This window comes from Eulemur rufifrons, chromosome 9 (genome assembly GCF_041146395.1).
Source record: "Eulemur rufifrons isolate Redbay chromosome 9, OSU_ERuf_1, whole genome shotgun sequence".
NCBI lineage: Eukaryota > Metazoa > Chordata > Mammalia > Primates > Lemuridae > Eulemur > Eulemur rufifrons.
In genome coordinates this window covers 15,396,151-15,450,817 of record NC_090991.1, presented here as the reverse complement: position 1 = coordinate 15,450,817, position 54,667 = coordinate 15,396,151, and the positions used below count along the sequence as shown (strand labels likewise).

The window sequence follows — 54,667 nt, the reverse complement described above, 5'->3', positions numbered from 1 at the left end:
ATTTAGGTCAAGTTCAAAAACAGGCAAAACTAATGGATGATTGTAAAATACTGGGGGTGAGAGTGTAACCACCGAGAGGGGACACGAAATCTTCTAGGATCCTTGTCCTGTCCTAGCTCTTGATATGAGTGGTTATATGGTATGTTCTCTTAATGAAAATTCATTAAGCTACACACCTTTATGTTTTTATGTATGTTATACTTGAATAAAAATTTACCTAAAAAAATACCTACAAATAAAAACATACCAACAGTATATAAGAACATTTCTGTCTATTCTCACCACAACAGGGTATTACATGAATCTAATCTTTGCAAATTATATTAATAGTAGATGAAAGTGGCATCTCTTGCTTTGGCTTACATCTCCTTAATGACAAACAAGATTAAGTAAAGTCTTCTTAAAGGTTGTTTGTTCCTAGAAGTCTCTTGAAACCAAATTCTAAGAGAGTTTAGTATGTATTGTGGCCTGTAATCCTGGCTACAAACGTGCCATGGAAAAGCAGCCTAAGGCGCTGAAATAAACCCTATCCCCACCCTATAGCACCAGAATTCTACATGGCAAAGAAAAAGCTTTTGTGAAGAACTAGGAACAAGCAAGAAATACGGACAGAAGCATGAGCGCCCACGGTGTACCGGGAGTTGCAGCGTGACTGGAAAATGGTGTGACAGCTTTAGACCGGGGAAGAAAGCTCCTGGACAGGATTCATGCTGCCTGGGCTGGGCAAGTACACATTCTTCGTTTCAATTGTGTGAAACAAATGTCAAAAAGCAAGGGATTTTCAAAGAAAAACACAACTATCGGCCCCTCCATAAACGTAGCAGGCCTGCACCTACAGCCTAGCAAGATGAGCTGATGGTACAAGCGTGCCTACTTGTACCAAAAGTAGGTACAAGTAGGCACACTTGTACCAAAGTGTGAATCCAAAGCAGTGACTGAGGAAGCATGGGGCCTGTTTCTTAAATTAAAAGGCGAGAAGTAACGCAATTTACAAATATTTCCACCAAATGTGGCTACAATTGAGTCTGAGCTTAGGGTATTAAAACTTTGGTTCTCTAGAAAACTGTCACAGCACTGAGGCAACTTGACAATCCATAATCCTTGGTTATCTATGCGAACTGTGGCTCTACTTGCCCAGACTAAATTATTTTAAATTGGAAAAGAATTGCTCCAACTGTAAAAACATTTTTTTTAATTTCCCAAACTATGCTAGATTTTTAAAAATTGCCAAAAAGCCTAAGATGTTAAAACTTTTTTTAGACAGTAGCCATTTGAACCCTACATAATCACTTGTATTTCCTCAATTCTAATACACTGGAGAATTAACACCCATATTACAGTTTTTTCAAGAGGACATGTTATCACTTCTAAAACATACTGACCTCAGAAATGTTAAAATATTTTTAATCATCACTTCAGAATAGTTAAAATATAGTATCTTAATAAAGTACTGAGTTTTGATAAAGAGCAAAAGGTAGAATGGCTTAAGAAGATGGACTCTTTAGTAACAAAACTCACTCTGAATCCTGTTTGAATACTATTAGCTGTGTGGTTTGGGGCGAGTTCCTTCTCTCTCCCTACTCAGCTTTCCTATTTGCAAAATGCAGGCAACAACTCACCTAATTATACCTAACTATCACCAAGATTCTATGTGCTAGATTCCAGACACTGCTTAATAATGAGCACAGTGCCTGGTACACATCTGATACTCAATGTTAGCTAAATATTAGTTGTATCAATGACAAGCCTAGGAATTGAAAGAAATGGGAGAAAAACAAGATAGGGTTCGATTTTCCTAATCCAGGTTGGATCTGGTTATCACTTCCTATAAAAGTCCTCACAAAGGATTCCTTTAATGACACATTCTAGAATTCTACAAGCTTCCTGTGAACTATCCTGATTACAATTTTCAAAAACAGGGTTTACACCCCAATTTTTCAGCATGCTTGCTCTCCTCCCTACAGCAGCTAACTGGGATCCTTGTTTCTAACAGTCGAGTGGCATTTGCTTGAGACAGAAGCAAACTAGACATTTACATTTATTCCAGCAATTTCCCCTTACAATGATCTAACTTAAAACTCATTCTCATCTTCCTGGAGAACCAAAATACAACTTTGGACATTTGCTTTTCTGGCCACCTATCCCAGAATACACCGTGAGTACAAACCCATTTATTGCGGCTGGATTTTGGAAAACCTCTTGGTTTAAAACTTTTTTTCAAGGCAAAGTACTGTTAAGACTTGATGAACTACATTCAGGTTGTAACAGTAACTCAGTTTCTCTGTAAGTCAATTGATCCTGAAAGATGACTAAACCGAACTGAAACTGTCAGGGAAACTCCACCTTTCCAGACCACAGGTCTAGGCAATGGGGGTGACACTGTCCTCACAGAGATAAGCCACCTTCTTGTAGTTTTCCTGGTTGCCCAGCTTCCAATCTTTGAGAGGGATTTTCCTAAAAACCTGAACCAATCCCCTCCCCACTTTCATAGTTGCCTTGTTTTCCCTGGGTGGCAGGTTTTTTCTCCTTACCAAAATTACCACACCTCTTGAAAATGCGTAGCATCTTCAATTTGCTGATTACACATAATGAAGTCTACATAGCCAACTAAAGGAACTCTTTCAAAAAGCAAAACCATGTGATGAATGAACTTGACAGATAGCAAAGCTTGGTACTGCCTCATAATAACAAAAAACCAGAATCACTTCCATTAGCCAGAATATTTTGAAAAGACACCATTAACTGTGTTCAACTTTTCAAGTCCGTTCACACATTACTGTTCGGTGTGGTGGCAGCCAGCAAAATCCTGCATCCCTTAAGTGGCTTCTTTAAAAACCTGCAATAGTTTATTTTGGCCTTAGCTGCAGCAGGTATCTGGTCACTTTATGCTGGAATCAGAACAAATCAACCTGAAAACCTCTTGGAAGTTCCCCCCAATGGATAGTAGAGTGATTTATACACAATTGTCTCCAACCGGATGATGGATAAGCAAAATGCACTTACATAAAAACTACTAGGATACCATTAATCTGTTAATTTCCTAAATCTCTGGTACTAGGAGCTTAACCCTAGGGTATACTAGTAGTAGCAATACCTCATTTTAGAAGAGTCATGGGGTAAGGACACATTGACCAATTGAAAAAATGTATTTTTTTTTTTGACACAGGAAACCTAGAAATGTATCTTACAGACCTACACATACAAATATTTAAGCAGAAACTGTTTCTAGAGTATTTACTGCAGCACCTTTTCTAATAGCAAAGCTGAACAACACCCAAAAGTAGTACACTAATTTTAGCAGAGTCAAGTGTACATCAATGTTAGGCAGTCGGTATGAGACAGATCTAAATGTTTGATATAAAAATATCTGTAAGACATCAACTAAGTATCTATACACATTGATGTATTAACTACCTCCGAAAGAAACTGTGCTTCCGACAAAGGGGACTGCTACACTACTGTTTCACAGTGTGTGCATGTATTACTGAGAATGGGTTTAATTCTGCTCTGCTCCTGTCACTGAGACAGTATACAGTTTTACCTCAGCGTAAGATGAATTATTCTGATACATGCAGCCTTATTTGGTTGTACAACCCAAAATTCCATGCTAGAAAATGATCCATAATTACACTTTGTATTAAATACTCATATCGTACTTTAATGATTAAAATAAATACCGTGTTGCTATCTGGTTTGGAAGACAGGACAGGTAATCAATTTACTAAGATTAGTGTTCTTCACAACCAGGTTACAGGCAATTTTTTTTTCCAAAATATACAACATCTCTGGGAAACAGACAAATGATTTATGTAAGAAAGGCCGGGGGGTGTTTTCACATTCAGGCAAACATAATACTGTCAATGTGTTTGGACTAGAGATTTTATTTTAGAAGTATAAAGGATGGAGGCGCAATAATATTTGGCATTTTTAATTTAGGTTTGTTTTATTTAAGTTTAATGTTAATTCCATGCTGTGTTTCAGTAAGAACAATACAGATTCTGTATCTGTGGCTCCAGTCAGATATCCAGTAGTACAAATTAGCTTCAAGTTACACATACTGAACAAAAGAGGTTGAGCGAGCGAAGGAGGGAAGGAGTGGGGGCAGGGTGGGCGGGGGGAGAGGGAAGGAGAAGAAACAAAGAATTGAACACGCATGCAGGCTTTTCCATACCACCTTCAATGCTAACCTGCTTCAGAGGGAGAGTAAAAGTAGGCAAGAATGAGCAGCCACGGATTGTTGAACTGTTACCAGCACCATGCTTTTCAGCAACATTTCAGCAAAGTTTGAAACACTTTTTACAGCAAAACCATTACAACAAACTCCCCAAACAATCTTTAACCACCTCAAGCTAACACCCAATTAATTTTAAACATTGGTATAAAATTCGGTTTAAACAATTAGAAAAAGGAAAAATGATACCATGTGTGCCTCTACAGTGTGACCAACCTCTCTCTTAGATGCGTGCGTCACCTAGAAGCCTAATGGCTTTCAAATGTCATTTCCATTTCTAATAGTGATCTTGCCACATCTGGCACGGAGACAATACAGAAATGCTGAAAAAGCCTCTATGCAGTCCTGTTAGTGTCTTAAAGAACCTAATGGCTGGGACCAGTAAAATCCACAGAAATTCACTCTTGCCTTTAAGAACTTTTGAAAACTGTTTAAAAAAAAAAAAAAAAAAAAAAAAACCAACAGGGCAGGAACCTAAATTCTGAGACCAAATGTAAAAGTCAGATTTGGTGGTTCTCAGTGACAATGGGGAATTTCCATGGGGTAGGGTGGGGAGGAGGAGGGTGGTCAGAGATGGTTTCTCTTGTTGGCTTTTATGTCTCACTGATTTTCATCTTCCACATCCTGCAGCACTTCTTTATTCTGCTCTTCACCTGTAAAGAAGAATGACAGTTAATTATTTCACATTCACTATATATTAGGCTACTGTAGCCATACACAAAGGTGTCATTCCAAGCATAAAAGACTCCTAACATTTGCTACAATTGGTATTAAGCAAAGACAGGCAAAAGACATCTACCATTCCTGACACCTGAGATGCCTACGCCAAGAAGGGCTGCTGGATCGTGGCCCTGAAAGTACTGGTCAATAATCAGAATAAAAAAAACTAATGCACAGTAAAAGTCAATGTTTTTATGCTAAATAAGCTCTTAAAGTAGACAGCCAAGGTCACCATATTACTAAAATGACTTTCAAGCTTTCACATACATCTTTGGTCAAAACACTCTTTCTCAATAACCTCACCTCTTCAAGAATCAAGAATATTTTGCAACTTTTTGCAAAATTTAATTTACCCACAAGCTCATTATCAGAAATGCTTCAATATAGTGAACTGAGCAGTAAACTGCTCCAAAGGAGTTCTGCAGTGTTTTGGTAGGGGATGTTCTGCTGTTGTAAATTTTACCTTTTGTATCTTGACCAGATACACTAAAGTATAACCAGATTTCTTACTTCCGAGTGAAACATTATGCTCAAAGTAAACCAGACCACTGAGGTTATTAAAGAAGGGCATTTGGACCAGTTCTCTCATGCTATTTTTCTTTTTCCTTTGAACGTGACGATTAGCCTGGGGAGTTTCAACTGCACTGTAACATGCAACAGAAAGCCAGGCTATTCATTGGAGGGTCATCTACCTATTAATAAGCATTAAACAAGTCAGCCAAAATAAAGAAGCATGCAGGCTTTTGCTAAAAAATGATGTAACAGGTAAAGTTACATTTTTTGTACTTTAAACAAACCACTTATAATTCCTACATAGTTAACTAGTTTGAATCAAAATAAATGAAAAATCAACCCAACAATCATAATAAAAGTTCAGGTGATGATCCATTTCAATCATTTTGTTAGGATGGACAAATAACACTAAGACTGGTAGTCTACAAACAAAGCATTTACACTGAGGACAGCTTTTAAGCAGTCTAAAAAGACCTCAAAATGATAAACAACAAATGCCATCACAGCATTATGGGTTCAGTAAAGATCGTTTTAGTCACTTGAAAATCTCTTCTTTGATAAAGATGTTTGTTTGACACTAACGTGACTTTAAAAAAGTTACTTCAGATACCTAAAGAGGCTGGTTCAAGGTAGTGAGTTATCTCACTTGATTGTTCACAGTTACAGACTGAACTCCTTATTCTATACTTTCCCCCCTTCTCACTACTGCACTTGACTAGTCAAAAAAAAAAAAAGATACGTAAAGATTTTTTGACTCATAATATAGAAAAAGACATGCAAAGACCAAAAAAATCATTTACTGAGGAAAGACCTTATGGACACCCGATTGTTCCCCAAAGAACAATAACACTGAAACTTAGGAAATGTGATAGGAACATTCACTAATTTTTAGCAGCAATACACTGCCAAAACAGAGTTAACAAACAACACCAGAACACACTCTTAATTCACATAGGCAACCATTAGATTTGCCAAAAGTTCCAAGTAACTTTGGCATAAAAATATCATTGTCATATGTCACACCCAATCAGAAGTGGACATGAATAGCAAGCCATAAATGACTTAAAAGGTTTAGCACCCTCGAATGTAATACAGGCAGTTTGGTAAGCGACAGGATGATAATATGCAGGCATGATTAGTGAAGAACCAAAACTAAAAGCAGAATTCACTGTGCCATGATAATGACTTACAAAGTAGAGTTTTTAGGAAAGGAAGAGTTGGATTTTCCTTTAGGAATCTATATTGCAAGGAAAAAGGGAGGGAGAACAATCATATGAAAGCAACATTACAAGAAAAATAAACTAAGAGCGCAGGACAAAGGAAAACATCAATGATACAGTGGAGTCAGATTTGGGTTTTTTACTTTGTGTAAACTTTGCTCTAAGAAACAATCTGTCCAATCCTTCCTTTTACTCTTAAGAGGATGTAATATCCTCTTGAAAGGTATACAGAAGGTGAAAAAAAAAGTTTCCTTGGATATGTTTGCCCATTGTTTTTAGATATTGAAGGGGACAGGAATGAGCAGAGAGAACACATATTTCCTCTCAATGGACTTGCATGTGAAACAATCCTCTTATCATAGGTTAGAGAAAAGGGACTGAAATCACTTAATGAGAAAAAGCAGTGATCCCTTTAAAGAATTATGTTCCCACACACTTGGACAGACATTAACATATTCTGCAGGTGAAAGACATAAAAAAGTGTAAGTAAAAGCTTGTGAGCCACATACATTTCTTCCTTTAGAAATCTGCAATTCAAATGTTTTTGTGACACTGTTTTCCATAGCCAGTAAATGGAAAACAACTATCTAAATTTAATCCTTAAACTAAACGCAAGTAACATTCTGGAGAACTGTCAATTCCATGACAGCAATTCTCTTGTATTTAGCATTGAATCTAAGTCACAAAACCAATTTAATAAAACATGTAACACTATACTTTTGGCAAAACGGGTGAACAATTTCCTAGTACTGTAACAATTTGTATATTCAGGTAGTTTGTTAGTTTTAATAGAATGTCAATAGACTACCTGAATTTTGCATCGTTAAACTATTGTTTCACAACTGCAAGTATTATTTTATAACTAAAAATATTTCGTTTAAAAAATACTAAATGAGGCCGGGCGTGGTGGCTCACGCCTGTAATCCTAGCACTCTGGGAGGCCGAGGTGGGCGGATCGTTTGAGCTCAGGAGTTCGAGACCAGCCTGAGCAAGAGCGAGACCCCATCTCTACTAAAAATAGAAAGGAATTATATGGACAGCTAAAAATATATATAGAAAAAATTAGCCGGGCATGGTGGCGCATGCCTGTAGTCCCAGCTACTCGGGAGGCTGAGACAGGAGGATCGCTTAAGCCCAGGAGATTGAGGTTGCTGTGAGCTAGGCTGACGCCACGGCACTCACTCTAGCCTGGGCAACAGAGTGAGACTCTGTCTCAAAAAAAAAAAAAAAAAAAAAAAAAAAATACTAAATGAAAATTAGTCCGTTTTAACCAAATTTAATTAACTGTTTGATTTACAGACTGAATAAGGAATTGAAGCAACTGGATTTCTCCCAATTACAAAACCATTTCAGGATTAAAAAGAAATCTATGCTAAAATCTTAAAAAAAAAAAAAAAAGGCGGGGGGAGAAAAAAAAATCTTTGTACAAAGAATCTTCCTTATCTATGAAAATGTAAATAGTTTGAAAAGCATATTATCCTATTTTAAGATGATCCATTTCATAAAACCATACTTGGTAACCAAAAATAAGAGTATCATCTTTAGTTCTGTATATGGAATGACAAATAGTCTACTTTAATTACTCTGGATAACCAGTGCTAATGAGCTAGAGAGAGCACCACTATAAAGTACAAACTTTATTTAATTCTGTAATCTAACAATTTAGTTATTGCAAGAGCTAGCATCAAATGTCTAGGGGGAAAAAAGGCATTTGAACCCAGATGCCCCCTGGCTTTTTTAAAAAGAGATGGAGGGCTCCCTATTATCACCCAGGTTGATCTTGAACTCCTGGCCACAAGTGATCCTGCCACCTCAGCCCATCAACCCAGGTCACCTGCTTTGTTACTTTTACTCTCAAAAAAAAGTCTCCAAAGGGTAGATAGCTCAGTTAGGTCAATACTGCTCACCCAACTCACCACATGCTTTCCTTTTATCCCCTCGTATAGGCAGCAAAATGTTAGTCTTCTTTGAGCTGGGGAGGTGACTGCGAAGAGTCCACAGCCATCTGGACATACTTCTTGATAGTTATTTTTAAAAGACAATAGGATTTTAAAGCTAAAAGGAACCTTCAAGTCATTTGTTTAGAGATGAATTGGTTTTGAGTCTCAAGGGCTGGTAGTAGTTGCCTGAAGTGCTGTGTTGAAAAGTATTCTGTGGCTCTATCTGGCTTTGTTGAAAAAGTGTGAGGAGATCACATTTCTCACGCCAACCCTGATCTAATCAAATACCTAGCTATTTCGTGAGCCTGGTGAGCTTTAGTAGCTGAAACACCTAATTCTCACTTTTGTATCATAATCCAAAATCAATCACAAATCTGACTCAATCCTTCCAGAGGAAAGAAATTAACATGCATGACCCAATACCCATTTTCAGAGGCACCTTTAAAAAGTGTAACATTTCCAAAGACAGTAGACCATGTTGCTTTGACCAACAGAGACTACAACTCCACTCAAATACTGCAACATATGCTTCAGTCTGGGTAACAGTCTTAGAGGAACTGCAGCTAACAGTGACAACAAACTTTGCTTCCAATCCCTCTATTACCACCACCAACTCTGAAACTGTAACAGTCATATCACACACTAATTTGTCCTCCTCCCCATATTCCTTGAATAAGCTACCCTGGATAAAAGTAATTCTTTGGAGATAGAGTAAAATGTCCTTCAAAATGAACAAATGTGACAAATTTGGGCTTCTACATTTAAAATAAAAATTAACACACACCCAAAATCCCAATTAAGTTCTGCAAAATACTCTAGGTAAAGTGTTTCCAACTAAAAACCTCTTAAAATTAAGAGACTGCACCAGACCTCTTAAATAAGGACTCAAAGGCAGAACGCTCCATTACCCTACACAATCTAAGAGGGAAACTAGTTACTTTTCAGATAAAGCATTTTCACGCTGAGAAGATATTCTATAAATAACTGATACCATCTGGTTTTAAATACAATTATAATCACAGCCTGTGAAAACTGAATGTGAAGAAGATAAAACAAATTGCTTGCTCTCTACTTTTCTTGTCCCTAACCTTCAGAATACTGTGAAGGGGTAAACTAAGTTTAACAAAATATTATTAATTAAAGGTAAAGTTAACATTATTAAGATCCCCTTTCTGAAATAGGTCTTTTATTTTATCATCTTACAGACCGAAATGGAACACTACACTTTGGTACAATTTCCTGTAATGGCAGTAGTCACAATTCGATAGTTTAGAGGACAGGTTGTGAGTCTAAATCGTACCTGGATGTAAAGAAACACCAAGGAATTTCTAAAAAGAGTAGAGAGACATGTTTAACGTCAGAGTTTGCTTACCATCACCCTGCATGTCTGAAGTCCATAGTGTCAGATTATCACGTAACAACTGCATGATAAGTGTAGAGTCCTTATAGCTTTCTTCACTCAGCGTATCCAGTTCTGCAATTGCATCATCAAAAGCTGCTTTTGCCAACCTAAAAGTATTTAAAGAAATGTATTATTAAAAATTAACACATTCAAATTAGAAATGATGTAAGTTAGACATCATTTTCTTCAGTTACTCCAGTGTGTAATAGTGCCAACAATATAAAGAAAAAGCAAGTGTAACTGGTGTAACTACTTTAGAGTAAAAATATCTGGAGTACTACTTCTTACTATGCCTGCTACAAGCCTATTAGGCTAGAATATAGGCTAATAGAATATGTAGACCAAATTCCATTCTAAACCACTACCAAAATATATGCATAATAAAGGTATTTTCAAGTTTTAGTCAAAAGTTCACTTATTTAATATAGGAGGGGTTTTTTTTGTTTTGTTTTTTTAAGAGACAGAGTTTTGCTTGCTGCTGCCCAGGCTAGCCGTAAACTGTTCAAGCAATCCTCCCACCTCTGCCTCCTCAGTAGCTTGGACTAATAAAACGAACCACTGAGCCCAACTACTGAATAGTGTTTAACTCAACAAAATTTCATGTTTAATGTTAATGGAGGTAGAGGAGCAAAGAAAATAAAAGGCAATACAGAACCCACAGAAATATAATCATATAAGCCATTTACTGCAATTTTTAAAAACTCGTATTTATTGAGTACTGTATACTGTGTACAACAAACGATGCTATATACTGGTAGAAAAACAGTAAAAATGAAAGAATTAATCAGTGAACCACTAAACTTAAAAATCCAGGGATGGAGGACTGACATCTAAGTATTACAAAAGAATGAAGTGCTGTTCCCCAGAAAGTACTTCAGGGACACAAGAGGAGGTGCAATTAAAAGGAAGTCAAATTTGAAATGACTGTTTAACAGAAAGAGAAAGAGTGCAACAAACATACTTCAGGTTTAAGCAAAAGTATGAACAAAGGCACAGAGGTGACTTAAGTTGGAGCTGTATGTGGGAGAGCCAGACCAACAAACAACAATGAAAGATGCAACCACTAACCATTAGCTAAATAGCCATAGCCTCTTCAGTTAAGACCTCAGTTTGGACAAACTCAACTGGCCATTTACAATGCTTTGAGATGAATTAATACTGGTTTGCATTAAAATGAACCACCTTACATCAATCAGAAAAGGTGTGAATCACGCAAATAATCCTAGTATTTTGGGAGGCCATGGCAAGAGGATCAATTGAGGGCAGAAGTTCAAGACCAGCCTGAGAAAGAGCAAGACTCCATCTCTACAAAAAATAGAAAAATTAAATGGGCACGGTGGTGGGTGCCTGTAGTCCCAGCTACTTGGAAGGCTGAGGCAGGAGGAACACTTGAGCTCAGGAGTTTGAGGTTGCAGTGAATTATGATGACACACCGCACTCTAGCCCCAGCAACAGTGGGACCTGGTCTCAAAGAAAATCCAAAACAACAACAACAACAAAAAAAAAAAAAAACCAAGAAAAGTTCTCCTTTTATGAAGTATCTGATTCCCACATACTCAAGAATACATCAGTTGCAATTAATCACCCTTCCAGAGTCTTTAAAATTCTTTCATTAAAAAACAAACATATTTTGCTGGCCAGGTGTGGTGGCTCATGCCTGTAATCCTAACACCCTGGGAGGCTGAGGTGGGACAACTGCTTGAGTTCGGGAGTTTGAGACCAGCCTGAGCAAAAGCAAGACCCCATCTCTACTAAAAACAGAGAAGTTAGCTGGGCATCGTGGTGCACGCCTGTAGTCCCACCTACTCAAGAGGCTGAGGCAGGAGGATCGCTTGAGTCCAGGAGTGTGAGGCTGCAGTGAGCTGTGATCGCACCACTATAGGCCACCTAGGCGACTGAGACTCCAACTCAAAAAGAAAAATAAAAGGACTTAAATATTCCTCTCCAATGAAGATATACAAACGGCCAATAAGCGAACAAAAAGATGCTCAACATCATTAGTCATTAGGGAAATGCAAACCAACACCACAATGAGATGTTGCTTCACATCCATAAGGATGGCTTTGATCAAAAAAATGAGGAGTAACAGGTATTGGCAAGGACTTAGACAAAATAAAAACCTCACGCATTGCTGGTGAGAATGTAAAATGGTACAACCTCTGTAGGAAACGTTTTGGCTTGTTTCTTGAATTAGTTAAACACAGAATTACCACGTCCCAGCAATTCCACCCCTAGAGGGAGCTGAAAACAGGAACTCAAACAAATACTTACTACTCCAATTTCCATAGGAGCATGAACTCACAATAGGCCAAAAGTGGAAAGGAAACAAACCTAACTATTTATCAAAAAATGAACAAATTTAAAAATGTGGTATATATGTAAAATGGATTATTCAGTCATTAAAAAGACTGAACTTCTAATACATAGTTTAACATGGATTAACCTTGCAAACATAATGCTAAGTGAAATAAGCAAGACACAAAAGGACAAATATATGATTACATTTGTATGAGATACCTAGAATAGGCAAATTCACAGAGACAGAAAGTAAAATACAGGTTTACCACAGGCTGGGGGGGAAGGGGAAATAGGGAGTTTTTGCTTAATGGCTATAGTTTTGGGTAAGGTGATGAAGTAGTTTTGAAACAAAATGTTGTGATGATTATAAAACATTGTGGATATACTTAATGCTACCGAACCGTACACTTAAGAATTGTTACAAAGATAAATTCCATGTTACGTATATTTAACCACAATTTTTCAAAAGTAAAAAGTTATGTACATAAACATATTGTTTAAATTTATCAAAAACTGGGAGCAAGCTGAGGTATAAATAGGAGAGTTTAATATATATCAATAATATTGAAAATTGCTTATATAATAAAGTAGAAAATATGTTCCCCAGGAGCATAAGTACTAAAAATATGCCCATAAAGACTAAAAGCTAATATACAAAAATTAAGATAATTCTAATTACTCTCATTTCCTTCCTCTACTCATTATAAAAGTTAGATTCTTTTCAATCTACCAATGACAAAAATTTCCCCAATCAACATAATTATCTTAACTGCTATGCTGGTGGGTTGAGACAGATCTGCCTTAATACTATATCCAAAGCAGTTTCAGTAAAAGCCAAAAGAATTACTGCATGGTAAAGCCTACTAAAGCAGCCCCAAGAAACAAGACAGAAAAGCAAGTAATAATCCTCTTTTGTAACTTTTTCCACTGAGAAGCTTTTGTTCTCCCCCATGACTTACCTGCAGGCACGGTCAGGGGAATTAAGAATTTCATAGTAGAATACAGAAAAATTGAGAGCAAGACCTAAGCGAATGGGATGCGTTGGTGGAAGTTCTGTCATTGCAATATCACTAGCAGCTTTATAAGCCACTAGGCTGTTCTCCGCAGCCTCCTTCCTGTCATTTCCTGTGGCAAATTCTGCCAGATACCTGTGGTAGTCCCCTTTCCTAAAACAAAACAAAATCAAAATTAAAAATTTTTTAAAACACCAAGAACAATGACTTTTAAAGGAAAATGTTAAAAATTTTCTATACTACAATAAAATAACATGTGACAAAAATATATGTAACAATTAACAGACGTACTTCAATAACTTAAAAAACCTCTTTCAGGAATGATTGGGTTGTCTATTTAATTTTTTCCTTAGAGATTTCATATTGCCAAATACAAGCAAAATCCCAGAAATTAACTGAAGAGGTCTCAAAAATCAACAAAAAATTCTAGTCTGTCAAAATCACTTGATAGACTAGAATAAGAAAAGTAAGCGGTTCCAAAGAATTAAACAGTTTGATAATCATAAAATAAAAACACCTATATAAAATGTTAAGATGTTAAGACTATACTGTGAAATGTATGGCTGTTGGGGGGTGGTGGGGGCAACACCACAGGACAGGACCCACAAAAGCAAAATATAAATAGGCAAAGCAAAGGCAAATATATTTTTATAATAGTCTGGCCATCGTAAATGCAGTAACATCAATTCTTCATTAGCAGTTAATTTGCAAGTGACTACAAAGAAATTTTTAAGTTCTGAGAATCACTCTTCCCATGTTTTTATACTTCCAACATTGAACTATTCTTAAATAAAAGCTGAAGACCTACATACAAAAAGTCATGATTCTAAAAAGGCCAACTTTTAGTCTTACATTTTCCCTTCTAGTATAGAACCTACATTTTATAATAGAAAACCTTGGACTCGCCAGTGTTAGCTGCTGGAATGAGGTGTTTGTCCAGTACATCCAGAATGTCACAACAGATTAACTTTAGTTCAGTCTCAACCTGAAAAAATAAAATTAAATTAAAAATCACAGATTGTTTAAATCTACAAATTCTATAAGTTGTTACACATTCTACCTACCTCTGGTTTTGAGGAAGACAACCTAGTATTGAACACAACATATATCCCTCTCCAAAGTCCCTTCCTCCCTCCCTCTTGACAGAAAAGTAAAGAAAATGTTTCCAGGTTATGAAAAGTATCTTTTCCTTTTTGCATGCTACAGGTTATATGCTTTTAAAAAACACAATGCGGGGAGGGGGGACAAGGGCAATATACGTAACCTAAACATTTGTACCCCCATAATATGTTGAAATAAAAAAAACTTAACACGACACAGGGTTCAACTATAGAATTGCCAATGAGTTACAGTGAGCACTAATTACTTCTTATTAAGTGTTGGGCATTTGAATTAACTTTTTAAGCAAGTAGTAACTACTGTCTCCATTTACATGAAAAAAAAACACAAAACAAAACAGAGGTTAAGATACTAAAGATCATCAACTTTAAAAAAAAAGTGGGAAAGCTAGGATTTGAGTCCAGGCAGGAACTCAGAATTCAAACCGAAGCAGTCTGCCTCCAGCACTCATATTCCTAACATGCCTATTGGGTCATTAAATATGAAATCTCCAATTTCGTATCCAAAGTTTACTATGTCTCAAACAAGCACTACAATTAATCAAAAAATGCGCCTAAATTATAGGCACAGTTTTGCCATCTTAATGGTAGCTTATGTCAACAGTGAAGAAGCCTGGAGGGCAAGTGGCGATAAAATCACAACAGGCATTTTCCACAGCTTGTTGAGAATTGAATATTTTTCCTTGCAAGAAGTGGTCCAAAGCCTTGAAGAAGTGGTAGTCAGTTGGTGCAAGGTCTGGTGAATACAGTGGATGACAGAGTGTTTCCAAGTTCAGCTGCTGTAGTTTGAGCAGCACTGTTTGTGTGACATGTGGTCAGGTGTTGTCTTGCAAGAGGATCGGTCTATCTCTGTTGAGCAATCTCAGCTGCTCATTGCAAGCAACCTCATCATTTTGTTCAATTGGTAGATATCCACTATAATCGACAACCAGGTTTCACAAAGTTGTAGTGGATAATACCAGCGCTGGACTACCAAACAGACACCATTAGGTTTTTTTGATGAATATTCGGTTTTGGACTATTTCAGCACTTCATCTTTATCCAACCATTGTGTCAAGCGCTTGCAATGGTCAAAAAGAATCCATTTTTCATCACACATAATAAGGTGTAGAAATGGTTTGCCATTATATGGTGACAGCAAAGAAAGGCAAGCTAAGATGACGTCTCTTCTCACACTCAAAGTTTAATTCATGCAGTACCCATCTATCCAGCTTTACCTTGCTGGTATGTTTCAAATGGTCCAATATTGCTGGAATAGTGATGTCAAACCTCGCTGCTAATTCACGCTTAGGTTGAGATGAATTCAATTCCACTACAGCTTTCAGCTCATCATTATCCACCTTGGTCTCCCACATGGCTCAATTTCAAGATTAAAATCACCAGAATGGAACTTCTCAAACCACCGACATACTGTGCGTTCGTTAGCCACATCCTTCCCCAACACTGTGTTAATATTTCGAGCTGCCTGCACGGCACTGGTTCCACAACAGAACTCATAATTGAAAATAACATGAATTTTTGACTTATCCAAGGTTTTACAAAAATTGCTTTAAAAAAATTTCAGAGATAATCATAAGCCAAACCGTGTGTTTGAAAGACTGAGGATATGCCTTCACAATAAACATAAAACAAGAAATGTCAAAGTGAACCGTCAGAGATACCAACTGTCAAACTTAGTACTTAAGGAAATCCGACATTTCATACTTAATAACCTAATAACAATGGCTCAACACCAATCACTTCAGTGGTAGAGATCCATAACCAGTTAAAGGCAACAAAAATCTGTACCAAAGTAAACGTTGCCACTCATTTCTATCAGTTTATGATGCTGAAAACACACGCCACCTCTAAACACACACACCCATCTTGCTCCCCATTTTCTATTAATTCATGGTGTGGCACTGTCGAACCTTTCTAGGTTCTTCTCATGCCTCTGGAATCCCCTATAATTTTGTCTTTATCCTAAGTAAAACAAGCTTTAATAAACTACCTCCCTTGTGGCTTTTCAAGTAGAGACTTCTGTAGAAGGTCTCCTAGCTCCTCACATACTTGATACAATTGCTCTGTTACTCCAAAGCCTTTCCTTCCTCAGAAGTTCACAATCTACCTTCTATTTCTCAATTTCTGTCATCAATAGAGCTCTAGGCACTAATCCCACATTCACTGAGTATCTGTAGCCTACTTCTCCAATTAGCTGATATATCATGCCAAGGTATTATCGTCCATATTCCATTCAACACAGTTCTTTGATCTCTACTCCATGGCTTTCACTCATCAGTACCCCTAACTGTGCTGCTCCATACTAGAAGTCTGAAATTTTAATATTCCACTCTTGGCCTACAACTTCTTTTATTAATATTTTTAGTTCCTTTACTCTTATTTCTACTTGGGGACTCATCAAGACATACAGACTCTTGAACCTTTCATCTCATCCAATTTATCAGTTGCTCTGTTTCCTGCTTCCCTTTCCTAATTAACCCAAACCTTACAATCGAGCTATGATGATGCCACTTCACTCTAGCCGGGGTGACAGACTGAGACTGTCTCCAGTAAAAAAAGTTTCTAGACATTGCGAAAGGTCCTATGAAGTGCAAAATCACCTCTGATTGAAATTCCCTGCACTAATATACGTAACCTAAATATTTGTACCCCCATAATATGCTGAAATAAAAGAAAAAAATTGAAAAAATAAAGAAAGAAAGAAAACCCCTGCACTAGAGTTATGGCTATCAAACTTTTTTAAACAAGATCCAGAGTAAGGAAAGTAATTTATATATGTATATACATACACATAATATCTGTAATAGTTTCATAAAATAATCCTTACCCTTAACAGTGTCCACTTCTGGTATTCTCTATTCTGTTTAAAAAACAATGACTAGACTGAGCCTCCTTAAGGATAGTAACTATGTCTGCTTCATTTTTGCACCCACAGTACCTAGCAAATTGTGTGGCACAGAAGAGGAATGCAAATATTAGTTAAATTGGCCTAATATTAATTTCAAGTAGTCAACAAGGTGTTTTAGTTACCACCATAAAAACAAAAAACTACTTGTGCAATGCTGAAAACTGACCACCACCCTCTGCAGCTTCCAGGGAAAAAAGTTCTTTGCCTCTATCCTAAAGTAGCCTGTAATTTCTAATCCAGGTAAATAAAAGATGAAAATACATTAAGCTATGAAATGTACACTATATATAAATGGGTGTGCTGTGACCTAAAATTCCACTGGTTACGGCCAAATTACTGACAGCTGTAAGCCAGACACTCATAAGAAACAAGTCTCCTTTCCCTTAGACAACTTTTTCTTAAACTATTAAAATAAAAAGGCAAAAATCAGGACATTTTCAGGTAACAACCCCCACCCCCCCAACACACAACCTCCCCACCTCTGTCTGTTGTATAAAATCCAAAGATAAAAATCACAACACTGCTCACGCCTGTAATCCTAGCACTCTGGGAGCCTGAGGTGGGTGGATCGCTCAAGGTGAGGAGTTCGAGACCAGCCTGAGCAAGAGCGAGACCCCCATCTGTACTAAAAATAGAAAGAAATTATCTGGCCAACTAAAAATACATATAGAAAAAATTAGCTGGGCATGGTGGCGCATGCCTATAGTCCCAGCTACTCGGGAGGCTGAGACAGTAGGATCGCTTAAGCCCAGGAGTTTGAGGTTGCTGTGAGCTGGGCTGACGCCACGGTACTCACTCTAGCCCGGGCAACAAAGTGAGACTCTGTCTCAAAAAAAAAATCACAACACTAGACACAAAAATTCTTTCAATGAAAAGATAAATGGTACCGAAACTCTACAAATTAACCCAATATCAACACCTACACTTAACAAACACTAACCAATTTTCTTTAAAATTACAGTATATCTGAGGGGGACACATTCTGAAATCCCCAGTGGATACTGAAACCACAGATGGTATGCCTTTCTCTCTCTCAAACTATCTTACTCTTCAAACTGTGGAGAAGGAGGGACTACTGTACAATAATCTCACCATTTGCCGATATTCCCGAATCATTTTTAGTTTGTCTTCTCCTCCCTTGTTTTCTTCTTTCTGTTCAATGCTGCTGATTATTCTCCAGGAGGCTCTTCTAGCTCCAATCACATTTTTATATGCAACAGATAGGAGGTTTCTTTCTTCAACTGTCAGCTCCACATCCATCCCTGCTACTTTCTTCATTGATTCCACCATTTCTATAAGGGAAAGCAATATCAGAGACCTTACAAACTTAAAAGTTTTGTTAACATACTCCTTTCTAAATAGTTCTTTCTTCCTGTCAACCTAATAGAAAACAAAAGAATTGTGGCAAAAATAACTTCACAATCATCAAAACTAATGTGAGTAAAAACCCAAAAAACATGTAAAAGAAATTAAGAGCCTACACAAGAAAAACCAGAATATAAGTTGTAAGGAATCAGAAGACTATTTCACATAATATCTAGTATAATTTAGTATGTTTCCAGCATAATAAAGGAACTAGGAATACACACATTTTTCAGCAAAAATAACTCAGCCGTTGAAGACAAAGATTAAAAATTTATAGACTCTAAAATATATTACCTTACAAATAAACTGCATATACCCAAAACCAAAGTCATGGGAGGAAAGGGAACTCATTCATATAACAAAAAATATACTGAGCACATGATGAGTCACACACACAGACTTTCGGATGTTTCTATCCTTCTTCCTACAAACTCATTCATTGGTAAAACTTCTGATGGTTCCTATTTGTTACCACTAGGTGGCAAGCAAAGAAAGGGGCCCAGATAAACCTTGGGTATGACTACCCCTAAGTACAGGAAAATAAAGATAATACAACAGTGTGTGGAATGTAAAGGAAGAACTAAAAACAGCTCAATAAATAGCAACTGAATAAATATTTTAACAAATGAGAACCCAGAATCTGCATTTTAACAGCACCCTTAACATACATTAACACTCTAAGCATACCTATACCTTTTTTTTGGAGACAGAGTCTCACTGTGTCACCTGGACTAGAGTGCCCTGGCCCATGCTTCACAGCAACCTCAAACTTCTGGGCTCAAGGGAACCTCCTGCTTCAGACTTCCCAGTAGCTGGGACTACAGGCATGTGCCACCACGCCCAGCTAACTTTTTCTATTTTTAGTAGAGACAGGGTCTTGCTCTTGCTCTAGCTAGTCTCGAAACCCTGACCTCAAGCAATCCTCCCGCCTCGGCCTCCCAAAGTGCTAAGATTACAGGCGTGAGCCACTGTGCCAGGCCAGCATACCTAAGCAGGTATCATGCAGATGATGACTTTATTAAACACTACCTAATGGTATGCTAAATTAAGGGGAATCTTCCTAATGTGTAACCACAGGAAAATATGTTTTGAAAATCATCCTTTCAGGAGTATCAGAAAATTAATAAAAATATAAAGATGTTGTAAAGTCTCTTTGGCAAACAGTCTAGCAGTTTCTTTTAAACATTTACCAGATGATTCAGCAAACTCAGTTTTAAGTATTATCAAAGACTTTTTTTACACAAATGTTCACAGCAACATCATCCGTGACAGCCAAAAAGTGGAAATAAATGCGCACCAAGAGGGGGAAAGAATAAGCAAATTGTGTTACACATCTATATGATGAAATACTACTCAAATATAAAAAAAATTTAACTGATACAAGCAACATGGATGAATCTCAAAAACATCATGTTAAGTAAAAAGGCCAGACTAAAAAGACTACATGGGCCAGGCATGGTGGTTTGTGCCTATAATTCTAGGTCCTTGGGAGGCCACAATAGGAGGATCACTTCAAATCAGGAGTTCGAAACCAGACAGAGCAACAAAAAATAGAATGATTAGCTGGGCATGTTAACATGTGCCTGTAGTCCCAGCTACTCAGGAGGGTGAGATGGGAGGATCACTGAAGCCCAGGATTTTGAAACTACAGTGAGCTATGATGAGGTCAATGCACTCCAGCCTGGGTGACAGATCCTGTGCCACCCACCTCCCAAAAAAAACCCAGAAACAGTGGCTCATGCCTATAATCCTAGCACTTTGGGAGACCGAAATAAGAGGACTGCTTGAGGCCAGGAGTTGAAGATTTCAGTGAGCTGTGACGACGCCACTATACTCTAGCCCAGGTGACAGGTAGACTGTGTCTCAAAACAAACAAAGATTTCAATTTTTATCAAATTATAAAAAACCCAAAACTGAAAAAACAGAAAGCAAACAGCAGTTACCAAGGTGTGGGGGTAAAATGTGTGCAAAAGAGTTCAATGGAAATGCGGGGGGAGGGGGTGGAGGTAATGCAAACTGTTCTACTGTGGTGGTTGCACAACTGTATACATTATTCAAAACTCACTGGACTGTATATATAAAGTGGTATGTTTTATTATATAAATAATATCTCAAGCTGATTTTTAAAAATACAATTCTGAAGCATTCAAAAAAGCAGCTTTAGGGTATGGTAGTAAGACCATTGATTCATTTGTTGGAGTCTGAAAACATTCATTTGACACATGTCCAATTTTGTTCTCTAAACCATGGCTATGAAAAAGGCTAAATTTACAGGCAGTGAAGTAACCTCACTTTCATATTATTCTCAAAATCCAAGTCAAAAATACCTCAGGCGAACAAATAATTCAACTTCATCAACTGGCCCCAACAGAGCAATTCATAAGTAACCCAGCTACACCAAAAACAGAACCATTAATTCTTTTAATTGTAGGGCTTTGCAAATTCTTTTAATTGTAGGGCTTTGCAACATTATGTGTGGGAAAACTATACAGCGTTTTAACAGTTATGTATCTCTGGATACTACTGCAAATGATTTAGATTTTTCCTTTTTTTTTTTCTTTCTTTGAGACAGAGTCTCCTCTGTTGCCCTGGATACAGCGCAGAGGCATCACTGTAGTTCACTGCAACCTCAAACTCCTGGACTCAAGCGATCCTCTTGCCTCAGTCTCCCAAGTAGCAGGGAATACAGGTGCACGTCAAGGTGCCCAGCTAATTTTTCTATTTTTAGTAGAGGCACGGTCTCTCTCTTGCTCGGGCTGGTCTCGAACTCCTGAGCTCAAACAATCCTCCTGCCTCAGCCTCCCAGAGTGCTAGGATTGTAGGTATGAGGCACCGAGACTGGCCTTCTTCACTTTTCTGTGCTTTACAAATTTTCAATAATGAACATTTAATATTTTCATAATGCAAGGGTAAATATATTTAGTTGATTCACCTAAGTATAACTGCCTTCACCCAGACACCCACAAAACAACGCACACAGGACTGTGTGGTAAAATTACAGAAGCGGCAATTATCATCTTTTATTAAACAGCTTTATTGATATATAACAACAAATCACCCATTTTAAGTGTACCATTCAATGGTTTTTAGTATATTCACAAAATTCTGCAACCATCATTACAGTTTTAGACTATTTTCATCACTTCAAAAAGAAAAGGCCCAGGCTGTGCACAGTGCCTCACCCCTGTAACCCTACCACTTTGGGAGGCTGAGGCAGGAGGACTGCTTGAGGCCAGGAGTTCAAGACCAATCTGGGGCCGGGCGCGGTGGCTCACGCCTGTAATCCTAGCACTTTGGGAGGCCGAGGCGGGCGGGTTGTTTAAGCTCAGGAGTTCAAGATCAGCCTGAGCAAGAGCAAGACCCCGTCTCTACAAAAAAATAGAAAGAAATTAGCTGGACAACTAAAAATACATAGAAAAAAATTAGCCAGGGATGGTGACACATGCCTGTAGTCCCAGCTACTTGGGAGGCTGAGCCAGGAGGATTGCTTTAGCCCAGGAGTTACAGGCAACAGTGAGCTATGATTATACCACAGCACCCCAGCCTGGGCCACTGAGCAAGCAATACTTTGTCTCTTAAAAAAAAAAAGAGAGAGAGAGAGAGAGAGGCAGAGAGAGAGAGAGAAGGCCCACACCCATAAGCAGTCACTTCTTGTTCACCTTCAACCCTTACGGCCACCCCAAGCCACTGCCAATCTACTTTCTGTCTCTATAGATTTGTCTATTCTGGACATTTCACATACAGGAAATATTGCAGGTTTGGTTCCAGACCACTGCAATAAAGCAAGCCATAAATTTTTGGCTTCCCAGTGCATGTAGAAGTTATATTTACACTATACTGTAGTCTATTAGGTGTGCAATAGTATGTGTAAAAAAGTACACATTTTAATTTTACAAAGCTATTGCTGGCCGGGCGCGGTGGCTCATGAGGATGGCACACGCCTGTAGTCCCAGCTACTCGGGAGGCTGAGGCAGGAGGCTTGCTTGAGCCCAGGAGTTTGAGGTTGCTGTGAGCTAGGCTGAGGCCATGGCACTCTAGCCAGGGTGACAGAGTGGGACTCTGCCTCAAAAACAAACAAACAAACAAACAAACAAAGCTATTGTTTAAAAAAAATGGTATCATGTGAGCCTTGAGTGAGTCCTGATCTTTTTGCTCTTGCATCTCAATGTTGATGGCTGCTGACAAACCAAGGTGGCAGTTCCTTGAGGAGGCTGAGGTAGCTACGGCAATTTCTTAAAATAAAACAGTGAAGTTTGTGGCAGTGATTGTTTTCCTTTCATGAAATATTTCTCTGTAGCATGCTATGTTGTTTGACAGCATTTTACCCACAGAACTTCTTTCAAAATTAGAGTCAGTCCTCTCAAACCTTGTCACTGCTTTATCAACTAAGTTTAATAATCCAAATCTTTTTTTTTTTTTTTTTTGAGACAGAGTCTCACTCTGTTGCCCAGGCTAGAGTGAGTGCCGTGGCGTCAGCCTAGCTCACAGCAACCTCAAACTCCTGAGCTCAAGCAATCCTCCTGTCTCAGCCTCCCGAGTAGCTGGGACTACAGGCATGCACCACCATGCCCGGCTAATTTTTTCTATATATATTTTTAGCTGTCCATATAATTTCTTTCTATTTTTAGTAGAGATGGGGTCTCGCTCTTGCTCAGGCTGGTCTCGAACTCCTGAGCTCAAACGATCCGCCCACCTCGGCCTCCCAGAGTGCTAGGATTACAGGCGTGAGCCACCGCGCCCGGCCAATCCAAATCTTTTGTTGTCATTTCAACAATGTTCACATCACCAGGAGTAGACTCCATCTCAAGAAACCACTGTCTTTGCCCATCCATAAGAAGCAACTCCTCAAGTTTGATCATGAGATTGCAACGATTCAGTCACATCTTCGGGTTCCACTTCTAACTCTAGTTCTCTTGCTATTTCTACCACATCTATACTTACTTCCTCCAGTGATGTCTTGAACCCCTCAAAGTCATCAATGAGGGTTAGAATTAACTTCTTCCCAACTCCTGTTAATGTTATTCTGATGACCTCCTCTCCTCCTCCTCCTTCATGAATGTTCTTAATAGCATCTAGAATGGTGAGTCCTTTCCAATAGGTTTTCAACTGATTTTGACCAGATCCATCAGAGGAATCATTATCTATAGCAGGTATAGACATATTTCTTAAATGGTTAAGACTTAACTCGAAATTACTCCTTAATCCATGGGTTACAGAATGGATGGTTTATTAGCAGACATGAAAACAACATTAATCTCCTTGTGTATCTTCATCAGAGCTCTTGGGTGACCAGGTGCATTGTCAGTATTTTGAAAGCAATCTTTTTTCCTGAGCAGCAGGTCCCAACAGTGGGCTTAAAATATTTAGCAAACCATGCTGTAAACAGATGTGCTGTCATCCAGGCTTTGTTGCTCCATTTATAGAGCACAGGCAGAGTAGATTTAGCATAGTTATTAAGGGCCCTAGGCTTTTCAGGATGGTAAATGAGCAATGGCTTCAACTTGAAAGACACCAGCTGCATTAGTCCCTAACAAGAGAGTCAGCCTGTCTTTTGAAGCTTTAAAGCCAGGCACTGACTTCTCTCTAGCTATAATAAAGTCCTAGGTGAAAATTTCTTTCAACAGAAGACTATTTTGTTTACTTTGAAAACCTGTCGTTTAGTGTAGCCACCTTCATCAATGATCTTGACCACATCTTTCTGGATAACCTGCTGCAGCTTCTATATCAGCATCTGCTGCTTCACCTTGCATGTCTATGTTATGGAGATGGCATCTTTCCTTAAACCTCATGAATCAACTTCTGCTAGCTTCAACTTTTCTTCTACACCTTCTTCACCTCTCTTGGCCTTCACAGAATTGAAGAAAGTTAGGGCCTTTGCTCTGGATTAGGCTTTGGCCAAAGGGAATGTTGTGACTGGTTTGATCTTTTTTATCCAGACTATTAAAACTTTCTCCACATCATCAATAAGGCTGTTTTCTTTCATGTCATTCACATGTTCCATGGAGTAGCACTTTTATCACTTTCCTTCAAGAACTTTTCCTTTGCATTCACAACTTTGGCCTTCAACATGCCTTCCTTACTAAGCTTAATTATTCCTAGCTTTTGATTTAAAGTGAGAGACATGTGAGTTTTCCTTTCAATTGGACATCATGGGGCTTTTAATTGGCCTAATTTCAATATTGCTGTGTCTCAGGGAATAGGGAAGCCTGGGAGGGAGACAGATGGGGAAACAGTTAGAATACACACAACATTTATCGATTAGTTCCCTGGGTCATGGTGCCCCAAAACAATTACAATAGTAACATTAAAGATCACTGATTACAGCTCACCACAACAGATATGTAAGAAAAAAGTTTCAAATATTGTAAGAATTCCCAAAATGTGAACAGAGGCATGAAATAATAAGCATACACTGTTGGAAAAATGGTGCCAATAGACATGCTAGGAGCAGGGGTGCCAAAAACCTTCAATTTGTTAAAAGAAAAAAAAAACCTGCATTATCTGCAGAAGCACAATAAAATGAAGTATATCTATAAATGAAACCACACAATATGCGGTCTCTTGTAACTGGCTTCTTTCACCTAGCATGTTTTCAGGGTTCATCAAGAGCACACCATGTATCAGTCTACTGTATGGATATACTGCACTTTTTAAATCCATTCCTCAGTAAATGGACATGTGGATTTTTGCCACTTCAGGGCTATTAAGAATGCTGTTGCTGTGACAGTCTTGTAAACATTTTTGTTTTTTTTTGAGACAGAGTCTCTGTTGCCTGGGCTAGAGTGCGGTGGCATCAGCCTAGCTCACAGCAACCTCAAACTCCTGGGCTCAAGCAATCCTTCTGCCTCAGCCTCCAAAAGTAGTTGGGATTACAGGCATGCGCCACCATGCCCGGCTAACTTTTTTTTCTATATAGTTTTAGTTGTCCAGCTAATTTCTTTCTATTTTTAGTAGAAATGAGGTCTCACTCTTGCTCGGGCTGGTCTTGAACGCCTGAGCTCAAACGTTCCATCTGCCTCGGCCTCCCAGAGTGCTAGGATTACAGCTGTGAACCACCTCGTCTGGCCAGCATTTTTGTATAAATATATGCTTTCAGTCCTCTTGAGTATGTAGCTATGAGGAACTTGAGGGTCTTATAGTTACTCTAGCTTTTTGAGAAAGGACACGCCAAACTTTTTTCTACAGGGGCTCCATCATTTTTATTACTACATTCCTAGTAGCAATATAGGAGGATTCTAATCTCTCCATATCCTCATGAACAAGTGTTTCTTTAAACTTGTCATCCTAGCAGGTGTAAAGTGGTTTTGATTTGCATTTCCTTGATGGTTAATTGCACTTAGCATATTTTCCATACGCTTATTAGCTATTTGTGTTATGTTCTTTGGAGAAATAGCTATTCAGATACTTCGCCAATTATTGGAGTTATCTGTCTGTTATTACTGATATGTAGGAGTGGTGGTTCATTTTTAAAATCCCAATTGACTCCTCTCAGCCCCTCATCTTCAGGAATTTCTCCCAATATTTAAGGTGGTAGATGATTGAGGAATAGCAGTAACATGAGTAAGCAGATAGCTTCTTAATCCCTCTAAACCAGTGCCTTGTACCAATTTGTACAAATTATGGCTATAATGAAGCGCTCTTGTAACAACGGTGGCATCCTTACCCTTTTATCACCAGCAACAGAAACCTAGAATTGTAATAGACCCTGTAACATTATAGGAAGGCTCTGATTTACCCAAAACTCTAAACTAACCACACCCTTAAAACCTCTATCAATAGAGTATTAACACCAACTAGTATGTTCAAAATTCCTCAATAAAGCTAGTACTTACAGAAATCATCTTTGCAGTAAGTTTTTTTGAAGACAGAGTCTCATTCTGTTGCCTTGGCTAGAGTGCAATAGCATCATCAAAGCTCACTGAAATCTCAAAGTCCTGGGTTCAAGTGATCCTCCTCCTGCCTCAGCCTTCCATGTGCCACCATGCTCAGCTAATTTTTCTATTTTTTGTAGAGACTGAGCTCTTGCTCAGGCTGGTCTTGAACTCCTGAGCTCAAGTGATCCTCCCGCCTCAGCCTCCCAGAGTGCTAGGATTACAGGCATGCACCACTGCACCTGGCCTGAAGCTAGTATTTTATCAATGTGATCTAAGCCTTTCTGGGGTGGAGAAAGGCTGTCATGTGTTTGTTTACAGCAGTTATGATCATAACTTATGAGCTAGAAAACTTCAATGGTTGAATCACTACTTGCAGATGCACAGTTTGGCATATGAAAGGTGGGCAATGAAATACAATTTCTGGGACTTTTGATAGTTTGAGGACAATGGATAGCAAATTAAAAAATCACCCCTGTTGTACAAACTCTGAAATACATAATCCCCACAAGTCAAAGGGCATATTAGCCAGCAGCACGCACCCATAGTCCCAGCTACTCAGGAGGATGGCCTGAGCCCAGGCGTTGGAGGCTAGCCTGGGCAACAAAGCAAGATCTTGTTTCTTTTAAAAAAGAAGGAGCATATTAATCAAACACTAAGTCTGTTTGGTTCCAAGTCATTTTCCTTTGTGTGAGAATAGCCTAGTTAGACATCAATTACATGGAACAAGCTTGCAGCTGGGACATCTCTATTTGTTACCATCAGGAAAGTCAAATGTTTCCACATTGACTTTAATTTAGCTTTGGTTCTTGGTTGTGCTCTTTGAAGTACTTATACATTCATTCAACCAACTCATTCACAAAACACCCCATATGCTAGGCATTGTTCCAAATGGGTTGCATTTATTAACATATATTTAATCTTCTCAGCAGACCTTTGAAGTAGGTACCAGTATTATCCCATTTTGTAAGACGAAACTAAAGAACATGGAGGTCAAACTTGCTGAAGATCACAAAGTCAGTGGATTACAATCCAAGCAACATGACTTCAGAGTTGCGTTTTGGTTTAATCACATTGCTGTGGATTTGAGTATTTATTTGAATTCATCTGTATGGGGATCCTTGTTTGCTCCTATTAAGAACAGATGTGAAATAACTATTTCAATGACCCTATCAGAGAGACAAGTTTAATATATTAAAAACGGTTTATTCCTGCTTAAAATATTTTTTTTTCCACTTCGAGGTCAACCTCTCCAGAACACTATCTCCAAAAAGCTTACTTTCATGCCCCTAGTATCCCTACACCAATATCCCAGCAAGCTTGATTCTCCCAAGGTTGTCCCTGTCAACTGGTATTATAAAACAAGTCTCTGCTGAGTTTCAATAATATCTTATAAAGACAGAGTACAAAATCTAAAAGGGGGACAGGTCTTTACCCATCAAACTGACAAGTCACCACAAGGCTCAATTCTACAGTTCCTAATGAGATTCAGGGTCAGGAAGGAAACAAACTGTTCAGAATCAGTCATGGGGAAAATGAGCAGGCTCTGTACTGGCTGACAGGATTACTGTACCTTGTACCAAAGCATACAGGGTCATAACCCGAACTTTTCCCAACAGGGGAAAAAAATGTTTGCTGGCTGTTATACCACCTAATCCTGATTTTAAAGACAGAAAACTGAGGCTAAGAGCAATCTGCCTAAAGTCACACAATGGTAAAACCCAAATTCAAACCCAGACAATCTGACTTAAGACCATAAGCTCTTAACCACCACATTTGACTTTATTTCCCAAGGAGAGTGCTCATAGAAACAAATTCTTCCGTCTAAGAAGACTGAAGATAATGAGGAAGAGAAGGTCACAGCGTCAGACACAAACTTAAAATGGCTCTGTCACTTAAAGTTCTGGAGAGGTCCTGGCTTGCATTACATAAGGCTTAATCAATTAGCCAATTACCTTTCCTCTTTGCCTAAGAATCTATTCATTCCTCTGGATCAAAAACAAATGTCTCACTATGTAAAGCCTTCTTGTGTTCTCCCATCCATGTTCATATTTCTCTGCACTAAGTATCAATGTTCATTTTCCTATCAAATATTACCTCCTTAAAAAGACACAAACTGTATCTTCATCTCTATATTCCCAGAAAGGAGCACAGTATCTGATGCCACAAAAGGCACACATATATTTGATTAAAAAATGAAGAGGCCAAGACAAACAGTGCTAGAGAATAAAATATATTTTAGTGGGCATGACTAAGTATGTCCTAGGTAAAGGGTCCCTCTAGATTCTGTAATCATTTCTGGGCAATTTCAACAGGTCCTATTTCTGAAGCCCATTTTATTTAGTGGGAAATTTGGTAATATCCATCCCTAAAGAAGTCTCTGAAATACAAAGAATCATTTTTGAAGGGCCAAGGTCTGTTTATCAACTATATAAACAAAAGTTTAGTTTAGATGTCCTCTGTTGCCACAGTTTAGCAAAGTACCTATGTAGTCAATTAACATTTTCATTTAACAAGACTGTGACATCTACAGCGATTTATGAAGTGTCTAATATATACAGCTGGCACTTGAACAATGCAGGGATTGGTATGCTGACCCCCCATGCAGTCCAAGATCCACTTTTAATTCCCTTAAAACTTTACTAATAATGTACCATTGCCCAGAAGCCTTACCAATAATATAAACAGTTGAATAACACATAAACTAGTATTCTACATGTATTTTATGCATCCATGACATCCCTTTTTCTTGATTTGATATTTCTAGACTCCATGGTTCATCTTCAAGTTTTTTCAAATTGTCACAAATCTCCTAAAACTTTTCCAATATATTTACTGGAAAAAAATCTGCATATAAGTGAACCCACACAGTTCAAACCAGTATTGTTCAAGGATCAACTGTAATCTAATCTTGAATCCTGTACGTGAAATGATTAAAAGGAGAACCAACAATATTTCCTAATTCAAAAATCAAAGCATTTGGGGATATGCTGAGAAACGGGTACACTATAATCTAGAAAGCCTTACCAGTTTGTCTACTATAGATTATCATGAATGAATAGGCACAGACTGTGTAGGTTTATAACTTGTCTTTACATGGAAAAGTGGCTAGTTAGTGTAAAAGGGGGGAGAAGGCAGAAATAAGCCCACAAAAGCAATCTAAGAGAGAGAAAGAAAAGCACAACTTTATATAATGAACAGATCTGATTCCCAATCAAGAGCCCCTAGGATCCCTTTAGAGCTGGACAGTTAAAACCTAGCTCTTCCCTTTATCTCTTTAAAAGACTAAGATGATCCCAGTAGCTCTGCCTTAAACTCTGCAGTTCCCCTTCTCAATAAAAATAATCCAGATGTCAGAAATGATGATGACGATGTGACAGAATTTTCAGTTGACTGAGGAGGAACTGTTGGAAAGAAATAATCTCTTGCAAAGATCCAAGATGAGAAGACAATAAATTTACTTCCAGCTTACTCAAAGGCAAGCTTCCTAAAAGTCAGGGGGAAAAGCAGAGTACCTCTGTAAATTGTAAAGCTCTGTAAAATTCACCTCTATGTCACAAAAAAAAAAAACAAAAAAAACAAAAAACACAACCCCAAACAAAACACCTCAGTAAAAACCTCCCTGGACAACTTATTGGTTATCAGGCATGACTGTTCGAAATTGTTCATCTGGAATCTGTAAGAATACATTTTCTATGCATATGATTGGAATGACATATGGAGGAGTCTTTATTCTCCTGAGATAAACTAATATTATAGTAATAATTCTATTAAATAAGAGCACTTCTTCAAAAAAGGAAGTAGATCCATTGTTGAATTAGAAGTGGCAATGTAAGAGCTGCACTTTTCAATAAAAAGCCACCACCCTTCCCTCACACTGAGCTTTATCTCATGATGATTGCTGTTTTATAGATCCTTCACAGACTATCTAAAAACCTAAAAATATGGGTAGCATAATAAAGAGAAAAAATTCACCATCAGAGTATTCTGCACTAGAAGAGAACAGCAAGGATAAAAGAACAAATAGCTTGAAGCATTTCTCCAGTTGTTGGGTAATGAGGAAAAAAATCTTTTTATACTTTGATGGTAATGAAAGGTGAACGTGTGATAGAGAGTATCAGTAGTGTAAACTTTAGGAATGTTTCCATCTTATGATTATCAGAGAATTCCTGTTAACACTGAGAGCTGGGATCCCTGTATGAAGAGGAATGGCTCTTACGTTGTATATAGAAAAATGTTTCTGAGATACAAGTGAGAAAAGAAAGGCACAACAGCTAAGAAAAACATGACATGTGACTTTGTTTTTCGGAGGCTGGTGTTCCCAAATGAATTAAAAATACCGGACCAGGCCGGGCGCGGTGGCTCACGCCTATAATCCTAGCACTCTGGGAGGCCGAGGCGGGTGGATTGCTCAAGGTCAGGAGTTCGAGACCAGCCTGAGCGAGACTCCGTCTCTACTAAAAATAGAAAGACATTATATGGACAACTAAAAAAATCTATATAGAAAAAATTAGCCGGGCATAGTGGCGCATGCCTGTAGTCCCAGCTACTCGGGAGGCTGAGGCAGTAGGATCGCTTAAGCCGAGGAGTCTGAGGTTGCTGTGAGCTAAGCTGACGCCACGGCACTCACTCTAGCCTGGGCAACAAAGTGAGACTCTGTCTCAACAAAAAAAAAAAAAAAAAAAAAAAAAAAAAAAAATACCGGACCAGATAAGCTAATTGAGGACCAAAGGGAATACCAAAATATTTAAGATAAAAAAAGAGCTCAGGATTGTTAAAGAACTCGATGTAAGCAATCTCTCCCTTAAGATCTCAATACATAATTCTGAAGAAATGTGGTTTAGAAATCAAGGGATGAATGGAAGAAACCCCACCAGAGAATCAGGTTGCATGATTTGCTTGTATTACAAATCATGCCATGGAATTCAAATGTCCTTCATACAGCATGCATGTATTTAACATACCAGCCAAAGGATGATTTTATTCATCTTCAGAAAAACTGGCACATAATTTTGGAATAACTCTGGCTCCCCTAAGATTCTAGAAGGCAGGAAAGCCTAACTCTATTCTATTTAGCATCTCAAAACTGAAAGCACAAGAGACAGTAAACATGTTTTAAACCTTTTCTGAAGAATTGATAGTCCTGAATTGCAAATGACAATTCTGTATTCCCAAAGGAGAGAACAGGTGTGCTTAGGAACCAAATCACTCCCAAAATCTCAGTGGCTTGACACAATGAAGTAAATTTCTCTCTCACATGTTTAAGCAAGGGTCCACCATTTTGTAGCTGCACCATCTGGTACCTGAAGCTTCTTTAGTCAAAGAAACAAGAGACAAGAATCAGGAAAAGACTTTTCACGACCCTCTGCCTGGTTACACATACAATTTCTGCTCATGTTGTATTGACCAAAAAAGCTCACATGAACCTGCTGCCTAAATACAAGAGGTTGGGAAAGAGGAGAGGCACTATAACGTCTCAAAATGCCACTCCCTGACAAAAGCCAATGAAATCTCACTAAAAAAGGCTGTCAAAGCAGAAGTCATTTTAAGGGGCATAGCTATAGATACAAATTATGACCAACTAGTTAATGCAAACCACAAATCTAATTTTGTCCACGGTTAATGTTAATCAAAGTAACAACTTAAACCATCTCAGGTTAAATTGTTTTCATTGTGGGGGGGGGAGGAGTATGTAAATTTGGTGGGGAAAAATACTTCCTCAGTACTAAAGCCTAAGGCATTTACCAAGTGGACCTTTAGTTAAAAAGAAATAGTCACACAAAATGTTTAACTAGATTTACACAAGAGAACCAATCTTCAAATAGATACTTCTGGTCTCACGAAATCCCTGATGGCATTTCTGTAAAAAACTGACATGTGTGTCCCGATGTTATGTTGCTTGCAATAATCTGATAAAGTTCAGACAACCTCCAAAGAATGAATGAATGAGTGACCAGCTAGGCAAAATGTTGACAATCACTAAACAGAGTCAACTCACAGATGTCTAAATACTCTTAAGTCTTTTTTTAATTTTTGTAAGGTCAGTAGTAATGTCTCTACTTTCATTTCTCACTTTAGTAATTTGAGTCTTTTCTCGTCTCGCTCTGTCGCCCCGGGAACCTGATGGGTAAAATTATCGGGTAGAGTCATTGTCCCTGACTGCAACCTCAAACTCCTGGGCTAAAACAATCCTCCTGCCTCCGCCTCCCGAGTAGCTGGGACTACAGGCATACACCACAACGCCCAGCTAATTTTTCTATTTTTAGTAGAGAGGAGGGCGGGGGGCTCTGACTCTTCCTCAGGCTGGTCTCAAACTCCTGAGCTCAAGCAATCCTCCTGCCTTGGCCTCCCAGAGTGCTAGGATTACAGACACAAGCCACCTTGCCCAGCCCGCCTTACCGATTTCTAAAAGGTCCCAATATCTTGGTAGTGAAGAGAGCACTCTGCTGTTAATATTTAGGAATACGCAGATAGGGGCAAAATTTTTTCTAAAATAAGTACCATGCACCTTTCTCTATTACACTGTCAAATACTCCATGGGAGGCATCAGTTCTGTACCATAAAGCATGTCAAAGAAATCTGACCTGTACAATTATTAAGAGCAGGTACTATCAGTTAACCGTAAAAGAAATTCAGTATGATCAATATGAAACTTTTTTTAAGACAGGGACTTGCTGTCACCTGGGCTAGAGGGCAATGGCGTCATCATACCTCATTCCAACCTCAAACTCCTGGGCTCAAATGATACTCCTGCCTCAGCCTCCCTAGTAGCTGGGAATACAGGCATATGTCACCACACCCAGCTAATTTTTCTATTTCTTGTAGAGACAGGGGTCTCACTGTTGCTCAGACTGGTCTCAAACTCCGACTCAAAGCAATCCTCCCGCTTCGGCCTCCCAGAGTTCTAGGACTATGGGCATGAGCCACCCTGCCTAGCCTCCTATGGAACATTTGATTGTTGATCTGCACTCTAATAAGCCCATCAGGTTAAGCTAGTTACAAAACATTCTGTGAAGGCTAGACTAACTTATACTGGTTTTTAAACTTTAAATTCCTGCCCAAACCTGACAATTTAGTGTTATCACAAGTACATCCACTTACAGACACCTGTGTTTGGCCACGGGTTGGGGTGGGGGGGGAACCGTTTGATATAATTAAAAAAAAAAAAAAAAGGTAAATCCACTGCTTAAGCCTGCACTAAGTCTGTGGTGTCACCACGTTCAGGTTAACTATTTGTACACTCATGTGCATGTGCTTCCAAATTACTTAAGAGCTCTATGCATGCTAAGACACACTCAAGATTTTACATTACTCAAAACTATAATTTATGAAAAACATTCTTACCTAATAGTAATTTTTAAGTCTAACTCTTGAGAATTCTTAACTAATTCTAACTAACATGGAAAGAATCTAAGAATACAATAAAAATCTTGAGATGTGTAGCCCTGAGTCCTACATCACATATATTTAGGGAGATAAAAATGCTACAGTAGTAATCACTACTTGTATTTAATTAAAACCAGCAAAATATTATGAGATGTATCCCAGCGGGTATTAAAAACAGTTATACAGGAATAATTTGAGGTAAATAGCTGGACAAGATTTAGGAACCACTCTCTTGGGGTTTGTTTTTCTTTAAGCAAAGATTTAAAGTTGTTTAAAGTGAACAGGAGTAATAAAGTGACATGTAAATTACTTTGTCTTGAATACTACTGAAGACACAGGATGTCCAAGTCTGTATATGCTATAGAAAAGAAAGAAGAAAAAGATGACACAGGATGCTGTAAACAAAAAATAATGGAAGGTCTGGGAGGCATCTCTGAAGAGGTCCTATTCTAATCCACTCACACTTTGTTATTCCTGTAATATCTACATACCACTTGCACTCATATTTGTTAGACCAAATGACACACACTCTGGGAAGCATAGCATGGGAAGATAATACCACAGCACAAAAAACATAACCTCTTTTTCGTTCTTCTTTTTTTTTTTTTTTTAAGACAGAGTTTCACTCTGTTGCCTGGGCTAGAGTACCATGGCGTCAGCCTAGCTCACAGCAACCTCAAACTCCTGGGCTCAAGCAATCCTACTGCCTCAGCCTCCCGAGTAGCTGGGACTAGAGGCATGTGTCACCATGCCCGGCTAAGTTTTCTATATATTTTTAGTTGTCCAGCTAATTTCTTTCTATTTTTGGTAGACAGGGTCTTGCTCTTGCTCAGGTTGGTCTCGAACTCCTGAGCTCAAATGATCCGCCCACCTCGGCCTCCCACAGTGCTAGGATTAGAGGCATGAGCCACCTAGACCGGCCAAAACACCACCTCTATAGCCAGAAAGATTGAGACTAGATTTTCATTCTGGCCTAACTGTTCATTTACACGCTATTTGACCTCAAGTACTTCACTTAACTTCTATGAGCTTGTTTCCTCATCTATAACATGGAGAATAATACCCACCCCTCACTGGGTTATGAGAGCTCAAATGAAATTGCACAGTAAATTGCCCGACACATAACATGAATCCAATCAATCATTATGTTTAATTCCTTTTCTTTGCTTGCCTGACTTTCAAGATTAAAAAACAAAACAGGGCCGGGCGTGGTGGCTCACGCCTGTAATCCTAGCACTCTGGGAGGCCGAGGCGGGTGGATCGCTCGAGGTCAGGAGTTCGAGACCAGCCTGAGCAAGAGTGAGACCCCGTCTCTACTAAAAATAGAAAGAAATTATATGGACAACTAAAATATATATATACAAAAAAATTAGCCGGGCATGGTGGTGCATGCCTGTAGTCCCAGCTACTCGGGAGGCTGAGGCAGGAGGATTGCTTGAGCCCAGGAGTTTGAGATTGCTGTGAGCTAGGCTGAAGCCACGGCACTCACTCTAGCCTGGGCAACAGAGTGAGACTCTGTCTCAAAAAAAAAACAAAAAAAAAAAAACAAAAAAAAAACAAAACAGGAATCTAGATGGAATGTAAGCACTTAGGGACATTAATGTACTTGATGCAGTGAAGAGCTAAATAAAGAACACAGAACTTAGAATCTAAGTCTAATAAAGCCTTTTGTATAATCTGGCTCCATGTTTGCTAACACAGATATTCCATTCTTATGTCTCATATGCTTAATCCCATATCTATGCCTTTAACAACATAACCAAAAGAACCTACCTCTCCCACCATCCAAATCTTACCCATTCCAATGAATGTCTCATCTACTATTCGAGTGTTCCCAGACAACTATAGTCTACATTGCCCTTGTGTTCCCCTTCTCTAAAATTCCTACATCATAGAAGTTGGCAATTATCATTCTTGTTTTTAGTCACAATTCTAATTAGACTGTAAACTCCTCCACAGTAGGTACATTTTTTTCATGAGCTACTGCACCCAGCACAACGGCAGGTATCTTAAGAAATTATTTTATTATTCACGAGGGTAAAGTTGTTCCCAAGACATGCTAAATAAATACCTACTGATTAAAATGCCCAACAAGGAGAAATTCTTAGGAATGCATTTCAAGAGGGGAGGGGAATTCCTAACTACCAACTAATCATAATGTAATACAAAAGTACACAGGCAGAGACACAGGAAGAGTGAAGGATATCAACAAGCTACGAAGCTATAGTGAATGAAGGGAAGAAACACTAAGTCTATAAGACATGTAGTGTAACCCTAAAACAAGATAGCTAACTTATATTTTAAAACTCTGATTAAACCAGGCACAGTGGCCCATGCCTGTAATCTCAGCACTTTGGGAGGCTGAGGCAGGAGGATCACTTGAGCCCAGAAGTTTAAGACCAACCTGGGCAACACAGGGAGATCCCATCTCTAGAAAAAAAATAACAAAAATTAGCCAGGTATGGTGGTGTTGGCCTGTAGCTCCAGCTACTCAAGAGAATCAGTCTGAATTCGAGGTTTACAGCGAGCTATAATAGCGCCAGTGGACTCCAGCCTGGCAACAGAGTGAGCCCAGTATCTTAAAAAAATAAAAGGTTAAATTTGATTAGCATTTATAGATTAGAACTTTAAATCTAAAGTTATGTTAAGGCTGAGCACAGTGGCTCATACCTGTAATCTCAGCACTTTAGAAGGCTGAGAACGGAGGATTATTTGAGTTTGGAACACTGCAAGAACCTGTCTCTACAAAAATAAAATAAGAATTAAAAAATAAAGTTATGTTAAATATTTCATCACCTGCAAGGCAGTAGTAACCTCTACTGCACTTGGGCAAATATAGCCACACAAATATAACCATCAAAAAACTTTAACAGAAAAAAAGCTATGCATTATTCCCATATAACCTCCAATAACCTCAAACTCAAGATTTCTGGCAGTATGTTATCTGCTGAAAAAAACTGCTGACACAAGCTCTAGAAAAGAGCTTTAAAAGGTCATCTGGGCCGGGCGCGGTGGCTCACACCTGTAATCCTAGCACTCTGGGAGGCCGAGAGGGGAAGATCGCTCGAGGTCAGGAGTTCGAGACCAGCTCTGAGGAAGAGCTGAGACCCTATCTCTACTAAAAATAGAAAGAAATGATCTGGACAGCTAAAATTATATATATAGAAAAAAATTAGCCGGGCATGGTGGCGCATGCCTGTAGTCCCAGCTACTCGGGAGGCTGAGGCAGAAGGATTAGTTAAGGCCAGGAGTCTGAGGTTGCTGTGAGCTTGACGCCACGGCACTCTAGCCAGGGCAACAGAGCGAGACTCTGTCCAAAAAAAAAAAAACAACCCCACAACAAAACAAGGTCATCTGGTTGAACCAGCTGCATATCCAGAGATGTCTGTTAAATTTGGAGTGCAGACCAAAAGTCCAAATTTTAATAAGCACCCAAGTGATTCTAATTCAGTTAGATACTTGAGAAACAATTCCAGTGGTTCTTGACCCTGGCTATATATTAAAATTCCCTGGGAAGGTTTTCTTGTTTAAAGGTGACCTAGGTAAACAAACCAAACATTTTTAAAGTTTTCATGATAATCTGGCTTTAATGGTCCAGTTTTTGTTTTAAAGAGACAGGGATGTCCCAAACCTGGGTAGACTGGCATCTGGTTGGTGGTGCCCATCTCATATCAGCCAGGAACAAAGCAATCCTTTGTTTATCCCAGCTTGGCTTTTGGTCTGTGCCTATGCCTGGTTCGTGCCCTGGTCACATGAAGGAAGAAAAAAATAAAAAAAGAAAAACAAACAAAAAAAAAGAGACAGGGACTCACTCTGCTGCCCAGGCTACAGTGCAGTGGTGCCATCATAGCTCACTGAAGCCTTGAACTCCTGGGGCTCAAGCAATCCTCCTACCTCAGCCTCCCAAAGCACTGGGATTATGGGCATGAGCCACCACACTGGCCCTAAAGTATTTTTTCTTATATTCACATTTTGATGAGGGAAAAAGGTAAGTTACTGAATAACATGTTATTTCTATGAAAGAAGCATTAAGTATGTATCACTTATACAAATGAATGTCGGCAAACACTTTTTCATATCAAAATCTCCCAAACCCAAATTTTTCTTAGGCAATGGTGTTTCACGGTACAATTAGCATTTTTATCAATGCTATGTAAAGTGATACATTGATGGCATACTGCAGTCAACATACACAAGGTATGTTTTACGCTTAAACACGCATAGGCACTTGAGCCAAGAAAAAATTCTGAAAGGAGATTCAAACTATTAACAATAGTTGCTTCTGGCAGGATGCAGTTTTCATTATTTACTTGATATGGTTGTACTGTTTGATTTTAACCTTTAATTTTATCTTTTGTAGTAAGATAGTCAAAACAGAAGTGGGGAGATTGCATTTCACATTTTAAAGCTTAAAAATTTAAATGTGCAAGTTTTGTAGCTAAAAAATGTTTACACTGCACATTCTTAAGTTGCTGGTACTATCAACTGATGAAACCCTTTCAGAAAAAAAGTTGGCACGGTGGCTCACACACCTGTAATCCCACAGCTTTTCGGGAGGCTATGTGGGAGGATCGCTTGAGGCCAGGAGTTCACTAACCTGGGCAACATAACAAGACAACATCTCTATAAAAAATGAAAAATTAGCCAGGCATGGTGGTTCCTGCCTGTAGCTACTCAGGAGGGTGAGGCAGGATCCCTTGAGCTCAGGAGTTTGAGGCTGCAGTGAGCTATGATGACACCACTGCACTGTAGCTGGGGTGACAGAGCAAGACGCTGTGGGGGGCGGGGGGAGAGAAAGCAAGCAAGCAACCAGATGATACATGTCAAAAGACTTATGTTCATTTACTTTTGACTAGCAAATCTCACTTCTCAGAATTCTCCCGAGCAAATAACTCAAATTACAGAAAATTGTATTTTGGATATAAATATTTTATTACAGTGTTACATATACTAGCCAAAAACTCAAAATAGCTTATTACTGGATATGTTACACAGCCAGTAAAGACATTCACAAGCAATTCATGATGTAAAAAAAAGTCCATGTTACAAAATTCAGGCAGATTTAAAGATGTATCTATAAACATAATAAAATGGTAAACTATCTACAAAGAAAATACCAAGTATTTTGTGTTTTCTTCCCAGTATATTCCAGAATATGTACATCTATATTGAAAAAATACAAAAAACATACTGAATAAATATTTTAGGTGAAAAATATACAAGTTGCTCAAGTTTATTTTAATGCAACTTAATCAGCTCTTTTCAGTAATGATTGTCCTCCAAATAAAGGATAAATAAAAAGAATTCTTCTCTGCTTCATAGAATTTTTTTTAAAAATCCATTTCAGATGTTTTCTTTTTTTTTAAGACACGGAGTTTCACTATGCTGAGGTCAGTGGCTTATTTACAGGTGTGAACATAGTACTCTACAGTCTAGAACTCTACTCCTGGTCTCAAACAATCCTCTCATCTCAGCCTCCCAAGTAGCTGGGACTAGAGGTGCAGGCAGCACCCAGCAGTTTCATATTCCCTAAGTTTAAAATGCTTGAATGATGTCAAGAGTAAGGATATGAGAGGAAAATACATATTTTAATACTTTAAATTTAAATTACATCTTGATTAGTAAGTCTACTTGCTGATCTATCCAGACTTGACCTGAGGGTCTTTAAAATAGTTGCAAACCAAACATTCTCCTAATCTGTCTTCAAGGTCATACAGAGAAAAATATACTGCTAACCAGACTGCTACCAAGGTCCCCAAATTCTTTTAGCTCTTAAAATGTAGAAAAGAAAACTGGGAAACAGTATTTATGTAATGTGATAGACAAAGATAAAAGGTAAAGACACAATGAATAAAGAAATGTTGGAAGCATTCTGAAATGAGAAAAGGTAAAGGTTAAGAAGAAAGCTGCAGCAGTAAGATGAAAGCATAGACACCATGTTAATGATGTACATTTATTAACTGTCGAGAAGAAAAATTTCAACAGCAACTGCTCTAGAGGAAAAAGCCAAATTCCCTGTGATCACTCCCCCACACCTCCAAAGAACATGCCTGAAAAGTCAATTACTGAAAAGGTATATTAAAAATAAGGTCTTGGGCCATATTGCTATCAGTAAGTTCCTAGAGCTTCTTATCCAGCTCTTTATAAAGCCTTAGTCCCATATATCAAGGAGTTACAGTGGTCTTTCTCTATGCTCAACATTGCTTAGGCTGGGCATGATGGCTTTCGCCTGTAATCCTAGCACTCTGGGAGGCCGGGCCAGAGGATTGCTTGCGTTTGGGAGTTGGAGACCAGCCTTGAGCAAGAGCACGACCAGGTCTCTACTAAAAAAAAAAAATTTAGCTGGTGTGGTGGTGAGTGCCTGCAGTCCCAGCTACTTGGGAGGCTGAGGCAAGAGAATAGCTTGAGCCCAGGAGTTTGAGGTTGCTGTGAACTGGGCCGACACCACAGCACTCTAGACCTATCCCCAGGCAAAAGGGCAACTGAGCGGGACTCTGTCTCAAAAAAATACAAAATAAAACATTGTTTAACCCCCCATTCCTTGATTAAAAAGAGTAACATGTGAACACACTCAATGGTCAAGTGAAAAAGCTAGGGGGTTGAGAAGTCAGCCATGGCCTAGTTTGATTTCAAAGGTAGAAACAGAGAATCTCACAATGTGGAAGGGATAAGAAAAACAGCAGTTCTTTAAAATAAATATACAACAGTATGAAAAATTCCACATTGATGTATAAGACTCTACTGGTTAAAGCATATTACTATTGCATAATCAAATAAATCCAAACATTTTCTTATAACTGCATTTACCAACTGTGAAGAATACCACTGAAACCAATCCTCTTCTGAAAACAGAGGCAGTGGCCTTTTCCATTCTCCTTATCCTGACAACTAACAAAAAAGGGTAAATTCCATACATTTTGTTTGGAAAAAAAGTAGTATTTTAATGTACCACCTTTTCTCCAAAACGACTGAAGTACTTGGGGGTCCCCATATTGCACAGTTCCAGAGGGAGTTGTACAAGTGACCCTGAAAGTGCTGCAATAAAAGAACTCCAAACATAGCAAATCTCAAGGGGGCGGGGGAGGGAATCAGGGAGGCAGAGGGAGAGAAATAAGGAAACAGAAAATTTAGAAAGTGAAACTAGGTAAAATCAATTTAGGTAAATACAAAAACACAACCAGTCTTGAAGAAAGTATTTATGTGCAGTCCCTCAATAATCCTGGCACTTCCTAAAAAGCCTTAATGCTTTTTGGGTATATTGAGGCCTCCTTTCACCTTCTAGGCCTCCCAAACACCTTTTAACATCAGATTGAGCCATATGAAACCATCGTTCTTGGAAGTCAAAAATGACTGATATTGGCCGGCCATGGTAGCTACTAGGATGCTGAGGCAAGAGTTGGAGGCTGTGGTGTGCTACAACAGCCTCTGTGAATAGCTAATGCACGCCAACCTGGGTAACATAGTGAGACCCCATCTCTACTGATATTGGCAATTTCACAAAGTAGTTCAACCTTATAATTCACTAAACACAAGTAGAAATATAAACAGAATCTGAAGAATGGAGGGTTTCTCTAGTAAACTGACCAGTAGCTGAGTTGACTGCAGTGGAACCCAAAGCTGCAGATTCAATCTACAGATGTACTTGTATGTTCTATAGCCCTCCACCCTGCTGGTCACTAGGCAAGTATAAAAAATGTTTGGCGTGTCAGAGCCCGGGTGGGGCCTGAAAAAGTGTTTCTGCCTGTAAATCTATAGAAAATCACTTTCAGAAAAGAAATTCCTGGCTCACACCTGTAATTCTAGCACTTTGGGAGGCCAAGGCAAGAAGTGGGAGGATCGTTTTTGAGGCCAGTAGTTTGAGACCAACTTGAACAACACAGTGAGACTGTGTCTCCACAAAAATAGAATAATTAGCCAGGCACAGTGGCATGTGCCTGTAGTCCTAGCTACTTAGGAGACTGAGGCAAGAGGATCTCGTTAGCCCAAGAGTTTTAGGTTGCAGTGAGCTACGATGACACCACTACACTCTAACCTAGGCAAAGAGTGAGACCCCGTTTCAAAAAAAAAAGAAAGAAAGAAAGAAAAAAAGGGCCGGCCACAGTGGCTCACGCCTGTAATCCTAGCACTCTGGGAGGCAGAGGCGGGCGGATCATTTAAGCTCAGGAGTTCAAGACCAGACTGAGCAAGAGCGAGACCCAGTCTCTACTAAAAAAAAAAACAACCAGAAAGAAATTATCTGGACAACCAAAAAATATATATATAGAAAAAATTAGCGGGGCATGGTGGCGCATGCCTATAGTCCCAGCTACTCGGGAGGCTGAGGCAGAAGGATCGCTTGAGCCCAGGAGTTTGAGGTTGCTGTGAGCGAGGCTGACGCCATGGCACTCTAGCCTAGGCAACAGAGTGAGACTCTGTCTCAAAAAAAAAAAAAGAGAAATCCCTCATTATACAGGTGAGCAAACAAGCCCTGAAACAAAGTAACGTGTCTAAAACGGACAGTGGTCAAGAGAGAAAACCAGGAATAGACAGACCACCCCCTCCTAAATTTAATGACTCCTGGCCCAGTGCTAGTTCCATCATGTCTTCTTGTTGCCTGTCCACTGGAAAATGTACTCAACCCACATACCGTTCTGTCTTCTTCATATATGAAATATAACAGTGAGAAATTAAGCCAAAAGACTGTTTAAAGCAACTTTTAAATGATAAAATTAAAATCTAAGGTACAGAAATAGAGCCTCAAGCAGTTTGAGCTGATGTCTACATACAACGAATACTGAAGTAGAAGGGGATCAGCTTTTCTGTGAAAACAGACTTGGGTGAATACTAGCGATGTTCCCTTTCCTCAAATACTTAATCCTTATCTGTAAAATGGGTGGAACCTACTTGTGGGGTTGCTTGGATGATTGAGACAATGCTAAGCACTTAGCATAGCAGTCAATAAATAGACAGTATTATTGTTATAGGGTTTTATTATCGGCCAATGAAAATAGTTCTTTTTAAGAGGTTTTTCAATTTCTTAGTACCATTTTTACACCAGTAGTCAATGAATTAAGTAAGCAGCTTTCTATGGTCTTTATTTAATATGGGACAGAGACCAACACCTGGTACAGTTCCCTCCATATAGGAGACACCATTGTTGTTAATAATTCGAGTCAACTCTTACACACACTAACAGAATAATAATTCTGAAAGCATTTATACATTCACTAGAATATAAGGCTCCTTGAAGAGATCTTTTGTCTATTTTGTTCAATGGTGAATCCCAAGTGTCTACAACCGTGCCTGGTACATAGTTGGCACTCAATAAAACGTGCCAAATGAGTTTAAAACTTACTTTTAATACTTTGAAGATTAAGGTTTTTCAAAATAATTTTTTTTTGAGACAGTCTTGCTGTGTCACTCCTGGCATTGGCCTAGCTCACAGCAACCTCAAACTCCTGCGCTCAAGCAATCCTCCTGCCTCAGCCTCCCAGAGTAGCTGGGCTACAGGCCAGGCGCATGCCACCATGTCCAGCTAATTTTTTCTATTTTTAGTAGAGACCAGGTCTTCCTCTTGCTCAGGCTGGTCTCGAACTCCCAAACTCAAGCGATCCCCCAGCCCAGCCTCCCAGAATGCTAGGATTATACGCATGAGCCACCACCGTGCCCAGCCCAAAACACAATAATCTTGGTACTCAAGTATGTACAATTTTTCTTCTTCATGTACCAATATAAACAAAGGAGCTTGTCCTCCCTCGAAAATTAACTCACACATTCCCCACCAAAAGGAAAACACAAATTGTTCAGCCTTCTAAAAGAACTTTAAAATCTCTTTCCCAATTAAGAGCTGCTACATTTAAAAAAAAAAAATATCGACGATCTTTTACCCAGATTCTACAATTTTAACTGCAGAAAGGAGTTTCTCCCATCAGTTTCAATATGGGGGGTGGGGGGGGAATACCTCCTACTCCACCAAAACAGATTTCTCCTTTCTGAATTTAAAGGGATACTTCCTCAGGCAGCCAAATGTGTTTGGCTGTAGTGAAGCCAAAAAAGTGAAGCTCCAGTGAAAGCAGAGGTGGAAAATAAGAGGCCAGAGAAATAAGTGACCTAAAACACTAGAGTAGGGAAAAAGTGCAAGCTCAAAGTCTAAATCTCTGTACACAATTTTTATAGAATTAGAAGCAACATTAAAACAAAAAAATCTTTAAATTCTGTTTTGAAATACTCAGGAAGAAAATGACCAGAAATAACCCTTACACTGATAGTTTAGTAGGATTACACTACACATTCAGATTTATTAATTTGACTTGTTTTCTGAAGTCTTTCATGAGCCAAGAAACCCTCATCAAAATTTCAGCACTTTTATAGTATATTTTAACATTTTTAAAAGTAGTGGATTTTACAAAGACTATTTCATATTCATGAATGAATGCCTTTTGAAAAACCTACAAAGCTTTAACTGTCATGATAGTGATGATATTCTCTGGTCAAAGAACACACAATGTTCTTGAAAATTCCATGGTAATCCTGTAATAAATTTTTACCACCTAACTTATAATTTACCATATTATGATCAAATATAATTCATTAATCCCACAAATTCTTAACTGTAACACTTAACATTTCAACACAAAGTTGATCACAACAACTATTCCAAGGTCCTACAAAGTCCTCAAATGACCAGCCACCAGTATTAATTAATAGCTTTCTGTTGATCAGAACCCATTCACTGCCCAAGGCTTAGCCTAAGCCTTTAGGATCACATTTCACAAAACTGATCACATGTAATATCATTATTTTCATAGTAATCTGAGACAGCTAATATACAAATATTAACACTGATTTCCATTTTCATACTAGGGAAATTTCATCCCAAATCCACAAACAAAAAGTGTTAGCTACTACGGAGAAATAATCTCAATTATTAATCTGAAATTAATGCCAAAATAATTACATACCAGCTAAACATGACAAAAGTATTGCTTGGGAATAAATAATTTAGACAACCTTCACTTTCTGGATATGCAAATCTTCAGATACTAAGATTAAGAATTTTTCTGAGACTATTTGTGTAGGTGTTACTTAAGGACTAAGCCCAGAAGAGTATACTTGCTAAGAATAACTCAAAAAGGTAGGTTATCTTCTCTTAATATGAGCCTAGTAGATCAGCAGCATAAAGAATTATTTGACTTTTCACACTGGTTTTGCAATAAATAATACTGACGGATAGTACACTCTGCAATTTACAAAAGCCCACAATTTCATAACACTGCAATTAATAGGCAAGAAAGACATCATTAATCCCCATTCTATACATGAGGAACCCACTGATTCCTACGAATTCTGTGGTAGCAGATACACCACATCTGCCAAAGTATGAAACAATGTCATAACTCTTCTTACAGAGTAATGTGTCTCCTTCAATGTTAGATATAAATGAACACATTTCATATTGCTTTAGCTACATAATATCCTGTACTGATCACAAATCAAGCCTACCAATGACAGGATCTGCTCAGCTACTGTGACAGATCATTGGAAGGACAATAAATTCAAGATCAAATTTCAAAAAAGATAAACCAAGATCATGGTCATGTTTTCTGAGCTATACAGGATTCAGTGTTCTAAACAGAACAGTCATAACAAAGTGCGGGTGAGATTTTAAAAATTTATGTGTAGGCTGGGCATGAACCACACCTGTAGTACTAGCTACTTGGGAGGCTAAAGCAGGAATATTGCTTGAGCCCAGGAATTTGAGGCTGTACAGTGAGTGATGGCACCACTGCACTCCAGCCCAAGCGACAGGGGGAGACCCCATCTCAAAAAAATTTTATGTGGAGATTAGCAGGGCATGTTGGTGCACACCTGTAGTCCCTAGATACTTGGGAAGCTGAGGCAGGAAGACACTAAAGCCCAGGAGTTCAAGGCTGCAGTGAGCTATAATCATGCCACTGTATTCCAGCCCAGGCAACAGAGCAAGGCCCCATCTCTTAAAAAAAAAAAAAAAAAAGTTAAATGGTAAAAAAAAAAAAAATTTTTAATTCACGTGGGGAAAAATTGTGAGCTTAGGACACTGCTGGGAACACCTAAGTCTACCACATTTTTAAACATGGAATTAACTCAAGGAAGACACAGCAAAATCAACACACTTGGCTTTGACACTATCAGTCAGACTGAGTAGTTGGTATATCAGCAAGCTCTATTTTCAGCAACCACTGTATCTTTGACCTTTCCCATTCAATTTTGGGGAGTGGGAGGCTGGGAGGAGGAAATGTTTTGCATACTATGGAAAAGGACGAAGTATCATACTTCTCCTTTGATTTATCTTATGTTCTGCCAAATGCTAACTTCATTTGAGAGAGAAGAAAACCAATCTTCTAGGGATTAGATTTAAGATATTTCAGTGTTAGAGGAATGGATAAAGTTTAGGAAACTTTTGTATGAATCTAAATGAGAAAACTAGCAACAAATGGCCTTAAGTAGAATAACCACAGGGCAAGTTTGTAGCCCAGGACAATCCCATTTATGCCTGCTGTTCCAGTTTGATTATGAATTGGTACATCTTTTCAAGGTATCCTCATTTGGATGATAAATTATGATGACCCTTTATTATTACTTGCTACAATCTAGTAAATTTCAATGAACTTCTGAAATCGTTCCTAGGGCCATGACTAGCATGGACATTTAGTTAATGAGCTCAAACCATAAAGTTACAACAGTAACCTAATTTGTCAATTTGGATGCATCAGTATTTAACTCTATCAAACCGATAACTGACCATTTCAAAAACAGTAAAAAGAACTACTTTTTGTTGCTGCTCCTCACTATCCCTTAATGCTGCGGTCCTCAACCCCCGCCCTGCACCCCTCCTCCAAGGCCATGGCCAGTTAGGAAGTAGGTCACACAGCAGGAGGTGAGCAGGAGGCAAGCAAGGGAAGAAGGTTCATCTGTATTTACTCTGTATTTACAGTCACCCCCCTTCACTCACATCACCACCTGAGCTCTGCCCCCAGTCAGACCAGCAGCAGCATTAGATTCTCATAGGATCGAGAACCATAAGCTTGTGAGGGATCTAGATTGCACATGCCTCGTAAGAATCTAATGCCTGATGATGTGAGGTGGAGCTGAGGCAGTGATGCTAGCACTGGGGAGCAGCTGCAAATACACATTATCATTAGCAGAGAGGTCTGACTACACAATAAATGTTATGCACTTGAATCATCCAGAAATCACCCTTGAACCCCCTGCGGAAAAACTGTCTTCCATGAAACCAGTCCCGGTCCCTGATGCCAAAAAGGTTAGGGACTGCTGCCTTAATGGATTCCATTTGACATCTATCTAAGCAACTATGTGGAGCAACATCTGTGAACCATTTGCCAAGCTTTGCAAAAGTTTTATGACTACATCATTAACAGTTTTATTAAGACAAAAGTGAGGGGGGGAACATTTGGAAAAAATTTGAAGAAAGTATTTTACACAAATGCATGGCATCAGCCATATCCCAGTACAGACATTACTATAAACCATGGTTTTTAAGCAAGAACCTGTATGTGAACACACATTGTGAGATTGCCTAAAATTCCAATTTAACTTCATTTCTTGTGCCTTTAAATGGGATTTTGTTTTTGAAAAAAAGCACCAGCTTTCTTTAAAAAAAATGAGAAGACATTTTATCTACAATTCACAATAGATTATTCATCATAAACATCAAGGTATTACCATGTGGGCCGGGCGCAGTGGCTCACGCCTGTAATCCTAGCACTCTGGGAGGCCGAGGCGGGTGGATTGCTCAAGGTCAGGAGTTCGAGACCAGCCTGAGCGAGACCCCGTCTCTACTAAAAATAGAAAGACATTATATGGACACCTAAAAATCTATATAGAAAAAATTAGCCGGGCATAGTGGCGCATGCCTGTAGTCCCAGCTACTCGGGAGGCTGAGGCAGTAGGATCGCTTAAGCCCAGGAGTTTGAGGTTGCTGTGAGCTAACCTGACGCCACGGCACTCACTCTAGCCTGGGCAACAAAGTGAGACTCTGTCTCAACAAAAAAAAAAAAAAAAAAAAAAAAGATATTACCATGTGAAGTAACTGCTAAGGGAACGAGTATACCTATTCTTACTCCCCACACACCCAAAAGGCACCACTTTATTTAGTTACACATAGGTCTTCCGTGAATGGCAAAGGAGAGAAAGCACTGGTCTAAAGGTCAGCAGACAGACAAGTTCTGGCTTTACCATTTAATAGGTGACTAGTCATGTGATCATAGAAAAATCACTGTACCTTCTCAAATTCACATTCTTGAACCACAGGACGGAAGCAACACTCTACCTACTTCAATCTTATTATATGAATTAAGTAAAAATTCTTGGAAAAGTGTTCTGTGAATTGTGAAGCTCTATATAAATACTGTAATATATAAATATGTATAATATAAAGCTTAAAAATTTAGCTTTCACCCTATGCCTGCCATTACTGTTTATATACATACACGTAAAGTTTTCTTGAAATATAAGGTAAAAAAAGTCCTGCAAAAATCAACCTTGAAACCCTCCATTAAAAAAAAAAAATCATACTTTCAGATCACCTTCTTAAAGTATTTAAAACGCACTTGTAAAATTAGATACATTAATCTACTGGGCTGCAATTTCACTTGATATATCAGGTTAATGCCAAGAAATTTTGAAAATACTTCCTATTCCCTCAACCAAACTATAAAACAATTATGAAAAGCCTGTTTGTATGAACTTTCAATATGTCTGCTTGTACTTACTGACTTCAAAATTTGCTCCATTTTAATACTTGCCATAACTGTTCTTTCCTATACCATAGAGTTCAAGTTGAGACCTTTTCATATAAAGGTGAAAAAGGTTCGCAGGAATGTCTACAATAGTAAGAATTTACCCATCACCTCAAATTGCAGTGATTCATAATTTTATTGTATCTCAAAGTTGTGTAAGAACAGAATATGCCCAATACTGTACAAAAGTTTAAAGTATACTCAAAAGAGCATCTGCTTCAGCCGGACATGGCTCAAACCTGTAATCCTAGCACTCTGTGAGGCCGAGGTGGGTGGATCCTTTGAGCTCAGGAGTTCAAGACCAGCCTAATCAAGAGTGAGACCCCAGTCTCTACTAAAAAAAAAAAAAAAAAAAAAAAAAAAATAGAAAGAAATTAGCTGGACAACTAAAAATATATAGAAAAAATTAGCCGGGCATGGTGGCACATGCCTATAGTCCCAGCTTCTCAGGAGGCTGAAGCAGAAGGATAGCCTGAGCCCAGGAGTTTGAGGTTGCTGTCAGCTAGGCTGACCCCACGGCTAGGCACTCTAGCTCAGGCAACAGAGTGAGACTGTTACAAAAATAAAAAATAAAAAAAGAGCATCTGCTTCAAATATAGGCTAAAAGCTACCCGCAGAAGGGCTTTTTAACATCTTATTGCCCAATTCTATTTATGCATTTAGGTCAGAGAAAAATAAAATTTATTCTGGCCTATAATCAAAGAATTGGTAGTTAATCCGAATGCTTTTAAATGCATTAATAAAGTTAATTTACTATTACCTATTTTTTTCCTAACAAGACATGTATTAAGGAATTAATTCAGTGAGCTAGAGGCAAAGCTCTGGTGTTTTAAAAGGACCACTCTCAACTGACTGAGAAGAGATGCATTCCTGGTGTTGATGCATTCACAGAGTGAACCAAAAGTGACCATCAAAACTTCATCCCGGCCGGGCGCGGTGGCTCACGCCTGTAATCCTAGCACTCTGGGAGGCTGAGGTGGGCGGATCGTTTGAGCTCAGGAGTTCGAGACCTGCCTGAGCAAGAGCGAGACCCCATCTCTACTAAAAATAGAAAGAAATTATATGGACAGCTAAAAATATATATAGAAAAAATAAGCCGGGCATGGTGGCGCATGCCTGTAGTCCCAGCTACTCGGGAGGCTGAGACAGGAGGATCGCTTGAGCTCAGGAGTTTGAGGTTGCTGTGAGCTAGGCTGATGCCACGGCACTCACTCTAGCCTAGGCAACAGAGTGAGACTCTGTCTCAAAAAAAAAAAGAAAAAAAAAAAAAAAAGAAAAAAAAAACTTCATCCCCACCTCCCATGAAGCCAAGAAAGATTAGGAAAGGACAAAACCAGCAACCACCCCACAAGCCCAAATGTACTTTATGTTGCCCCTCTGCTACCCCCCAAAATGGGGAAAGTATTCATTTCCCCCATTTATATTCCCCACTTTTCTGGACAAATCTATAAATACAGGACAGTAAGATTTGGTTCAGGAACACTAAGAGATGATGGACTTGCTTAATATGGTTACAAATAATATAAAAACAATTCCTTAGACTGCTGGCTTGTTAAAAGTGATGAGATGCTAGATTTAATCTTCAAGGCCCAGCCCCAAACTTCAATATTTCCTATTTGCAAACCAAAATTGTCCTTTTCCTGAAACAGATTAGCTCTTCCTCCAGTACCATTAAATAATCCATATAAATTGATTCCAATCCCCCAGGACAGAGTTAAATGAGGTTACAAAGAAGTCTAGGAACTAGGTTCAACACAGCATGCAAAATAAAAGATAATCCTACTGTAGTAGCACAGAGAAAAGAGAAAAGGGTAGCTGGGAAGCCAACATTTATATCCAAGTGCCCAAAAAACAAATCATGCCAATGCACTCTCACCTTCTTCCACTCCCTACACCTCATAAATTTTATTTGGTGACTAGAACTACGGGATCACTTTTTGTCACCACAAACAAAGCTGAATTACTGGACTCAAAAGAGGAGTGGACACAGAAGCTGATTCTGGATGACTCTTTCTCCTCTCCCTCTCCACTGAATCCCCACCTTATGCCTCAATAGTCATAGAAGTACCTCCTCACCTGGCAGATCCTATTTCCTTCCCCCTTAGATCCTGAAGCGGACACCCAACATTAAAAACTGTAATGATGTGGTTCTATCTAAAGAGTTCTACGTTCAATAAGAGCTTTGCTTTGGTCAAAAATCCTCAGCACTAGAACCCAAAACGTGGTTATCACTAACCTGTCATTTACTTCGAAGCTACAATCATAAGCGTCCAAATCGGTTTTAAAAATGAATTTAAAAATAAAAGACCTTCCCTCACATCCTTTTTTATTATCACAGCAAGTTTACTCAGACCCTAAATCCCCACAAAACAGAAAGCATTCAAATAATAATTTGTTTACTCCCAAGGGCACCAGATTAAGAGGGGAACCTATTTGGGGCACAAGGGGGGGAGGGGAGATTTCCATTACAAGCACACCTACATTTGTTTGATTTTCAAACACTCAAATAAAGACAAAGCTGACCTTGAGCTGTACTTCCCCATCTTATTCCCCTCCCCCTCCCAACGGGAACCTTGTTCAATACAAATAGCAATTTAAGAATTTACAAGATGAAATTTAGTTCAGTATCTTCCCTACATTTTCAGTTCTAGAGGTCTTTTTTCATAATATTCAAATTCCTGAAATCTAATTTCTGATGATAGATACACTGGGACTAGCCCTGAGGTTATTCACATGACCAAACTGGCATGTCACGGAAAGCAAGGGCCCTATATAACATTTTTAAATATAAACGGCTTAATTAAGAAGAATCTAAGGTCCAATGGCACTTGACTCCCACCCTGTCTTATCCCACCCTACCTGACCCCACCAAAGCATTAAAACCACAGGAACCACATATGATTTTTCGTTCTTGGAATACTACAGTAGTATAAATGTGAGGATAACTCAGATAAATAAGTCCAAAATGTGGAGGAAAGAGGATTAAAAAGTAAACTGCCAGGGACTGACTAGACGGAGACAATGGATACTTCAATGAAATTCTGGAAGATGACTGAAAAACCTTTAAGGGCAATAGAGCAATGAACAAAGAGGAACCACTAAAATTTGTATATAAAACCATTTATAAAATGCAAAAAAGAAAATAGGATCTCCCACATTCATAATCCAAAAACCCAAGCCTCAGCTGAGTGCCTGGAATAGGTTAAGATCCCCAACAAAGTACGAACACGCATTCCAAGGCCAGGGAGTCAACCAAAATACACTTAACTAAACACTATTTGAAATAACTTTAATTTTCAACAGGTCTTTTTCTGTTAGTCAAGACGGTACATGCAAACAGGAAAGTCATCATCTTTACAAACTGGTAGGCTGAGGCACGGCCACTGCAAATGCTAAAACTAAGAATCATGGTCCCCTTGTCTCCTGTTCAACGTACTATCCACCAGAACCCACTGCTTATGTAGCTAGAAAAAGACTACAGGAACTTAGAGCTCTCTGGGATAAGGCCGAGGAAAGGGAGCGTGAGTGAGGTTTTTCTGGACCTTCCCAGAAAAAGGCGAGCTTGAAAAGCCCCAAAATCCTCACTACAAGGTGTGCCGGCCCATGGGAAAGAAATCCGATCGCAGCATCTCAGCTTGCCTCCGCCCAAAGATGAACTGCAGTGATTCCCTCTCTCCCCTTCCCCCACCATCCCCCCAGACGGCCCCCCACCACAAGCCCAAAGAAGCCCTCCGCTTGCTCGTGTTCTCCTTTGTGAGACTCCACAGCCGCCGCCCCACACTGGGCCTCCGGGGAAAAGCCACCGCCCCCACCCGCCATATTTCCCTGAAAGGCGCCCGCGATACACCTCCCAGTCTTCACTTTCTACCATGTGGGGGGTGTTTCTTGGCCCTTCACCCACCCAACTCTTCTCCATGTCCCAAGACTGTCCCAGTAGCTCCCCTGGGGATTGTTCACCCGGAGACAGCACCCGCCATCTCCTCCCCCTCCCCCGCCCCGGGACTCGCCCTCCCCCCCAGCCGCCATTTTACAACCAACTCCTCCACCCTATCGCCTTCGCCTCCTGGCTAGCGAGTGTCTGCAGCTAAGGACAGCAAAGGGGTCAAATTCCTGGGCCTGGAGCATCCCATCGCTCCAGGAGCTCACAGGCCATTTCCTGCTTCCCGAATCCAAGTCCCCGGGCCAGGCTCGGAGACGATGCCGCCATTTTGTCTCCCGTTCCCGGCCTCTGTGGGCGGCGGCAGAGGGTCCGAGAATTCCAGCCCCCCGTTGCCCCCCCAACTCACCGTCGTATCGCTCAGCCTGCTCGGCCAGCTTCGCCTGGTACACCAGATCCTCCCGATCATCCATAGCGGCAGCGGCTCCGGCAGGGTCTGCGCGACGGATGGAAGCGGATAGCGTCCCCGACTCTCTCAGCCTCTCGCTCCGCGTCCGGGCAGCAAAAATGGCGGCGCCTCAATCCGGGACTTCCGCCTGCGCACGCGGACAACTGCTCAGCTCTATGGCAACCGCTCCCTGGCAACTGGCGCGGAGGGCGGGTCCTGGAGCTCCGCGCCCGAAGAGGCTGGAACCAGCAAGAGGTCCCTCCTCCCTCGGTTTAGCAGGCGCCCGAGCACCAAGGCGGGAACTGCGACTGCGGAGAAAGACAGCGGCCCCGAGGGAGCCACTGCGCCTGAAGAAGCCAGCGAGAGAGCCTGGGCCACGACTGAGGCCTGGCCTGAGAGAAAAGAAAGCGGGAGGCTGTAACGGTTTTTGTGATGGCAGGTCTTCCTCACTGAAATCAGCTTGTTCTCTCTCCTATCTTGCCCCAGTTTTCTTGGCCAAGCCCATTCCTGGGCCTTTTTCAGATCCTTTTAAAGCCGGGGTGAAGAACTGGGCCCTGCCATACTTGCCAGGGAAATGGGGGCAACAGTTTTCACGCCACAGCTTTACGCTCACACACTGTGATCTTTTTCTTCTGCTCCCCTGTAGCCCTTTTTCTCCCCTTAGGCCCACCATGGATAGAAGCAGGGAAATTGCTAGAAGAGCCTGGTCTGGAGTACAGGATACAGAGGAGTTGGGCCAAGATCAAGTTGAGGTTGAGGAGGCACGAATAACTCAAGGAAGTTGCTTCTGGCGGGGCAAGGACCTTATCAATTTTGCTTCCCGATGGATTCCCAGCACCTTATATACTCAGTGAACATGTGTTGCAAGACTGAAGCTTACGTAACGAGAACATAAACTGTGGTGTCCACGTTAGATGTGGAAGAAAAAGTAGGTTACAAACAAATTATGAAGAGCCTTGGATGGCAAGGAAGTTTGCATCTTTTTTTGTTTTTTAAGAGATCCTTGCTGTGTTTCTCAGGGGGCCTCAAACTCCTGAATTCCTGGGCTCAAGGGATCCTCCTACCTCAGCCTCTCTAGTAGCTGGGACTACAGGTGTGGGCCACCTCCCTGGCTTTGCGTCTTGTGGCACAAAAGGGAGCTGTTTTGTGATGGTTGTGCGTGGAGGATGACACCATCATAGTTTTACTTTAGAAAGATAAGTATTGCATAGCAATGATTTAAAAGGATGATAAATTACCAGGCTATTACAGTAATCTAGGCAAAAAGTAATAGATGGTAGCAGTAAGAATAAAAAGAAAAGGACAAATAGGAATAGCGCCATAGAGAGAAGCCACAAAAGTTTGTAGCTAATCAGATGTGGAGATCTTATGAGGGGGAAAAAATAAAAATTGACTTTCCATCTTCCCACCCTGAGTTGCTGGGATGAGTGGCGGTACCATTAACAAAAAGTAGGAATGGTAGGAGGAGTTGCTAATGGAATGCTGAGAAACACATGAATTCCTTTTAGCACTGGTTCATTCTGAGGTATCTAAGGATCACCCAGATAGAAATATCCACCATGGAGTTGGAAAAGGGGACT

General features: G+C 39.4%; 1 protein-coding gene and 1 non-coding gene across 2 annotated transcripts; one reads left to right on the top strand and one right to left on the bottom strand.

Moving 5' to 3' along the window:
• Window positions 1–3,642: 3,642 nt before the first annotated feature.
• YWHAE (tyrosine 3-monooxygenase/tryptophan 5-monooxygenase activation protein epsilon) lies at window positions 3,643–53,231 on the bottom strand. Its single transcript, XM_069482182.1, has 6 exons — window positions 53,049–53,231; window positions 18,456–18,655; window positions 14,216–14,322; window positions 13,284–13,490; window positions 9,997–10,133; window positions 3,643–4,884 (listed from the first exon to the last, which is right to left on the bottom strand). The coding sequence occupies exons 1-6, from the start codon at window positions 53,110–53,112 to the stop codon at window positions 4,832–4,834; spliced, it is 768 nt and encodes a 255-aa protein (XP_069338283.1). The 5' UTR covers window positions 53,113–53,231; the 3' UTR covers window positions 3,643–4,831.
• Window positions 37,607–37,741, top strand: LOC138392776 (small nucleolar RNA SNORA48). The gene has a single exon (XR_011235052.1). It is a non-coding gene; the product is annotated as a small nucleolar RNA SNORA48 (small nucleolar RNA).
• Window positions 53,232–54,667: the final 1,436 nt, after the last annotated feature.

Excerpts from the sequence above, each read along its gene's own strand:
- YWHAE (XM_069482182.1), bottom strand. The coding sequence starts at position 53,112 with ATGGATGATCGGGAGGATCTGGTGTACCAGGCGAAGCTGGCCGAGCAG. Across the intron at positions 13,491-14,215 it reads AAGGTTTTCTATTATAAAAT|GAAAGGGGACTACCACAGGT; the intron begins GTAGGTTCTATA and ends GTTTTGTTTTAG. Across the intron at positions 4,885-9,996 it reads TTCAGACATGCAGGGTGATG|GTGAAGAGCAGAATAAAGAA; the intron begins GTAAGCAAACTC and ends TCTTCTTTACAG.